Source organism: Muntiacus reevesi, chromosome 17 (genome assembly GCF_963930625.1).
Source record: "Muntiacus reevesi chromosome 17, mMunRee1.1, whole genome shotgun sequence".
Taxonomy (NCBI): Eukaryota; Metazoa; Chordata; class Mammalia; order Artiodactyla; family Cervidae; genus Muntiacus; species Muntiacus reevesi.
The window spans coordinates 15,305,593-15,366,540 of NC_089265.1; the positions used below are offsets into that span (position 1 = coordinate 15,305,593).

General features: G+C 40.7%; 1 long non-coding RNA gene across 2 annotated transcripts; it reads left to right on the plus strand.

The window, feature by feature from the left end:
• The first annotated feature begins 24,219 nt into the window (after positions 1 to 24,219).
• LOC136148682 (uncharacterized) lies at positions 24,220 to 40,000 on the plus strand. Of its 2 annotated transcripts, XR_010659550.1 has the most exons (4): positions 24,220 to 24,341; positions 36,347 to 36,398; positions 38,716 to 38,892; positions 39,746 to 40,000. It is a non-coding gene; the product is annotated as an uncharacterized lncRNA (long non-coding RNA). The 2 variants fall into 2 exon arrangements; XR_010659551.1 differs by lacking the exon at positions 36,347 to 36,398 and having other exon boundaries at positions 24,220 to 24,337.
• The last annotated feature ends 20,948 nt before the right edge of the window (positions 40,001 to 60,948 follow it).

Genomic DNA, 60,948 nt, shown 5'->3' on the forward strand with positions numbered 1-60,948 from the left:
CACTCCCTAATTGGTCCTCATTATTTATTTCACTTCTTGTTTCCACTTCGGAAACTAGTCCTCTATAATCTTAGCTATAACTGTTAAAGTATTCCTTATAACTAGACTGACCTTACAACTTGTCATTCAAACTGGTATACTTAGGGAAAGAAGGTGCTATTTGTAACTACCTTGGGCAGCAGGCATAAAGCCATGAACTTCGGTTGCCTCAAGCAAACAGAGATGGAGCAATTCAATCTTACCTCTCAAGAACTTTTGCCCATTAACCCTACTTCTCCCTTTGAAGCCATAAACATCAGCCTAATTTCATTAGATACCCTTTGAAAATTAGAAAAGAACTAATCTGACCTCCCTCATGGTTCTTTAACCATCTCTTACCTGGAATCTTAATATGTGAAACAGAAATCAAATGTGGTTTAAAGGGGTGATGACTCCAGACTCCACCTGACTCTACCTGCTGACCTCCCGTTGCCCCTTGGGATAGTGCACGAGCCACCTACAACAGAACCCTGGGAATCAGTAACGTAAACTAACCCAACCAGGTGGGCATCACCAGATGACCTCTCCATATTAGGTTTTAGAATCCTTGGATGAGTCTGCATTTTAAATTCAGGAGTAAGAGGGCAAGGGAGTAAATAATACTCAGCAGGCTCATCGTTATTCAGTTGCTCAGTCATGTCCAACTCTTGGCGACCCCATGGACTGCGGCATGCCAGGCTTCTCGGTCCTTCACCATTTCCCAAGGTTTGTTCAAACTCATGTCCATTGAGTCAATGATGCCATCCAACCATCTCATCCCCTGTCCCCCACTTCTCCTTAGGCCCTCGATCTTTCCCAGCTATCAGCGTCTTTGCAAGGATCATAGTTCTTACTTTTTCCATGTTAAAAAATTATCTGTTAAGTATATGCAAAATTATTATACTGTAGAGTGTAAAAAAATAACAATACAACTGACATCCAAGTAACCACTAACAAGTTAAACAGAGCATTGTTTTGGAAAGTTCCTTTGGTCCTTCCTCTTCCCATGTCCCTTCTCTCACACAACCCCTCATCCCAAAAGGTAACTACCACCTGGAATTTGTATAATTCCTTTCCCAGCTTGCTGGGGTGTCTTGAGCTGAGGGACACAAATCTCTGGGTGAAGCAGGCAGTGAGATTCCCACCAACACAGTACAAGCAGCTCTCTGTCCTGCAGAGCCCACCGTTGGCTGACAAGTCTTCGAGGCAATTTTCTGAGAACAGTCTGAATGGATGAATAAAGACCCTGGACTTGACTATTTCCCAAGCTGATTTGATGCGGCTAATATAGAAATGCCAATTCCATACAGCTGTACAGAACGCTGAGCATTTTGACTGAGAAACACTGGTGAACCTGGCACAGAAAACCTTCATAAACCAGTGACTGTCACACTGTCGTATGCCCATAAAACTGACTGTGATAGCCTTTTAAAAGAAAAAATGGGCTCGTTTAAATCAGAAAGCTAACTGGAAACAGGAATTAGAAGAAAATTGGAGAGAGAGAATTAAGGTATGGCACTGCCCCTTCGGTTGTGTTTTTTAGACATCCTGTATTTTGTCTTAAGAGTCTTTGCCCACATGTTGCTTAGATGCTGTTTGAATAGAAGACAAATCCAGGGAATACTCAAATTATGAACAAGGCAAGATGGTACTGAATTTCTTCAGACCCAAGTGCTAAACTGTGTACCACAGGCCCCTGGAGAATAGCATAGCGCCATGTAATGAGGGATTGACTATGAGGCTAAGTGAGTTAATACAAAAGACACTTGGAAAGGGAAAGACCACTTTGGCTGGCATCAGAGAAATCTTTGCAGAGGCAGCAACCTTGGAGCCGGGTCTTAAAGGTGGGGTAAGGTATGACAAGACGGAGAGTGAAAGCATGTTCACACTAATCATGAAAACGGCTGGCACTCACTGTGCGCCAGGCTCTCGTTAGCACTTTATGTGCATGATCTCATTTCCTCTCCTAACCACCCTCTGAAGTAATAATTATGCCCATTTTACAGACAGCGAAACTGAGAGTCAGAGCTAAAATAACTTGTCCAAGGTCACACAACCTGATGGTAGAATTCAAAGCCAGGATATGTGACTGAATAGCCAACAGGATGCTTCACTGCCTAGGTAGAGGAACATCAGGAGTGGATGCCCAGACGTCAAAGGAAACAGGCTAACTGTCAAGGACTCAGCATGGATTGGTCACACTGAAGAGGCGACAGCGTGTGGGTGTTTGGTCAAGTCATTCCTCCCCTGATAAATCTTTAAATAGCAGCCCCATCCCTGGTGCCATGCACACAGAGATGCTCAAGACTGCTGGTTAAATTTAATTGGTAATGTAAACCAAAGGCCCAGCATGAGAAGCCATGACATAATCGGGATTCTTTACCTATTATATCTCCTCCTTGACTAATATTTTGAAATTTAACAGGGCATGAACAGGTTTATATGGGGTAAATGTCTTAAATGTATCAATACAAGCTGGGAAAATAAAGGATAACACAAGAATGAAGGTGTGCATAAACTCTTAACAAGTGTGAAGTCATCTTTTATTCATCTGTTCATTCCATGCACGTTTCCTGATAGGTCATTGTGTATGAGTCCCTGTGCTGGGGACGTGGGACCCTCTGAAGGGGCAAAACAAAAGGATACAGGCTTCCACTATGCTGTATAACCTAAAATGCTATATAACAAAGCAGAAGTCAAGTCACCTCCCGTACCATGTATGGAACAAGGCGCATTCGTCAAGCCCCTATGATGTACTGGGTGCTCTAAGAGATGATAAATATGTAAATATAAATATATGTCCTCAAGTGTTTCCAAGGGACAATAAACAGAAGAACAAAGAATTGCAGCCCAATGCAATGAGTGCCACTTAAAGGGGGGTTATAAGCTAAAGTAAAGATCTGTACCAAAGAAAGATATAAACTTCTGATCTGTGTTTATTGAGTTCACTCAGAATAAGTTCAGAAGCTTCCTGTTGTTTTACTTCGTTCACCTTCCTGGACTCCAAGGACCGATCAGGTGACTTCATAGAAAATCTTGCAGCTGTAGGATTCTGAGGCTGGACTCCCCCAGCTGTTGAGAAATCACGGCTCACCAGCCAGAAGAGGAAAATAATACAAGAGTAATAGAACACAGGGACAGTGCTCAGACTTCCTAAGCAGACCAGGTAACACTCACTAAGGGGTATGCCTCTTTTTTTTTTTCTTTTTGGACACACCACCAAAATAGAAAACATTCATTTATTCATAAGCAGGTTAAAATTCCAATTTCACAATACTACGGGAACTGCTTTCACCTAATTGCTAACTTCCAGTGTTGTCAGCGGTGGTCCACTGAAAGTCAGACTACATCTAGAAAATGTAAACTCAAGCAGTTACGTCCCATTAGTTTGTTAGAAAACATAAAATATAAAAAAAATCAGAAATTCCAATTGCAAGTATTTAGAAAAACAAACCAAAGCTCAGTGATCACATTTAGTGAGGACTATAACAGCAAAGATAATTATTTCATTAAAATTGCTAAAAGAAGACTCTGGTCTTGGGTTGTAGTATACTTGGCTGTGTGATGTTATGCCAAATCACTCTTCCTGGGCCTTGGTTTTGTCATATGTAAAATAAGAGGACTGGATAAAAATTTTAATCTTCACACTGGGATATAAAAGCCTAACAATTTACAATCATAGTCAGGGGATGGCAAACATTTTGGCCTCGAACAACACCTTCAGTGGATTGGTGTTACAAGTTGCCTGGGAATGTAGAAAGATTCTGAGGTCCAGGCCAACCTCAGGGGGAAGGATCCAAGGGCTTTAATACAGTCTGGAAGGGACAAGTGGGATGAGAGGCACAAAATAGCCATTTCTTTTCTAATTGAATCCTCACTTTTTTTTTTTTTCCAAATGACATTCCAAACTCATTTTATTGAGTAATTTTGCTCTGACAAAAATTTAGGGAAGTGTTATTGCTAATTTAACCTCATAAGTTTACTTGCTTAAATCAAACATTTGCTACATAGCAAATCTGGAATTCAAATCCAGATCAGCTGGATGCTTTGAAATGCCATGAGAAACACTGAAAAAAATCCTAAAATTCAAAGAAAAAAAAAAGAGAGAGAGCACATCACATTCACAAAGTCAGCAACATTGTGCCTTTCTGTCAAGGAAGATAATTCTATCACTCAGAATTTCTGGTTGTAGAGAAATCCACTTTAAGCAGTACAATTATTCTTACTGAAGAGAAGAGAAGCCCATATTTTCTCACACCATTTTTTACAGTAGAAAACTTGAACTCTTAGTGGTCTGGGGATATGCAATAGTTACAGAACAAATTAATAGATAACACAAATTTTAAGTCAAATTTTTATCACCTACATCAGTACTCATTTTTAATATTTATAATCATTGTATCATCTTGCACCTTGTATCCAAAAGAAATAAAAGTGTCTCACAGAAGTGCATATAATGCAGTGAGATCAATGGATACAAAAATAAGACAAAAACAAATCTATAATTTTACCATACTCAGTGTTGTCAAATTGATTGCCTAGAGTATAATTTATTTCACATCACTATGCTTCTCGGTGATGCCCCAAAGTCATTATCTTTCCCTAACTGCCCTTCCAAGTCTGTATTCCAACTGCACTGTTTTACAATTCCCCACAGTACAGCACCTACCCATTTGGGAATGTCTGATCATCATGCAAGTCATCCCTCCTTATCTAGGAACTTCTAAATCTTCCCCAGGACACTGTTTATGTGTGACTTCACTTTCCTAGCAGTAGTTCATGAAACTGACATAATGTAGGGCACAAAGATTCTCTTCAGTCAAAAAGTTGGGGTAGCCATAGTCCACTCTGTGAATGAAGAAGCAAAGGAAGCAAGTTTGTTCAGAAACATGAACGAAGCAGTAGAAAAAGAATTCCCTCTGTTCCTGAATTGTTTTCCAACTATAGTTCCAATTCCTCCCTAAGACCTGGATGCATGTCTGCCTTTGAGTTCCCCACAAACACCCCTGAATCCTTAATTTCTGCCGTTTCTTAAGCTTGCTCTAGATAACTAATCAGCATCCGTTTCTGTGGTTTATGTCTTAATCTACATCTTGCCTCAAGTACCTGGTCAAGACCACTTCCTTCAGAAAGCTTCTTCGGATTCCCCCCCAGACAGGAGCAATGTCTTCATCCTGCAGTTCCCAGTGTACTGAATCTATATATTTCTTATGACATATCTGCCTTAGAACACACTTTCATGATTATACATCCTGTTTTTAGCATAATTTCTAAGCCTCTTATTGAGAAAGATTCATGCCTTATTCATTATGGTAATTTCCATACACCAAGAAGAATAGAAGTGAGTGACTATCAACCTTTCTTTAAAAAAAAAAAAAAATTGGATGAACAAACGAACACTTTTTATTCATTCTCTACTCTTGAGCAAATCTCTGAACCTTTCTTTTTAAGGCTGATATTATAGAAGCAGAGATTTAACCAGCCAATTTACCCAGCTAATGTGAGCAATGTAGACAGACAATCAGAATCATCATGGTCCAGGTATCTACTCTGGAGGCAGAAAGATGCTGTCTGGTTGTCAATATTGATCATGATTAATTAGAAAATTTACAGATCTCTGTTCTTAGTGCTGTGTGGGCATCACCTGAAAGCAAAGGGATGACAAGGTGTTCCAAACATCTGCAGCCCTGATGTAACAATCATTTTCATGTGCAAAAAAATGTGTGCCTATCTCTGAGCAGGATCAGAGTCTTTTAGAATTTTGTCTTTTCAAAAAAAAAAAAAAAAAGAATTTTGTCTTTTCCCCATACCAACTTTCTTCAGTGGTTAGGATCAAGGAACTATTAATGTATAATTCCTAGATATATTAAAACCATGTTAATTTATTTTAATTCACACCCTATAAATGAGCATTCAGAGTACAGTTGAAAACCAAGGTGAGAGTTTAAGAAATAATCACTCCAGGAACAGAATGCAGTCAATTTGAGGTACACTGTGACTCTGTGAAGTGGGTTGTTAACCTGTCAGGGACCTAGGTCTGTTCCAAACACCTCTCTGGTCTTTCATGACCCTGTCAGAGCCCTTCCCAGATGAAAGCATGGCTGTAATCACCGTGTTTCACGCCCTACATTCAGTTTCTCAAATGGCAGGTTACTCTCATGGTGTGACTTGCCATTTGATCTGTCCTGTATCTATGTTGATGCCCTATCAGAAATGGAAGAAGTCTGTCAGTAATCGTTAAGATGGGTTACAGCAACAAACATGCAAATGTTCATTTTGCCAGTCTCTGTAATTTGAAATAGTCATTCAGCGATAACCAATTTGCTCATCTCGTGTGCAGGCTTAAGTATGTGGCGTTTGCATGGGGTTGCTGGTAAATAAACCTCCAGGGTGGAGCACTCCTTTACTGTTATCAAGAATAAACACCAAGGAGTAAGATTCAATATCATGGCATTTTCTTATCTGTGCTTATCAACCAAGGGTATGCTTAAGTTATGAACCTATGAGAATTCATCTGTGTTTCAAAAAGGCATATTGTTAAAGCATCATTCAGTATCCCTAACACAAACAATTGATTGGCATATCTTCTGTTGTAATCTGAAAGTCTCTTTTTACCTGGAAGGAAAAAAGTCTTATAAAACTGGTTAAAAAGAGATTGGAAAGCAGAATCCTTCCTTAACCTAATACATTATTTTTTGCTAGCTAGAATAGAAAGTGAAAGGTGCCAAAAAAATCACACACAACAAAAAATTTTTAAATCACCATGATACTACTGTCCTAAAAGAACCAAGTTTAAAATTTTTGTTTCACAGTCTTTCAGTCATTTTAATATGCATAGGTAGACATACGAGTGTGATTAACTGATATTTAAAGTTAAAATGTTATGATACCATTTATACTGTTTTATTATTTTTTCACTAATATAGCATAAACATTGATTGGATTCAAAGGTTGAAAAGTTTCTCTGTAAAGTGTCAGAGAGTAAATATTTTAAGTGTTCTGGGCCACACAGTATTTGGCACTGTTCAATTCTACTTTTATAACAAGAAAGCAACCTCTGACAATATATAAATGAATGGTCATGATGGTGCTACAATAAAACTTCATTTACAAAAACAGATAGCAAACATACTGTGTTCTTGGAATGAAAGATGCAACATAGCAAAGATCTCAATTCTCCCTAAATTGATACATATTTAACCTAACTCCTGTCATATTCTCAGCAGTTTTTTGTAAATATGACAAGGTTATTCTAAGACTTATATGAAAAGGCAAGGGAACTAGAAGAGCTGAAACAATTTTCAGAGATAACTACAGTGAGAGGAATCACTCTGTTGAATTTTAAGATGTATTTTATAGCTACAGAAATCAAGACTGTGTGGTAGGACTAACCATATACTAACAAAGAACTTGCTGGACTAGATATTACTACAGACCCATTAGAACAGCTAAAATAAAAAATAATCACAATACCCAGTGCTGGCAAGGATGCAGAGCAACTGCATCTCTTATGCCTTGTTTGAGAGATTTGTAAAACGATATAGTCACTCAGCAGTTACATAGAAAGCCAAACATACACTTAGCATCCAACCCAGCAATCACATTTCTATTTATCCCATAGAAATGAGAACCTATGTCCACATCAAACCCTATTCACAAATGGTTATAGCAGTTTTATATGAAAACAGCCAAAAAAAGGAAACCATTACACCCTCTTCAATAGGTAAACAGTTAAACAAGATCTGATAGATCCTTACCATGGAATACCACTCAGCACTGAAAAGTAAACTATCGATGTATTTCTAATTTAAATACACATCAAGGACATGACACAGAATGAGAAAAAAGAGCCAATTTCAAAAGGTAATATATGATTCTATTTACATAACATTCCCAAAATAACAAAGCTACAGAAATGGAAAACAGATTACTATCTGCCAAGGTCAGTTATTAATGGCAAGGGAGAAAGAGGTAGGTATGACTATCAAAGGATAACACAGAGAAATCTTTGTGATGATGAAATAACCTTGACTGTGGCAGTAATCACAGAAATTCACACACACATTGTACTGATGTCAGTTTCCTGGTTTGATATTGTACTACAGTTATGTAAGATGTAACCAGTTGATGAAATGACAGGAATGATACACAGGATGTTTCTATTCTATGTTTGCAACTTCCTGTGAATTCATAGTTATTTCAAAATAAAAAGTTTCTTTAAAAAGTAGGTGTCATGCTTTGGTCATAGTTTGACTATAGTTTGCCAACCCCTGGTCTAGAAAATTAGATGTTTTGACAATATTTTCATTAGCTGTATAGGATATCTTTCAGTATATATAGCTTATTTAACCATTTCTCTGTTGTTTCCAATTCTTCTAAAACCAAGACCAAGGATATTTTATCTTTTTATACATCTATAATTATTTCCCTAGAATAAATATCTAAAATTACAGTATCCAAAAAATACAGTATCAAATGTATACATACCTTTAAATTTGGGCATAATATTACCAAATTACCTTCTAAAAAACTCACATCAATTTATACTCCTATGAGCCCTGGATGGCTTCCCGGGAGGAGGGCTTCCCAGCATAGCAGGAGGCTCAGTGGTAAAGAACCAGCCTGCCAATGCAGGAGAGAGGGGTTGTGGGTTTAATCCCTAGGTTGAGAAGATCCCCTGAAGAAGAGAATGGCAACCCACTCCAGTGTTCTTGCCTGGAAAAACCATGGATGGAGGAGCCTGGTGGGCTACAGTCCATGGGACTGCAAAGAGTTGGACACGACTGAGTGCATATGCACCCAGAGCTCTGGATGAGAGTATGTACCATCACACTCACCAATAATGTACATTATCTTCAAAAGGAAAAAAAAAAACTGTCCACACTTGTGAAGGAGGAGTAGTTCACTCTGTTTTTTCTTTAAGTGTATCTTCTCTTTTACTTTTAGATCTTTACTCACACCAGGCCCTCCCTGGGACATGTTCTGCCCCTTAGCTAGCTAAAGAATTCAAACAAGTCACAAGTAAAATACCAGATGACACTGCTTACCCTCTGTGGTCATAGCTTATTTAATTTTGTATCTTCAATCTTCAGACCTTAATTTCTGTAGGGCTGCTACCTGTTTAGCTCCTCCTCTATACCCAGCATCAACACAATACCTAACAAACCATAGGTGTTTGTTAAATACTTACTGAATCAATGAATGAAAAAAGAATATGTCAATCATAAAGGAGATGTTCTGCCTTTTGAGCATTCACAATAATATTCATATTTTTATTATGTTTAGGTAGATAGATATAAATTTATAATATTGTTTCCAGAACCATTCAGGAAAAAGGATCCCTTGCCTATGAAACTAGGTCACCATGGAGCCTACGCCTATAGGAGGGAGACAGATTCATCAGATAATCACAGCTTGATGACACTGACTATAAAAATTATGCAAATAGCTTTTACTGCTCTTTTATAAGCCACTTTTAGTAATTTTTTAGTTTTTAGGCATAGATTATATACTAACCCACACTGAGAAAATGTATGTACCATGCAAGCTTAAATTTCCTTGGAACAGAAGGCAGTCCTATGTGGCAGATGAATATGACGAGGAGACCACTTTCTCCCCCACAAATTCATCAAAAGATCATCTGAATGCTGAGCAACTTCCAAAGAACAACTTCTGAACACAGGCAGATGACACCAGACACCCAGAGAGGCAGCCCATTCTCTTCAAAAGGGGGTAGGAAAAAATATAAAAGACAAAAACAGAGACAAAAGATTTAGGGATGCAGACCCATCCTTGGGAGGGAGTCGTGAAGGAGGAGAAGCTTCCACACAGTAGGAAACCCTCTCACAGGTGGGTCTGTGGGGAGCTTTGGAACCTTAGAGGGCATCATAACCGGGAAGGAAAAAAAAACCCCACAGAATACACACCCAACTGCAACTGTCAGCGGTGATATAGCTCAGAAGCTCATGTCCACCACCAGCAAGTGGGGGCTGGGCAGGGAGGAGTGGACTGCATCATTGGTCCTTAAGCTAAGGACTGGGCCTGAATGCCCTGAGGACAATCTGAGGGAGCTAACGTGAGACAGCAACCCAAACTGTGGGATAGCCAGAGAGAGAAAAAAAAGAGAGAAAGAGAGAACTTACTCATGAAAAGCTCTAACCTAAGGCGCAGCGTGGCCTGCTCACAGAACAAAGGATTGAGCAAACACCAAAGGAGAGCTAGCCGGCTGCAGACCGACCCCTCCCTGCCGCCAGGGGTAGAGAGGCAGGCGGGGGACAGCCAGAGCCAGAAGGCAAAGGGCAATCTCGGCCCCAGAGACGGCCTCCTCCGCCAAACTGTGAGCAGGCTGCCGGTTGCTAACCAAGTCTTCCTGGGATCCTGGGCAGTTGACATCTGCTAGGAGGGTTGCAGCCAGAGATCAGCTCCCCAGAGAAGACACACAGCACACCTGAGACATCTGCTCTCACGGCACACCCGGGAAACCAAGCAGCCGGGACCGGGGAGGCGATTAAGACACACGGCCCACCTGGGACCGTGCACTCGCCAAGCACCTGGTCACCCGAGCTGCTCTGACCTGGGAAGGGCACAAAACGCACGCCCAACAGACTCTGTGCCCTTGCGGAGTACCCGAAACCTGAACCTGAGCGGCTTAGACCTGGGAAGTGCACAAAACACAGGGCCCACTTTGGACAGCACCCCTGCAGAGCAACCTGGAACCTGAGCAGTGTAGACCCGGAAAGCACATGCCACCATGAGTGGCGGAAACCCAGTGTGGCCCAGACACTGCGAGTACTCCCCACACACGCCATGAGCGGGGGCAAACCCAGTGTGGTCCAGACACTGCGAGCACTCCCCACACACACCAGCGGGATTTGTTCGCAGTGCTCCTCCCTCCCCACAGCACGACTGAACAAGTGAGCCTAAACAGTGACCACCTCTGCCCCCGTGTGTCAGGGTGGAAATTAGACACTGAAGAGACTTGCAAACAGAGGAAGCCAAAATAAAGAAAGAGGGGAAAGCTCTGGAAGTGACAGGTGCAACAGATTAAAACCCTGTAGTTAGCATTGAGTAAGCATTGGAAGGGGCCTGTAGACCTTGAGAAGAAGTATAAGCTGTAACAAGGAACTATCTGAAGCTGAACTGACCCCACACTGCCCTCAACGGCTCCAGGGAAGTTCCTAGATACATTTTTACTATTCTCATTTTTTAATTTTAATTTTTTTCTATTTTTAAGTTATTTATTACTCTTTTCATTTTCATTTTTATAACCTACTATTATCTTGCCAAAAAAAGACACCCTATTTTTAAAGCAAATTTCATACATATATTTTTTATAATTTTTGTGATTGATTTTGTATTGTATTTTTGAGAGTCAAACCTCTACTCTAGATTTTTGATCTTTGCTTTTTCGTTTTTGTCACCAATTTTGTACCTTTAAGAATCTAATCTTCAGTACCCATTTTACTTAGGGGTGTGATTACTGGCTTGATTGCTCTCTCCCCTTTTGACCCTCCCTTTTCTCCCCTAGGTCACCTCTATCTCCTCCCTCCCCCTTTTCTTATCTACTTAACTCTGTGAATCTCTCTGGGTGTTCTGGGTTGTGGAGAACACTTACGGAACTGACTATTGGCTAGATTGGCCTCTCCCCTGTTGACACCCCTCTTCTCCTCCTGGTCACCTCTATCTCCCTCATCCTGCTTCTCTTCTCTGTGTAACTTTGTGAACTTCTCTGAGTGTTCCAGACTGTGGAGAGCACACAGGGAGTTGATTATTGGCTAGACTGTTCTCTCCCCTTTTGACTCCCCCTCTTCTCCTCATCACCTCTATCTCCCTCCTCCCTCCTCTCTTTTCCATGTAACTCTGTGAACTTCTCTGGGTGTCCCTCACTGTGGAGAATCTTTTCACCATTAAACTATATGTTTCATCATCTATGCTGTATGGATGGAGAAGTCTTGAGGCTAGTGTAAGAATAAGACTGAAAACCAGAGTCAGGAGGCTTAAATCCAAAACTTGAGAACACCAGAAAACTCCTGACTCCAGGGAATATGAATCAACAAGAGCTCATCCAAAAGCCTCCATACCTACACTAAAACCAAGCTCCATCCAAGAACCAACAAGTTGCAGAGCAAGACATACCAGATAATTCTCCAACAATGCAGGAACACAGCCCTAAGCATTAAAATACAGGCTGCCCAAAGTCACACCAAAACCACAGACACCCCAAAACTCACTACTGGGCATGTCATTGCACTCCAGAGAGAAGAGATCCAGCACCACCCATCAGAACACAGACACAAGCTTCCCTAACCAGGAAACCTTGACAAGCCACTAGTTCAACCCCACCCATAGGGAGCAATCTCCACAATAAAGAGGAACCACAAACGTCCAGCCTACAGAAAGGTCACCCCAAACACAGCAATCTAAACAAAAATGATGAGGAGAAATATTCAGCAGGTGAAGGAGCATGATAAATGCCCACATACCCAAACAAAAGAGGAGGGTCTAGGGAGTTTACCTGAAAAACAATTCAGAATAATGAAAGTAAAGATGATCCAATATCATGAAAACAAAATGGAGTTACAGATAAATAGACTAGAGACAATGATTGAGAAGATGCAAGAAATGTTTAACAAGGACCTAGAAGAAATAAAAGAGTCAATCAATAATAAATAATATAATAACTGAGATCAAAAGCACTCTGGAGGGAACCAACAGTGGAATAACTAAGACAGAAGATAGGATAAGTGAGGTGAAAGATAGAATGGTGGGAACACATGAAGCAGAGAAGGAAAAAGAAAAAAGTATTCAAAGAAATGAGGACAACCTCAGAGACTTCTGAGACAATGTTAAGCGCCCCAACATTCGAATCATAGGAGTCCCAGAAGAAGACAAAAAGAAAGGGCATGAGAAAATGCTTAAGGAGATAATAGTTGAAAGTTTCCCTAAAATGGGAAAGGAAATAGCCACCTCAGTCCAAGAAGCCCAGAGAGTCCCAAACAGGATAAACCTAAGCAAAACACCCCCAAGACACATATTAATCAAATTTTAAAAGATCAAACACAAAGAGCATATATTAAAAGCAGCAAGGGAAAAGCAACAAATAACACACAAGGAAATTCCCATAAGGATAACAGCAGATCTTTCAATAGACACTCTTCAAGCCAGAAAGGAATGGCAGGACATACTTAGAGTGATGAAGGAGAAAAACCTACAACCCAGATTACTGTACCCAACAAGGATCTCATTCAGATATGAAGGAGAAATCAAAAGCTTTACAGACAACCAAAAGCTGAGAGAATTCAGCACCACCAAACCAGCTCTTCAACAAATGCTAAAGGATCTTCTCTAGACAGGAAACACAGAAAGGTTGTATGAATGTGAACCCAAAACAACAAAGCAAATGGCAACAGAATCATATTTATCAATAATTACCTTAAATGTAAATGCACTGAATGCCCCAACCAAAAGACAAAGGCTGGCTGAATGGATACAAAAACAAGACCCCTATATATGTTGCCTACAAGAGACCCACCTCAAAACAAGAGACATATACAGACTGAAAGTAAAGGACTAGAAAAAGATATTTCATGCAAATGGAGACAAAAAGAAAGCAGGAGTAGCAATATTCATATCAGATAAAACAGACTTTGAAATAAAGGCTGTGAAAAGAAACAAAGAGGGATACTACATAATGATCAAAGGATCAATCCAAGAAGAAGATATAACAATTATAAATATATATGCACCCAACATAGGAGCACCACAACATGTAAAGCAAATGCTAAAAAGTATGAAAGGGGAAATCAACAGCAACACAACAATAGAGGGACTTTAATACCCCACTCATAGCTATGGATAGATAAACCAAACAAAAAGTTAGCAAGGAAACACAAACTTTAAATGACACAATGGACCAGTTAGACCTAATTGATATCTATAGGACATTTCACCCCAAAACAATGAATTTCACCTTTTTCTCAAGTTCACATGGAACATTGTCCAGAATAGATCACATCCTGGGCCACAAATCTAGCCTTGATAAATTCAAAAAAATTGAAATCATTTCAAGCATCTTTTCTGATCACAATGTGTAAAGATTAGATGTCAACTACAGGGGAAAAAAACTATTAAAAATACAAACATATGGAGGCTAAACAACACACTTCTGAATAACCAACAAATCACAGAAGAAATCAAAAAAGAAATCAAAATATGCATAGAAACAAATGAAAATGGAAACATGACAACCCAAAACCTATGTGATTCAGTAAAAGCAGTGCTAAGGGGAAGGTTCATAGCAATACAGGCTTACCTCAAGAAATGAGAAAAATCAAATAAATAACCTAACTTTAAACCTAAAGCAACTAGAAAAAGAAGAAATGAAGAATCCCAAGGTTAGTAAAAGGAAAGAAATCATAAAAATTAGGGCAGAAATAAATGAAAGAAAAACAAAGGAGGCTATAGCAAAAATCAACAAAAAGTAAAAGCTGGTTTTTTGAGAAGATAAATAAAATAGACAAACCATTAGCCAGACTCACCAAGAAACAAAGGGAGAAAAATCAAATCAACAAAATTAGAAATGAAAATGGAGAAATCACAACACACAACACAGAAATACAAATGATCATAAAAGACTACCAGCAACTACATGACAATAAAATGGACAACTTGTAAGAAATGGACGAATTCTTAGAAAAGTATAACTTGCCAAAACTGAACCAGGAAGAAATAGAAAATCTTAACAGACACATCACAAGCACGGAAATCAAAACTGTAATCAGAAATCTTCCAGCAAACAAAAGCCCAGGAGCAGATGGCCTCATAGGTGAATTCTACCAAAAATTTAGAGAAAAGCTACAACTATCCTACTCAAACTCTTCCAGAAAACTGCAGAGGAAGTTAAACTGCCAAACTCATTCTAAGAGGCCACCATCACCCTAATACCAAAACCAGACAAAGATGCCACAAAAACAGAAAACTAGAAGCCAATATCACCAGTGAACACAGATGCAAAAATCCTCAACAAAATGCTAGCAAACAGAATCCAACAACATATTAAAAAGTTCTAGATCATGACCAAGCGGACTTTAACCCAGGGATTCAAGGATTCTTCACTATTCACAAATCAGTCAATGTGATACACCACATGAACAAACTGAAAGATAAAACCATATGATTATCTCAATAGATGCAGAGAAAACCTTTGACAAAATCAAACATACATTTATGATAAAAACCCTCCAGAAAGCAGGAATAGAAGGAACATACCTCAACATAATAAAAGCCATATATGATAAACCTACAGCACGCATTATCCTTAATGGTGAAAAATTGAAAGCATTTTCCCTAAAGTCAGGAACAAGACAAGGGTGCCCACTCTCACCACTACTATTCAACATAGTTTTGGAAGTTTGGGCCACAGCAATCAGAGAAGAAAAAGAAATAAAAGGAATCCAGATTGGAAAAGAAGTAAAACTCTCACTGTTTGCAGATGATATGATCCTCTTCATAGAAAACCCTAAAGACACCACCAGAAAATTACTAGAGCTAATCAATGAATATAGTAAAGTTTCAGGATATAAAATTAACACAAAGAAATCCCTCACATTCCTATACACTAACAATGAGAAAGCAGAAAGAGAAATTAAGGAAACAATTCCATTCACCATTGCAACAAAAAGAATAAAATACTTAGGAAAAATCTACCTAAAGAAACAAAAGTCCTATATATAGAAAACTATAAAACACTGAAGAAAGAAATCAAAGATGACACAAGTAGATGGAGAAATATACCAAGTTCATGGGTCAGAAGAATCAATATAGTGAAAATGAGTATATTACCCAAAGCAAACTATAGACTCAATGCAATCCTATCAAGCTACCAACAGTATTTTTCACAGAACTAGAACAAATAATTTCACAATTTGTACGGAAATACAAAAAACCTCAAATAGCCAAAGCAACCTTGAGAAAGAAGTATGGAACTGGAGGAATCAACCTGCATGACTTCAGGCTCTACTACAAAGCCACAGTCATCAAGACAGTAAGGCACTGGCACAAAGACAGAAATATAGATCAATGGAACAGAATAGAAAGCCCAGAGATAAATCCATGTACCTATGAACACCTTATCTTTGACAAAGGAGGCAAGAATCTACAATGGAGAAAAGACAATCTCTTTAACAAGTGGTGCTGGGAAAACTGGTCAACCACTTTTAAAGAATGAAACTAGAACACTTTCTAACACCATACAGAAAAATAAACTCAAAATGGATTAATGATCTATCTGTAAGACCAGAAACTATAAAACTCCTAGAGGAAAACATACGCAAAACACTCTCTGACAAATCACAGCAGGATCCTCTATGACCCACCTCCCAGAGTAATGGAAATAGAAACAAAAAAAAACAAATGGGAAACAAAAATAAACAAAAAGCTTTTGCACAACAAAGGATACTATAAGCAAGGTGAAAAGACAGCCTTCAGAATGGGAGAAAATAATAGCAAACGAAGCAACTGACAAAGAATTAATCCCAAAAATATACAAGCAGCTCCTGCAGCTCAATACCAGAAAAATAAATGAACCAATCAAAAAATGGGCCAAAGAACTAAACAGACATTTCTCCAAAGAAGACATACAGATGGCTAACAAACACATGAAAAGATGCTCAGCATCACTCATTATCAGAGAAAGGCAAATCAAAACCACAATGAGGTACCATTACACACCAGTCAGAATGACTCCTATCCAAAAGTCTACAAGCCATAAATACTGGAGAGGGTGTGGAGAAAAGGGAACCCTCTTACACTGTTAGTGGGAATGCAAACTAGTACAGCCACTGTGGAGAACAGTGTGGAGATTCCTTAAAAAACTGGACATAGAACTGCCATATGACCCAGCAATCCCACTCCTGGGCATACAACCCTAGGAAACCAGATCTGAAAGAGACACATGTACCCCAGTGTTCATCGCAGCACTGTTTATAATAGCCAGGACATGGAAGCAACCTAGATGCCCATCAGCAGACGAATGGATAAGAAAGCTGTGGTTCATATACACAATGGAATATTACTCAGCCATTAAAAAGAATACATTTGAATCAGTTCTAATGAGGTGGGTGAAACTGGAGCCTATTATGCAGAGTGAAGTAAGCCAGAAAGAAAAATACCAATACAGTATACTAACGCATATATATGGAATTTAGAAAGATGGTAATGATAACCCTGTATGCAAGAAAGCAAGAGAGACACAGATGTATAGAACAGTCTTTTGGACTCTGTGGGAGAAGGCGAGGGTGGGATGATTTGGGAGAATGGCACTGAAACATGTATATTATCATATGTGAAACGAATCACCAGTCCAGGTTTGATGCATGAGACAGGGTGCTTGGGGCTGATGCACTGGGATGACCCTGAGGGATGGGATGGGGAGGGAGGTGGGAGGGGTGTTCAGGATGGGGAACACATGTATACCCGTGGTGGACTCATGTCAATGTATGGCAAAATCACTAAAGTGTTGTAAAGTAATTAGCCTCCAATTAAAATAAATAAATTTATATTACAAAAAAAAAAACGAAGAGACACATGCACCCCAATGTTCATCGCAGCACTGTTTACAATAGCTAGGACATGGAAGCAACCTAGATGTCCACTGGCAGAAAAATGGATAAGAAAGCTATGGTACATATACACAATGAAATATTACTCAACTATTAAATGAATGCATTTGAATCAGTTCTAATGAGGTGGATGAAACTGGAGCCTATTATACAGAGTGAAGTAAGTCAGAAAGAAAAACACCAATATTAATGCATATATATGGAATTTAGAATGATGGCAATGATGATCCTATATGCGAGACAGCAAAAGAGACAAAAAGATAAAGAAGAGACATTTGGACTCTGGGAGAAGGAGAGGATGGGATGATTTGAAAGAACAGCACTGAAACATGTATATTACCATCAATGCATGAGACAGGGCACTCAAGGCCAGTGCACTGGGATGACCCTGAGGGATGGGATGGGGAGGGAGGTGGGAGGGGTTCAGGATGGGGACACGTGTACACCCATGGCTGATTCATGTCAATGTATGGCAAAAGCCACTACAATATTGTAATCAGCCTCTAATTAAATAAATTAATTTTTTTAAAGATGGTAAAAAAGTTTTTAATAAATAAATAAAACATGAACGTGAAAAAAAACTTCCTTGGGACAATTACATTTTTCACTAAAAGTTAATAAAGTGACATCTGATCCATGCATTAGTTGCTTGTGGATTTTATTACTGAGTACATTCCCTGGGGTTCTGTAATCTACCCTAGAAGGCAGCAATCACATCAATGTGCCCATCGACCTCCAGCCCCTCCAGGGACTGCCCTCCCGTTTGCTTTCTCAAACTATAACAGGCAGGACTTTTAAATCTCTGTGGATTTTATACCAAAGTATTTTTATTTCCTTTGACTGCTACAATTTCAAATTATCTTCTAAAACTCTTCATGAAGGCATTAACCAGCCTCTGTGCTTTTTCTGCACTAGCCATAATACATTTTGTGATGGTAACTGGATTAGATCTAAATTTGGGAAACTATCTTAATGTTCCTGCTCCTAATCAGATGGTTATGGTTCCTGTTTGGCAAGGGGTTTGAAATCGGATTTTCCTCTTTGTCAAAACTCCTTCTTTTTATCTATATGAATTTATTCCTCATGTATAAGGGGTTACTGCATTTAACACACCACTAATTTATCTAAGGCTGTCAGTTTTATTGCAGGTACAGCGACCTTTAGAAAGGATCAGAAAGTATGTTTAGTGGTTGAGATTTAAATATATGTAAAACAGAATTTCTCATTTGAGAATTATATTCTGGATCATGAGCATTGTAACCGGTTGCTATGAGAGACTATGGAATCGTGTGCAGCCTGACCTGGAAATAAGAGGAAAGTCTATAGGAGTAGGCAATGTATTACAGAGGAAATATACCAGAACCGTAATCCTGTTACTAACTTGCTGCAGGATTCTGGTTTAGCTACTTAACCTTTCTAAGCCTCATTTCCTCCTTCATAAACCAAGGGAGGTGGACCAAAAAGAAGGATAAATCCCCTTCCAGCTCAGAAATTCAAGTTCTGAGATTCTGTGAAACCACTGATCTAGCCCCTCAACATATAATCCCAATTAGTGAAATTTATTGGGGAAAATCTATAATTTACAATCTAATCAGCATCCCCTGCCTTGTACATCAATCTATAATTTTTTTTTTAGCCCAGACACTTTTCACTGTCCTCTATACCTCACAGGTGCTTTCCAGGTGGTGCTGGTGGTAAAGAACCCGCCTGCCAGTGCAGGAAACATAAGAGACACCAGTTCAGTACATAGGCCGGGAAGCTCCTCTGGAGAAGGGCGTGGCAACTCACTCCAGTATTCTTGCCTGGAGAATCCCATGTACAGAGGAGTCTAGTGGGCTATAGTCCATGGAGTCGCAAAGAGTCAGACATGACTGAGCAACTTGGCACGCACGCTATACCTCTCAAGGACACCCACACCAGACTTCACTTCCACTGCTCCTCATCAACTCCCTCTCCCCGATGACAAGCTTTCTCTTCCCATCCCTCACCCCATCAGCTCTCATTCTTACCTTCTCCAGGCTGGCTCTCTAATCCTATCTAAAGCAAATTTCAGACATGGAAAAAGCCCTAAGGCAGCAGTCAAAATCTCGCTCTCAAATACCATCCTCTGTGTATTAACACAAGCTTTTTCTTTCTATTGTAACAAAGGAGGGACTTTAGCTGAAGGATAACTGAAAGAAAACTAACATCTGCTAAATACCAGTTGTGTAACACACCTCTACGTATCACCTTTACTCCTTAAAAGTACCTATTAAAATAGATACTATTCGCCTTTTTTATTTTTTTGAAGTTGAGAAAATAAATGCCCAGGGAAATTAAATAAATTGTGGAGGTCAAGAGGTAGCATCAGCAGAACTGGGACTCAAACTCCCAGTCCATCTGACTTGAGAACTGCTCTCTCTCCACCAAATTGCATGGTCCCAGTCTGGCCCACAAAGTCCCAGGGTTCTGGGGTACGATCTCAGGGCCCTCCAAGAAGAGAGGACATAAAATTAGACTCCATCCTTTCTTTACTCTGAGGATAGCCAGAATGTGCCCAAAGGTATTCGTTTTGTAATTATTCCTATTTGATCTGAGGGAAAGCAAAATATCCCACTGATTTAGAAATGTTTGTACAGCACTTGTTAAGAAAACAAAAAAAGAGCTGACCTCCCACCCCAGAGTATCACCTTTTTCTATTCACAGACACTTATTTTCATAGACAATTCAGGTGACTTGCTTAGACTGAATAACCACTCTCACCAATTACCCGTTCTCAGGGACAGTCTGAGAAATAAGGGAGCCACGGTAGAGGCTCAACAATTGTTATTCTGTGCCCCTCCTCTTCTGGCTGAATCTAACCTCAGCTACATCAAAGATGACTGCAGGGTAGTATACTAGAATCTCATGACACTCACGGTTTGTAAAAATTCCACAGATTCCATATACCTACAATTTTAATTTCATGGTTAACATATTCAGGGTTACATCAAATCACGCAACCATGTTTTGCTCTCTTTTTTTTTTTTTTTAATTCTCCTGCACCTGCATCAACCCTCTTCTTTTCTCTGAGCCAGTGGATTACAATGTGTGAAAATAGGAGTCTACACTGAGAGAGGATGGATGTAGTACAGGCTGCCTGTGTGAGCAAATAGTAGATAACCACATGTTCTCCTGGCCAGTGCTTTTTGAAGTAGAACGTCTGGCAACATTGCAGGCAGAGGAGGGATAATAACATCTGAAGTGAGCCACAGGGCTTAGAAGTGTCTGGCATCCGAAAGGTCAATGTGTGATCAACAGGTAAGGCAGGAGCCAAAAGAAAACAGCAGCAGGAGAAAGAGATAAGGAGCAAAAAGCATCAAACAAACAGCCTCAGACTTGAGAAATGGCCTCTGGGTGTTTACTGGACTGGGACTCTGTGACACTGCGTTGGGGTGTTTCTGACCCTTTTATAATTGTGTCGTTCATCAAAGAAGCCACACTGGAAATGGAGAGCTAGACGTAGTGATTTTCCTGCTGACTGCAAGGTACTTACAATTTGTCCGAGAAAGGTGGAGAGACAGAGATGAAGGCCTCTCAGTTCCCACATGGGACTGCACACAGGTGGAAATGATCAACAGGCACCATTTCAATCCATGCAACCTCTGAAGTGTCAGGGGGCTAATGAAGAGACATCCCCAGGCACTTAACTGAGGCTTCTCTCTCCCAAGGCTAGCTCCCCTACAAGGACATGACATGGTATTTCAGGTATGGAACTACATCAAGTAAGATCGTGCATGTAGGTAGCCTTCATATTGCATGTGATGCACAATAGGTATTCTCTAAAGCAGAGGTCCCCAACCTCTTTGGTACCAGGGACTGGTTTCATGGAAAACAATTTTTCCATGGACCAGGGCAGGGGCGGGAGGGGACGGTTTGGGGCTGATTCAAACACATTACACATATTGTGCACTTTATTTCTATTCTTATTACATTGTGATATTTAATGAAGTAATTATACAGCTCACCATAATGCAGAATCAGTGGGAGCCCTGTGCTTGTTTTTCTGAGCTTAGGTGGTAATGTGAGTGATGGGGATCAGCTGTAAATATAGATGAAGCTTTGCTAACTTGCCTACCACTCATTTCCTGCTGTGCGGCCAGATCCCTAACAGGCCCCAGACTGCTGAGTGTCCATGGCCCAGAAGCTGAGGATCCCTGCTCTAAAAGTTAACATCTCCGAATTAAATTCATTTTTCATACAGTAAATTTGAGATGCCTAGGGACTGTTACATGGAGATATTCGTATCCACTGGGACACTGTGAAGGTATGGTTCAAGTTTAAAACGGGCAGGTTTTTAAAAGTGAGAAGGGGTAGAAAGGAAAATGGGTCACTGGTAACCGTGCATCAGGGACAAGAACATCCTTTTCTGAGAAGCGCGCATCACCATGCATGTCCTTTACCTTGTCACTTATATTTTGATCACTGGTTGGTCAGTGACCCAACTTATAAACTCTGCTTATTCCATGCATCTCATGAGAAAACAAATAGCTAAAAATTTTAAACACTGGGCCCAGTGTTAGAACAAGGAAATTTCTTGAGTGATTTCCCTGGTAAGTGACAGTGTGCCTTCCCACACAGCCCAGACTTGAAATCTGAGCTCTTACAATTGCCTCTTCAACCATTCTCCACCAGGCAAAGTGCTAGTGGCTCAGGTCATGGCCTTTTTTCTTCTCCTTTCCTTGCAGAGAAGAGAAAAGCCACACAAATTTAAGATTTCAATTATGAGCTCTCCTACTTGACCCTGATGGCTTTGAAACCATAAAATGATCCCTCTCTCTGCATTTCATATTTCTCCTTTTAGAAAGAGCAAGCGAGATTCAATTGGTAGGAACATGTGAAGAAAAAAATTGGAGTGAAAACTCAAACCGCCTGAAACACCAGATGCCAAAAGAACAAACCTGGTTAATGATCTAACGTTTAAATATATTGTGTGCTTTCTAGCAAAGAAAATAGCAGCAGGAAAACAAAAATGTGTCATAATGTCCACCCACTGAAAAACACTGCATTCTAACGGGGTAAGGGTGGGAGGAATGAGAGAAAAATGAAAGTAATAATAGTTAAATTCCTACTATGTGTTGGGTACCTTGACATATAGTTTAAACATTATTTTTCTCTAACCTCCTCAGGACAATATTTGCAGTCTGAATGGAATTTAAATCTGTTCCATTTTGAGCACTGGGACTTCTTAGTAGCCCACATTGAAAGACACTTTATCATTTTTCTGAAAAATAAAAACAGAAATTCTGTTAAAGATGGTCTGTCAGTAGTCCCCAAAACTACCTCCTGTTCACAGATTCACTAGAAGCGTTCATGGAACTCATATACAGTTGTACTCATGTCTAAGACTTATTGTGTGAAAGTAGGAAGAATAAACAGCTGGATCATAGGTGAAAACAGGCAGGCAGAGTCTGCAGGAATCCACATACAGGCTTTCTTGGGTTCTCTCCCTCCCATGAGGGAGGGATCATACAAAGCATGTTTTTCCCACAGGAACAAAAACACATTATATGTTGGCATTTTTCTGCCCAAGGAAGCCCCTAAGAGCCTCTGTGCATGCTCAGTCATTCAGTTGTGTCCGACTCTCTGCAATCACATGAACATCAGCCCGCCAGGCTCCTCTGTCCATGGGATTCTCCAGGCAAAAATACTGGAGTGGATTGCTAATTTTTCCTCCAGGGGATCTTCCCCATCCAAGGATCAAACCCATGACTCCTGCATCTCCTGCACTGGCAGGCAGATTCTTTACCACTGAGCCACCAGGAGCCCAAGAGCCTCTGTGCCCAAGGTTTTTATTGATGGCTAATCACATAGGCACTCTCTGCCTTGTACATACCAATATCCCAGACTCCAAGAAGGAACACACATATTTAGCATAAATCATATTTGCATAATCTAGGCACACGAATCAACCTTATCAGTTAAGTGTTGACCACCAGGAATGCTCTGACAGCCAACTTCCCAGCTGCCAGCCAAAGGCCACTCCACAGGAAGGCCTTTCTAGAGAACACAGTCTTAGAGCTATTGTAGCTCTCTTCTGTACAAACGGTGGAGTGAGTGAATGCTTTCATGCACATCTGTACCCACTACTTCCATGACCTGCCAAACACAGGGCAATGACAGCAAAATACGAACAGTATGAAAAAAAGAGCTGCGCTTGAAAAATAACCTCAGTGAGTTATAAACAGAACCATGAAGTAGAGCTTTCAGCTTTTTGCGGGGAGCGATGAGGGGTAAAGTTGCTTTAGAACATTGTATTTGTTTCCACTAGACAACAAAGTGAATCGGCTAGAGGGATACATGTACCCCCGACCTCTTAAATTTCCCTCCCACCCACCCCCTATCCCACCCCTGTAGGTCATCACAGCGGAGAAGGCAATGGCACCCCACCCCAGTACTCTTGCCTGGAGAATCCCATGGACAGGGGAGCCTGGTGGGCTGCAGCCCACGGGGTTGCTAAGAGTCGGACACGACTGAGCGACTTCACTTTCACTTTTCACTTTCATGCATTGGAGGAGGAAATGGCAACCCACTCCAGTGTTTTTGCCTGGAGAATCCCAGGGACGGGAGCCTGGTGGGCTGCCGTCTATGGGGTCACACAGAGTCGGACATGACTGAAGCGACTTAGCAGCAGCAGCAGCAGGTCATCACAGAGCCCTGAGCTGAGCTTCCTGCGCCGTACGGCAGGTTACCACTAGCTGCTTCACACACAGCAGTACACACATGTCAATCCCAGTCTCCCAATTCATCCCACTTCCCCTTCTCCTGTCCGTCCTCTACACCAGAGTCTCTATTCCTGTCCTGCAAATAGGTTCATCTGTACCATTTTTCTAGATTCCACACACATGTGTTAATTTATGACATTTGCTTTTTCTTCTGACTTACTTCACTCTGTGTGACAGACTCTTGCCCATCTACATAACTGGAATAAACCCTGAAGAATGCAACAGTATTGACTAGACTAGAGCATAAAAGTCAGAAACTTATTTCTGGAATATTAGGTCTACACTGGAAATCTGTTGGTTTGCCTTGCAAATGGAAAAACGGATACAATTCTGGCTGGAAATACTGGTTAGAAGGGTTCACGTTCATGAGGACTATTTGCTCAGATTGAACCTAAGCAGAATTAAAGTAAAACTTTTAAACTCAACCAAATCAACCAGATATACATAATTTCAGAATCATTTACATTTAGTTCTCAAATGGTGGCAAATGTCAGACAAGTAGCTCTGAATGCAGCCCTGCCCCGTAGAACTCTCTGTGATAATAGAAATGTTCTTGCTGCCCATTCTAGCAGCTCCTAGCCCCATGTGACTCTAGAGCACTTGACATGTGGACAGTACAACTGAGCAACTGGATTTTAACTTTATTTTGGCTAAATTAAATTTAAATTGTTCTGTATGGCTAGGGATTTCTCTGCTCAAAAGCAGTTTCTAACGGGCTCACTGCCTTGTTTTTACGGGCTCACTGCCTTGTTTTTACTCTTACTACAGGCATTTTCTTCAAAATGCATTGACAAAGCAGTTGATTTTGAGAGGGGGTGTGTGTGTGTGTGTGTGTGTGTGTGTGTGTGTGTGTGTGTGTTGGGTGTGTGTGTGTGTGTGTGTGTTGGGTGTGTGTGTGTGTGTGTGTGTGTGTGTGTGTGTGTGTGTGTGTGTGTGTGTGTGTGTGTGTGTGTGTGTGTGTGTGTCTTTGGCCAGCGTCAGCAGCACCCTTTATAAATACACATTCTTAATTATCAGAAAGAGAAATTCCAGGCCTGCTTTAGATCATCCAAGCTTAGTTCCTCTCTCATCTCTTCACATTTCTAACTTGACTCTGTGGAAATCTATAACCAAACCTCAAACATTTAAGTGGACAGGCCAGGTAAATCTCCTTGAATGTCGAACTTCTCAAAAATCTCACTAAAGACATTAGTTTTTCTTTAAAAAAAGAAAAAACAGGATAGAGGCAGAGGAGGTAGTTCTGGGGTCTAGTAATGGCCAACAGAATCTATACTATATATGAATAATGGGTTAAGTTGTAGTGTTACTTATTGGGTTTGCTTTTTAAAAATATTTTTAAGCATAGAAAGCATGATTTCCACTTTTCTGTAAGAAGTTATACTGTTGTGAAACTAAAGATTCACCAGGACACCATCTGAATTCTAAAAATAAAGTGGCGCTGATATGCTGACACATTAGGCTTGGTTAGGATGAGTAAGCATCAGCCAGTGACACTCATCTGTTCATCAGTTGTATAATGTGGTCTGCATGTCTCTGGTGTACAAGGCACTGTACTAAGTACAATGGATTGAATAAAAATAAGTCCTAACCTCCAAGGGCTTCCCAGGTGGCACAGTGATAAAGAATCTGCCTGCCAATGCAGGAGACACAGAGACGCGGGTTTGATCCCCGGGTTGGGAAGATGCCCTGGAGTAGGAAATGGCAGCTCATTCCAGTATTCTTGCCTGGAAAATTCCACGGACAGAGGGGCCTGGCAGGCTACAGCCGATGGAGTCGCAATCAATCAGACAGAACTGAGCACACAGGCACACAACCTCCAGTTATTCTGATCAAGGCCTGGCACCTGGACTGGATAAATCTTTAAAGGGAAATGTCAACACTGCATATTCCCTGACTGAATTTTACAACTGGTTTGCTTTAGCATACAATTTTGCTTACGACTATAGCCAGAGGATGATGGTCAGAAAATTACCAGTGACAGAAAGTCATAATATTCACCCTTCCATCTAAACAATGGCTACAAGCGAAATGAAATATGGTATCCTGAAATAGAAACAAGACCTAGTGCAGGGGTCTCCAACCTCTGGGATCTAATGCCTGATGATCTTAGGTGAAGCTGATGTGATAATAATAGAAATAAAGTGCACAATTAATGTAATGTGCTTGAGTCATCCTAAAAAAATACCCCTGCCCTAGTCTGGGGAAAAACTGTCTTCTGTGAAACCAAGCCCTGATGCCAAAAAGGTGGGGGACCGCGGTGAAGAACTGCCAACATCTGAATAGATCTGAAGTTCTGTAAATAGTGACTAACTTCTTAGTTTTGATCCATATACCATAGCAACGTTGCAATTAGGGGAAACTGAGTGAGGAATGTGCAGAAATTCTTTGCACCACTGTCTTAGTCTGTTCAGGCCGCTATAACAAAAAAGACCACAGCCTGAATAACAGAACTTTACTTTTCACAGTTCTGGAGGCTGAGACGTCTAAGATCAAAGTACTAGGAGACTCTTTGTCTAGCGAGGGCCTGCTTCCTGAGTCACAGGTGGGTCCTGTTTCCACTGAATCTTCACTTGGTGGAAGGCGAGAGGGAGCTATTTTACAAGGGCAGGAATCCCACTCAGCTCATGTGTGTATGCACGCGTGCCTGCTAAGTCACTCTAGTCATCTCCCTTTGTGACCCCATGAACTGTAGCCCGCCAGGCTCCTCTCTCTGTGGGAGCCTCCAGGCAAGAATACTGGGTGGGTTGCCATGCCCTCTTCCAGGGGATCTTCCTGACCCAGGGATCAGACCCATCACCTCTTACATCTCCTGCATTGGTAGGTAGTTTCTTTACCACTAGTGTCACCCGGGAAGCACCGCCCCCCACCCCAACCCCGCTCACCTCATCCTCTCCCAAAGGCTCTGCCTCCAAACACCATCACATTGGGGATTAGGTTTTAACATATAAATGTTGAGTTGTCACAAACATTCAGTCTAAAGCAGCTATCTTTGAAACTTTTCTATAAATGTAAAATTATCCAAAATTTGAAAGTATATAAAAAATATATGTGGAAGGACATGCAGGGAAAGTCTAAGGTCCCCTTAGAGCTCTCTCTGAGCTGCCTGAGAATCAGCTAGCTGGGCCTAGGTGCTTCCTTTCTTGTAGAAGGAGAGGCTAGACATGACCTCACCTTCCCCCAAGGTCTCCAATAAATCCTATGAACAACCAGCTCTAAAGCCCAGACTATTTGGCAGTCTATCTCAATCTCTGTCTCCAGCGGCAAGGCAGCCATCATACTTGCTCTATAAAAATGTACACCAAGGTGGGTAGGGTCCCTCCGAGATTTTATTCTCAGAACATGGCCAGCTATCCCCAGGCATGCCATTTTGAAAGAACAGCAGACCCACCTACTTTCTAGTTCTTCTTTCTGAGGAGTCCAGTATGTACCATATTTGCACAAGCCCATTTCATGAATCAGTTCAGTTCAGTCGCTCGGTTGTATCCAACTCTTTGCAACCCCATGTACTGCAGCACGCCAGGGTTCCCTGTCCATCACCAACTCCCAGAGTTTACTCAAACTCATGTCCATTGCATCAGTGATGCCATCAAACCATCTCATCCTCTGTCATCCCCGTCTCCTCCTGCCCTCAATCTTTCCCAGCATCAGGGTCTTTTCAAATGAGTCAGCTATTTGCATCAGGTGGTCAAAGGACTGGAGTTTCAGCTTCAACATCAGTCCTACCAATGAATCAGTCCTTCCATTTCATGAATAATGCTATGGAAATGCCATCATACTTTATTTTCGAGTTTTCCTTTTTGAATATTTCAATTTATTTCACCAACAAAAACAACAAAAAAGATTTGAATAGCCTACCTTTAAAAAAATTTTGTTTTTTTTTTTACTGAATAGCCTACTGTTTGAAAATTAAGAAGCAAAGGAAGTTGGGGGATGAGGAAGAAATAAAATATAGACTCAAACATAGTGAAGCTAAATCAGAAAGTATAGATCAGTTAGTGTTTCATCCCCAAACCAGCCTTTAAACTGTCATCCTAATTTTGATCTATGCAGGATATGTACAAAGCAATGTTTTAAGTGTAATTATTTTTGTTGTTGTTGTTGTTGTTTGGTTGCTGAGTCCTATCTGACTCTTTGTGACCCCAGGCTCCTCTGTTCATGGGATTTCCCAGGCAAGAAGGCTGGAGTGGGCTGTCATTTCATTCTCCAGGGGATATTCCCAACCCAAGGATCAAACCATGTCTCCTGCATTGGCAGGCAGATTCTTTACCACTGAGCCACCTTCACTAATTCAAAAAGTACTAACTTATATAAATAAAAAATTCCCACTAGCTTCCTAACTAATTTTAAATGTCTAGGAGGATTTTTTTGTAAACAATTATTATAATTATGGGTAGGAAAGATCTAATAATTTGCATGCATCAACTTAGAGGTTAGGGTGATGTCACTTTAAATACAGGAAACTTCAGATTTTGGAAGATTTCTGTAGAAAGTGTTCACTTTCCTCAGACATTAATCTGTGCACTTAATGAGGAACAGAACTGGTCTTCACAATTTCAGAGGCAGCTGGAGGTTTTTACACGTTGGTGCAGACAAGCCTATGCAAGACCTTCTCACACTGTGAACAGGTTTTTAAATAATGTGTGAAAATTCTGTGGTGGTAATATACTGAGTACTTTCACATGACAAAATAAGAGAAGAAAAATCAATTCCCACCCTAAGAATGACAGAGTGGTCTAAGAGTGGTCTTGCAGGAGCAATAAACCAATTGAATGAACAATTTCAAATTTGGACAACAGACTTTTGGGAAGAACAGATTTATATCCTCTGTGAACGAATGGGCTGAGTTTCTTTCAGTAGTTTTACAGGCAAAAATCAGTAAATTTCTTTGGGCCAAGGGGAGAAAAAGAAGGAAAAGCAGCTACAGGCAAAGCTCTGCCTGAATCTTTTATATCCCCTTGTCCCTACGGCTTTCCACAGCCCATGTGACTTATTATTTCTCTGGGTCCTCCCCCAGTCAGGAAGACTTCACCATTCTTAATGGTCCCATAACAATAGAGCATTCAGCCTGCCCCAGACACTTTTCAAGAGAGCGGAGATTCTCTTCCAACATTGTAGGGAAAACTCCACTACAGCTTATATTATCTCTCATTATAAGTAAAACTACTTAACAGAATACAGAAAACAGCTACCTGAGGACTCTGAAAAAGAAATAAAATATGGTGGATTGCGGAGGAAAGTCAGAACTTAGGGCAGGAAACTACACAGTGATTGAGCAGTGATTCAGGTAGCCAAAACTTCCACATAAACATCCTATTTCTGGCCAGAGGAATGCGATAAAGGGCCTAGGAGGTTGAGAAGGTGGGGGAACTCTGACAGACGAGGTATGGGATGACTCTTGCTCTGAAGGTAAGTGTCAGCCTCACCCCCAAGCCAGCACACGAGAGACCCAAGCAGGAGAGCTGAGGCTTCAAGAACTGACCTAAGGACCTCCCCAGTGGTGCAGTGGCTAAGAATCCACCTGCCATCGCAGGGGACATTGTTCGATCCCTGGTCCAGGAAGAGTCCACGTGCCATGGGGCAACTAAGCCTGTGAGCCGCAACCACTGAAGCCTGAGTACCTACAGCTCATGCTCTGCCATCAGAGAAGCCACAGCAGTGAGAAGAAGCTGAGCACCGCAACGAGAGAGTAGCCCCCCGTGGCCACAACAAGAGAAGTCCACACACAGCAACGGAGACCCAAAGCAGAGGAAGGAAGCAAAGAAAGAAGGAAAGACCCAAGATTCCAACCGCAAGTCAGATCACAGAACATCTGAGAGGCACACAGGCAGAACAGAACAGGGCAGAACAACAGGACAGAAGAGGACAAGCAGCACGACAAAACGAGATCGGAAACGCTGCCCGCAGAGGGTGAGAGGAAACCTGTGATCTGAAAATGAACCGACTGATAACCTCCCAGAAACAGCAACGATCACAAACACAATGCTCCCGAGAACAAGAAGCATTACTGGGGATAAAAAGACACACCACATAATATAAAAAAGTCAGTTCTTCAAGAAAACATTACTGCGCCTATCAGTAGAGCTTCAAAATACATGAAGCAAAAACTGACAGAAGAGAGAAGGAAAACGCCACAGTCTGTTTAGAGACTTCAGCGCTCCTTTCCTAGCAATCAATAGGACAAACTGACAGAAAATCAGTAAGGATACAGAAGACATGAACAAAATGATCAACCAGTTTGACTGACATTTATAGAACACTGCCAACAATAGCAGAATATACATTATTTTCAAGTTTACATGAAACTTTCACCAACGGAAAACCTTAGAGAAATGAAATCTTACAGATAGGGTCTCTGACTAGGAGACCTGGTCTCTACGTTTCTAGTCTCTAAACCAGGAATCAATAACAAAGCTATCTGAAAAATCATCAAATATTTAAAACTAAACAACCCACTTCTAACAAAAACAAGTTACAAGGGAAATTAGAGAATCTTTTTAATTGAATGAAAAATAAAATGGAACATAAAAATTTGTGGGATGCAGTTAAAACAGTGCTTCTAGTGAAATTTATATTAAATACGTCCATTAATAAAGAAGATCTCAAACCACTTATTTAAGATTTCTGCTTAAGAAACTAGAAAATAGCAAAAAATAAAGCCCAGAATAAGTACATAAAAGTAAATAATAATAGTGTAGAAATTAATGCATTGAAAAGGGAAAACTATAATAATCAATAAAACCAAAAGCTAGATTAAAAAAATTACCAAAATTAATAGACCTCTAGCCAGAAATAAAGACAAATTACTGATATGAGAAATAAAAGAGGAAACAAAGACCCCCTACAGATGTTTAAAGGATAATAAATATTACAAATAGCTTGATGTGCATAAATTTAACAATTTAGATGAAATGGGAAAATTCCTTTAAAGACATAAACTACTAATGCTCACTGAAGAAAAAAACAGATAATCTGAATAGCTCATATGTATTAAAGAAATTGAATTCATACTTAAAAACTGCAACACAAAAAATCCAAGTCAATGGCTTCATTAATAAAGTATGTCAAACATTTAAAGAAGAAATACATGCCAGGAGGAGGAGGGAGACTTTACAGGGGGTTCCCGTGTCTTTCAAGTTTAGGCTTGCTGAGAAAAGTTGGATTACTAAATTTCTGGGGTCTTGTAGGGCAAGTTGCCAACACCCCTCCCCTAGGCACCCTGGCTTCATTTCCTTATCACTTCATTTCTGCACCCCACCACCACCACCAGTCTGCTGAGGGAGCCAGGTATATAGATTGGCTGGAAGTACAAGGCAGTAACAGCTACCCTGGAGGAGAGGAAGGAGAAGGCTGAGATCCATTGCAGGAAGAAAAAACAGCTCGTGAGGCTAAGGAAACAGGCCACAAAGAACATGGAGAAAAAACTGACAAATACACTGGGGCCCTCAAGACCCAGGGACTCCTGGTCTGAGCCTGATTGATAAAGTTGATTGTTGTCTATTAAGATTGATATGAAAAAAAAAAAGTTGATTGTTTATTTCTCAAGAAAAAAGTAAGAAGAAATAACATCAATTCCATATAAATTCCTTCAGGGAAAAAAAAGAGAAGCAAACCTCCCAGTTAGTTTGTGAGATAGCATTACACTGAAAGCATAGTTACGAGAAAACTATAGACCAATATTCCTCATGAAAATAGATGAAAAATTATTCAGTGAAACATTAACAAAACATATCTAGTGTTACACAAAAAAAGACAATGTATTATGACCAAGCAGGATTTATCCCAGGAATGCAAGTTTGGTCTGTCATTTGAAAATCAATCAATGTAATTCACTATACCAATAAACTAAAGAAAAAAAACAAACACAACCAAGCTCAGTTCATTCAGTTCAGTTGCTCAGTCGTGTCTGACTCTTTGTGACCCCATGAACTGCAGCACACCAGGCCTCCCTGTCCATCACCAACTCCCAGAGTATACCCAAACCCATGTCCATCAAATCGGTGATGCCATCCAACCATCTCATCCTCTGTCGTCCCCTTCTCCTCCTGCTCCAATATTTCCCAGCATCAGGGTCTTTTCCAATGAGTCAACTCTTCGCATGAGGTGGCCAAAGGATTGGAGTTTCAGCTTCAACATCAATCCTTCCAATGAACACCCAGGACTGATCTCCTTTAGGATGGACTGGTTGGATCTCCTTGCAGTCCAAGGGACTCTCAAGAGTCGTCTCCAACACCACAGTTCTAGTTAGCTATTAAAAACATAGTAGATCTGAAAGAGACACGTGCACCCCAATGTTCATCGCAGCACTGTTTATAATAGCCAGGACATGGAAGCAACCTAGATGCCCATCAGCAGATGAATGGATAAGGAAGCTGTGGTACATATACACCATGGAATATTACTCAGCCGTTAAAAAGAATTCATTTGAATCAGTTCTAATGAGATGGATGAAACTGAAGCCCATTATACAGAGTGAAGTAAGTCAGAAAGATAAAGAACATTACAGTATACTAACACATATATACGGAATTTAGATAGATGGTGGCGATAACCCTATATGCAAAACAGAAAAAGAGACACAGAAATACAGAACAGACTTTTGAACTCTGGGGGAGAACGTGAGGGTGGGATGTTTTGAAAGAACAGCATGTATATTATCTATGGTGAAACGGACCACCAGCCCAGGTGGGATGCATGAGTCAAGTGCTCGGGCCTGGTGCACTGGGAGGACCCTGAGGAGTCGGGTGGGGAGGGAGGTGGGAGGGGGGATCGGGATGGGGAATACGTGTAACTATATGGCTGATTCATGTCAATGTATGACAAAACCCACTGAAATGTTGTAAAGTGATTGGCCTCCAACTAATAAAATAATATTAAAAAAAAAAAAAAAAAACAAACAAACAAAAAAAAAAAACAAAAAAAACAAAAAAAAAAACATAGTAGCAACAACAAGGAAGACCCAGCACTAACTTACTATAGACTTCTCTACTATCTAATTTATAAGAAGTACCAAATACACTGTCAACACATGTTGAATTCTTTATTTAAAATCTCACTGACTTCAGGGGATCAATAAATGATCAAAGAATGCATCTGACAGGTGTCATACACAAAGTCTCTTGTTACCTAGCAGAATTATCTTATTTTTGATCTCTCTTTCTACCCATATTTCCCTCATGCATCCGTTGCCGTGAAATAAAAAAATACAAAGTGATGGAGCAATTACATTACTGTGATCACTTTCTGAATTGAATCATCAAAGACTTTCAGGAGTACCATATCATATGACCTTCTGGTTTGACCTTCTGGTTAAACATACTAGTGTCTCTCCAACCTCCAAGTGAAGACACTTCAGATACAAAAATTTCATTATTCAAGTTGCCCCTCTGGAGAAGAAACAAGAAAACACTTGAGATTGTTCAGTTATGAGATTCGCGTTGTCATGCCACTAACCTCGGTCTCAGTCTGGGGGCTTCTGGCTGCTATGAGCTCTACTGTAGCTCTTCACCAGCTCTCAGGGAGCAGCCGCCGCGTGGCCTCGTGGACACGGCCCTCACAGTGTGCAGCCCAGAGTCAGGGCCACAACCCTGCAAACTGTGCCCGAGAATATGGGACACGGAGCACAACCCTGGACTCATAAATGTTTCTTTCATTTTCCTCATAGACTGTGGTATTTTGCATTTTTAAATAAGGGAATAGGGACTTCACTGGTGGCGCAGTGAATAAGGAATCTTCCTGCCAATGCCAGGAACACAAGTTCGACCCCTCATCCAGGAAGATCCCCATACTTCAGAGGAACTAAGCCCGTGCTCCGCAACAAGAGAAGCCACCGCATTGAGAAGCCCATGCACCACAATGAACAGCAGCCCACACACGACAACCAAGGATTCGAGTCTAGTCTACTCTCTTGCTGCAACTAGAGGAAGGCCGTGCACAGCAATGAAGACCCAGCACGGCCAAAAACAAAGAAAATCTTAAAAATAAATAAAGGAAGGGGCTATTTGGAAACTTTATTTTCACAAAATGTCTTAGACTTTCAAATAAATTTTTGCTTTAGGACATCATGTTCTTGTGACTTTTGATCAATGAATGTTCCAAAATTCTCTGAAAAAAAAAAAGTGAATACATTTATCTAAATGAAACTTGTATCCATATTACATATAAACCATTCACCAGGTTCTATAGCCAATAAGCTTTCTATGCAAGCACAACAGATGTACACTGGCACTATAAATTTCTAGAATAATTGTTCCTTTTGAAAGTTTACTGTATGAGGCTTTGAGATTATGGAAAATAGCCTTTGTTGAACCTCATGATCTTTCCTCACGTACACAGACCTCTCCCCTGTCCCTATTCACTTGGAAACTTACTTATGCTCTGAGTCTTCTTTAGGGAACACCTTCCTGACATCACTCCCTCCTTCCACTAGACACTGCTGTACATCATTGGAGCATGTCCAGCATATAATGCTCTTTGTAAATTCCCTGAGGGCAGCAAATATGTCTGTGCAGTTTACTCTTACTTTCACTATCTAGCACAGTCCCTGGTATATGGAAGGAAATCATAAATATACTTGAATGGAAGAAAAACTAAGAGTGATATTGCCACCAAGGAAAAACTAGCCCCAAATTATGTTTATGAGGAAGTAAAAAGATCCAGTGAGATGATCGTAGGCTTCTCTGGTGGCTCAGCAGAAAGAACCATCGCAATGCAGGAGGCCACCTGCGATGCAGGATATGCAGGTTTGACCCCTGGGTCAGGAACATCCCCTAGAGAAGGAAATGGTCACCCACTCTAGTATTCTTGTCTGAGAAATCCCATGGACAGAGGAGCTTGGCGGGTTACAGTCCATGGGGTCACAAAGAGACAGACTCAACTTAGCAACTAAACCACCACCAACAAGATGGAAATATTGATCACTTTCCTAGAAGAAACAGCCTTTTCTTCATAAGAAGAAATATTTTTTGAAAAATATTTTCAACCCACATTGTTAAAATATAAGTTATGGAATATTAAGCATCCATTACTAAAACTGAAATATTTATATAACTAGATATCCACGATATATGTTTAACTCAAAATATTATGTGTAATTTGATTATATTCTTATTGGAAAAATATAAATGCATACAGACACATATAATGGGATCTTAGAGTTTTTCATTTTCTGTCATATATTTTATATTGTAAACTTTTAAACAATTTTGAAGTCAGAAAGTAAAAAACTAAAAACATTTGCCATTCTGTTCTAGCTCTTCTGGTAACTGCCAATATGGCAAGAGTTTCAGTACCACATTAATAGTATATACATCACAAAATACCAAATTTTGCTATAATAAGACATGTATTTGGCCTTTTAAACTTTAAGGGAAACATCAATACAGAAAATACAAATTGTAACTTTTCAGCTTATATTTCTAAGAGAGAAACAGAACTATAATATTCCTTCAAACATTCTCCTGCCCCATTATTTCCACCTTCTCCTTCTGGGATTTCTATTTCATGTAGGTAAATTTTTTTCACTAGAACATGTCTCTTATGCTTTTTTCCCCTGTATTTCCTGCCTTTTTTCTTTCTAAGCTTCAGTTTGTTTTCTTTTGTTCTACTTTCACTATTCTGATCTTCTCTTGTGTGCAAATACCTCTTACTGACTTTTTAAGTTATTGTTTGTTTCAATTCTAAAATTTCTACTTTACTCTTTTGTATATTCTAGTACTCTGGTGAAATCCTCCATGTTCTAATGTATTTCATTTATATTTCCCTCTATTTTGGTGGGATGTTAGTTACAGTTATTTTAAAGCTCTTATTATGCTAGTTCCGATAACTGAATCACCTGTTAAACTTTTTAAAAAAAATCTTACATTTTAAGTTATAGCCTTGTATCTTGGCATGCCTAGAAACAATTTATTGAACGTCAGGTATTATCTGTAAAATATATATAGTCTCGATACATTATTTTCCTTTAGAAAGTGTTCACCCTTTCCTCTGAGGCTGAATTGAATCAGAACTGGGCAACAACCTGGTAAGTTTCCATTGCCCTCCAGTTCACCTCTGCTCCTGGGTGTAAGCCTCCAGGGTTTCATACTTGAGACTGGTGCACTGGTGGGTCCTGAATCTATCCACATCAGTATTTTGAGGCTGATGCAATACCTGCCTGGTTTTTCAGAGACCTCCTGCTTGGTTTTGTGGCCTGTTCAGAATTCAACCAGTACCTTGAAAAGGAAATCAGTTTGTGTTCGCTATATCATCCTTTTCACTGGATCTTGGCCCCCAAAGTCTCCAATTATAACTCTCCAGTCCCATGAGATCCCAAACCTCTGTTGGTTACTTTGTCCTGCAACACAGCCCCTTTGCCTGGGAAACCCATGGCTTCTTACAGCCTCTTGCCTTGTACTTACAATCAGCAAGTGCCTCCACGATTAATGACACTGAAGAAGTTCAGCTCACCTCTCTGCAGTTACGCTTTTCCCACAATCTGGGCCCCTGTCAACCTGCTTACTCTAACAGATCTCTCATGTCTTTAAATAGATTTTTTTAAATTCAGCATTTTCATTGTCTTCAGTGATAGCAATGATCTCCAATGAGCTACTCCACCATAACTAGAAACAAATCTCTTGTGGAATTTTTTCACTGTATCTTTAACTAGTTATAAAGACAAAAATATATAACTTTAAAAAAAAACAATAAGTGATGTGTAATCCAATGAAAGATAAAACATAAGAGATTTCTATCAATAAATTTCCTGTTGTTCCTATGTATCTTTGATTACTAAAATTTTGTTGTGTTCGGTATATTTATTAAATTATCTGCAATGTAACAAACTATCTGCAATGTGTTATTCAGAACCACAGGACATCATACAGTTCTTTTCTTCCTACTGCATTCATAACTGTGAATTTTCTTAATTTTCTACCTTTTGGATGAATTCCAGGAGAGTCTTTTATATTTGCTTTTTCTTGGCTCCCTCAGCTCTAATTTTACGATACTTTATTCATTGATTTCATTATATCAATAATTCAGTGAAAATTTTGAACAGTCTCCACTGAAATTGCATCAGTGGCCCTTTTCTCTGTTTTAAGAATAAAAGAATAATTGGTTCTTTAAGCAATAAAATAATGAAATATCACATGTACCAATGTGAGTTCATAAAAAATAATTAGGTATTTCTTGAGGTACTTATTACATTAGAAGGTACTTACTTTGAAGCACATGGTATTATTCTGTTTACATGCTTTATGCTGGGCAATAAACACAAATGCAGTCGATTTAAATTCTTCAGTGGCAATTTAATGTAGAAATTGAGCTTAAATAGAACTTTATAAATAATAATGTTACCTCCTCTTTAGCACTGCCTTTCAGAGGAAACAATTTTTTTGCTTATAATTATTTGTAAACTAATAATAGTTTAAACATTAAGCACTGACCTACACTGCTGGTTAATAATTAACCCCAAACTCATGTGAAATTCTCCAAAACATAATTAGAGTGATATGCTGAAAAGACTGAGTTCTCTATTCACATAGAAGCTAATTATTTTTTTTATTGCCCATGTAATATGCATGAGCTAGAAAAGACATATCTGGAAAACTCTTTCATCAAGGAAATAAAACACTAAAATAGCTCTTAGTCTCATATGACTACCCATTTATAGAACCAGAAAGACTAACATAAACTAATTTTTACCAATTTTACCAATTTCCCACTTAAAAATCTAGAGGGGACACTCTTAGTGAGCCCCTAAGACCATCACCAACCCTCACTTCCACATACAAACAAAATTTTCTGTAGCAGTAGCAACTAAAACTTTACATGGAGCTGGTTAAAGCAAGACACTCAAAAGTGTTTTCTTAAAGTACTAGAATAAACCAGGGAAGATTAGTGCTTTTCCAAGTAATAATTCTCCCTAGCTTTGCATTTACCTGGGTCTTTGTGAAGAGAGAACAATTTTTTTCCAGAAAGGCTATGGGAAGACTTACAGTTTTAAACCATCAGGTGCATTTATTCAAGTGGAGTCTTAGTGGGGGATCACATTGTTCTTCTCTCATTCAATCAAAGAATTCTAATGTTAGAAGGGACCTTGCAAGTCATCCACTTCAAACATTCATCTGGGTCTGAAATGCTGTCCTCAGCTTGCTCAACACATTTTTTCCACTGTTATTACATTCTTCCAGTGAACAGAAACTGAGGTATCCCACACCCATCATTTAAAAGTGGACATTCAATTTCCAAATACATGGGATTTTTTAAGTATCTTTGATATTAATTTCTCATTTTGATATTCTTATTTAAATGCTTTCTGCACTCACCCTCTGTGTGTTTTGTCTTTTAACTTCATTGAGACTTTCAATGACTAAATCAAAGATCCCATGGACTATACAGTCCATGGAATTCTTCAGGCCATTCCCTTCTCCAGGGGATCTTCCCAACCCAGGGATTGAAACCAGGTCTCCCTCATCACAGGAAGATTCTTTACCAGCTGAGCCACCAGGGAAGCCCCAAGTCAAAGATGTTTCTTGGTAAATGTCACATTGCACTTGAAAATATGTGGGTTATTTTCCAATATCTTTTGATATTGATTTTTAACATAATTTTAAGTGATAAGAGAATAGACAGACTTTGCAGGATTTCATACTTTTAGATCATGAAATTTTTGCACTTTGTTTTACGGCCCTGGATATATTCCAGTGCCTCCTGGCTTACAGTCTATAGGAACCTGAATAAAATCTATATCCTACTATTGTGTGAAAATTGTATAAATATTAATTATGTTGAATTGGTTCTTGGTGATTTTCATGTCTACTATAACCTCCTACTTTTCTATATATTTGTTCTATTAATTTTTGAGAGTTTGATACTGAAACTCCAACTAAAAATCTCAATTTGTCTACTTTAAAAAAATAATTTTAATATAAATTGGGACTATATGTAACTTTGTTCTGTATTTTCCAAGTCTCCTGTAAATGTGTAATCATACTTTCATAATTTAAAAAATTAAAAAAGAGAGAAAAAAATAGAAACTGGTATATCCCAGAGCAGTTCTGGACCTTCTTAGATCATAAACTAAAATCTTCCTGGAGCTTTTCACTCATTGTGCAACCAAGCAGTACTCTATGGGGCCTTCTCAGAACATACCTCCTACCCTATGTTTTCTGCCTGCCTCTTGCCTGTAGAAAAAGCTTAGCCTTCTAGGGCCTTCTTTGATTTACAAAGAGTAAATTTAATCAGAGATATGAGGAAATTCAGAAAAGGAAAGAGTCAAGCAAGACACAATTATAATAATTTAGTCATTAAACAAAGTCAAGAACCTTTAGTTCCTCCTCAAGGGATATAGATAATATTCTGAACCATGTCTTTTGAGCTGTTTTGCAGATACTGAAAGACCCACCATATGGAAGAAGTCAACTGTATGCTCCCAACAAGCACACAGATCCCGGACTGGTTGAAACCAGATGGCTGATGATGTTAACTCCCGATTACCTTACTACTAACCAATCAGAAGAATATCCATGAGCTGATCACATACTTCACAACCCCCTTCTCTAACCCTGTCTTTAAAAACTTTTCTCTGGAAACCTTCAGGGAGTTCGGGCCTTTGAGCCCTGGGCTCCTTGCTTGGCCCCTGCAATAAATGCTAGGCTTTCCTTCACCACAACCCTGGTGTCAGTATATTGGCTGTACTTGCAGAGGCAAATGGACCAAAGTTTGGTTCAGTAACAAAACTAAATAAATAAGTAAAGCAATATCCCCTGGGTGTGGGACAACATTAGTCACCTTTTTCATTAGCATACTTATAATTCCAAATACTTATATTCTGCTTTAAATTGCACACTCAATTTAAATTGTCTCACCTGATTGTCACAAAAGCCCTGTGGGGTATGCATAATAACTTTAAAAGGAACAAAGTAAAACTCAGGGTAAGATTCAGGCTTTTTAAACACTAGCTGCCCGGATTCCTTGTTTGTCTCTTGCAATAAATGCTGCCTTTTCCTTCAACATAGTGCCAGTAGGCTGGCTTTACTGCACAGGGGCAAGTGGATGCAAGTTTGGTTAAGTTAACAACTGGTCCTCATTAAAGCACTTTCAACAATATAAAGTAAGTCTAATCTTTTTCCCAAATGCAATGGGAGACCTAAATATTTGAAGACCTCCATGCTGTTGAACCTAAGCTTTCTCCTCTCTAAATATTCCCATCTCTTATAGTTTTGAGTTTCTCTCCCAAGTATTTACTTAGTGTCACTGAAATGGAAAGTACTATGTTAGGAGCAGAGGCATAGTAAAATAATTTTCTCATGTATTCTCCTTCTAAAGGAAGTTTAGGAAGCTTTTTAAGAGGAAGGGAAGTCTAGGTAAAAGTCCTAGTTGCTCAGTTGTGTCCAATTCTTTGTGACTCCACAAACAACAGCCTGCCAGGCTCCTCTGTCCATGGAATTCTCCAGGCAAGAACCCTGGAGTGGGCAGCCATTCCCGATCTTCCCAACTCAAGAATCGAAGCTGAGTCTCCTGCATTGCAGGCAGATCCTTTACCATCTCTGCCATCAGGAAAGCCAAGTCTTAATGAGTGACTAGTAGTTGTTCATTCATTCATATGTTCAATAACACAGGAGAGCACCTATTACATGCAAAACTCTGTGCAAGGTATTGGGAATTCAGAAATATGATTTTTAAAAACCATTTGTTGGATAAATAAATGAATGAATCATTGTATGGGTAAGATAAAACACAAACCCTCAGAAACTCACAGCCTAGTGAATGTCAATTCAACCTATTTCTGAATACTTCGTACACTTAAGATATTGTAAAATATTCATCACACAATGGCCTATTAGATTTTACATTTAATTCATTAGGTACATGTATGTTTTACTAGTTGCAAACTGAGGAAAATAAATTCTCAGATTAATTTAACCTTCTGGTAACCAGTTTACTGTGCTGTGTACACCACTCGTATATCTTCAGAAAAGACTAAAATGCTACCTATTATGCCGTATTTGAAGTACAGTACTCAGCACCTCTCAAGTACTCAAGTACTTGAGAGTACTCAGAAGCTCCAATACCTCCTGGGAACAGTACCTGTTTATTTGCATGGGGATTATACAGTGTGTCTACAAACACTCCAAGTCAGAACATAAATATGCTGAGTATTTTTTAAAAAACGAAAAAATTAGCGATGGAAACAAAATCTAACAGTCTTGAGGCTTCATCCATCATTCAACTCATCAACTCCAGCATTCTCTTTACTTCTAGTAGCCTAGGAAGACTTGAAATTAGTATGGATTGTTGTATATTTGGGGAAAATGTGCAAGCAGTTGGTACTTTATCTTAGGGTTATTTGAAGTTTTGAAAGTGAAATTTTGTCAGCTATCATGTGGGGCTAAATAACTCATTGAGAAGCAGTGTGCCGAGCAGTTAATATAAAGAATTTAATTTGTTTGCTTCTTCTGAGTTTTGCCATTGAGCTTTCGGTGGGAAAGCTTTCCCTAAAAACACACTTTATTGGCTCTAATTAAGAATGCGTCCAGTAGTGTTCTCTCAGGCTTTGGATGCCTGCTGGCTTAATTTTTAAGCTTCTCCATTCTCGATAAAAGTGCTGAATTGAATTTAAAAGTCTATTCCTACAGAATTACCCCTTAGTGTGCACACCACTCACACTTCTGCAGAAAAGATTAAAATACTATTTACTACACAGAGCAGACATTGTTTTTTAAAAATGAATGGAAAATGAATCTATAGTTTAGCAATAATTTTGAAATGAAAGGTTGTTTCAAACATACAGTTTTTGCTTTTTGGTTTACTTTTACACCTAACCAAGACAGAAGTTATTCATGGAGCCACAGAACATAAGAAAGTATCTGTTAAAAGTCAGCAAACAGATTCATAGCCTTCATTTTCAAAGGCTGGAAAAGTTCTAGTTATTTCTTTATAACCAAGGTATGCATGACTAAACTACAGGATTTTCTCATAAGGTAAACCCAGTTATATTCTCTTTGATTAGACATCATGGGTATGTTTTCCTTACACAGTCTTCTGATTGATTTCATTATTGAAGAGACGATAATCTTTGGTACTGAGTAACTTGTAACTTGTCCTAAACAGACTGTTTTTGTTCTTCTTTTTAGGAAAAGACTCAACATCATGCTGACTGATGATATTCTCCCTACAACACAGGCATAAATTTGTACACCACATTGATTAATTACTCTTCACACATATACTGTATCCTACTATGACTCTGCGCCACACCATGTTAAGTTATGCGGACATAAGGGGCTAACAGCCCAATGGAAGTTAAATGATGGATAAAATGTGTGGACGAAAGAGTGAGGCAAATCCCATGAAGAGGTGAAAACCACGTATGCTGCTGCTGCTAAGTCGCTTCAGTCGTGTCCAACTCTGTGCGACCCTGTAGACGGCAGCCCACCAGGCTCCGCTGTCCCTGGGGTTCTCCAGGCAAGAACACTGGAGTGGGTTGCTATTTCCTTCTCCAATGCATGAAAGTCAAGTGAAGTCGCTCGGTCGCGTCTGACTCTTAGCGACTCCATGGACTGAAGCCTGCCAGGCTACTCCGTCCATGGAATTTTCCAGGCAAAACAGTACTGGAGTGGGGTGCCATTGCCTTCTCTGGAAAAGCATGTATAGTGAGACACAAATGATCCAACAACTAACTCTGCCTGGGAGAATCATACTAGACTTGGAGGAGTTATTTCTTGCCAGAGGTCTGAAAGGCCAAGTGGTGGGAAGATCTGTCAGGCTTTACAGACTGTATGTGGATAGAGGTGCAGACATATGAAAAGGAAGAAACAATGGAAAGTTCAATGTGAGTTTTATTAAACGTAATACTCTTCTCTATCAATTAAACTGAAATATCCGGAGTGGTTATGGCAATCCCCCAAGGCGTACGAAGTGATCTCATTTCCATAAAATCTGTCTATGGTGTTGAGAACAAGCAGCAGTGAGGAAAAATTAGAAAGGAAAAACCACTGAGGAAATCATTGCAACAGTCTAGGAGAGAAGTGATGGTGAGCATTAACAGGATGCTATGTGGTGACAGCTAAAAGATATCATATTCAGGATATGACCTGAAGCTAGATCTAACGGGATTTATTGACAAAGCAAAGGGATATGGTTTGTGAAGGAGAGAGAGGAATTAAACACTCCCCATGGTTGCTGGTCTTAGCAACTGGGGGAATATATGCCATTTCTGAAATGAAGAAAGAATGCAGGAGTGTATATATGCATGTACATATGCACATGCTAAGATAAAAGAAAACCAATGATGCTGTTTGGCTGTGGTTAGTTTCATATGCACTTGGTGAATTGTCATTAGGCAGCTGATGTAGGAATGTAGTGATCAGTGAAGAACCTACATGAAATCAGCTAAGGAGTTGGTGTAAATAGAGAAATATGAGGGCCGGAACCCAAAGGCATGCTAACATTCAAAGTTCAAAAAATGGAGGATTTATAGTCATTCTTTCAGTATTTGTTGGGAACTGGTTTCAGGACTTCCATAGACTCATTGGAAAAGACCCAGATGCTGGGAAAGACTGAAGGCAGGAGAAGGGGACAATAGAGGATGAGATGGTTGGATGGCATCACCAACTCAATGGACATAAGTTTGAGCAAGCTCCTGGAGTTGGTGATGGACAGGGAAGCCTGGTGTGCTGCAGTCCATAGGGTCACAGAGTTGGACATGACTGAGCGACTGAACTGAACTGATAGATACCAAAATCTGAGAATGCTCAAGTCCGTTATATAAAATGGCATAGTATTTGCAAATAACATGTACACATCCTTATGTATACTTGAAAACAGTGGTCCCCAACCAGGGACCAATTTCATGGAAGACAATTTTCGCACAGTCCTGGGGAGGGGGATGCTTTCAGTATGGTTCAAGTACATTACATTTATTACGGACTTTATTTCTAATTTAAAGCCGTCACCGATCTGAGGACAGGTACTGGTCTGCGGCCTGGAGGCTGGGGACCCCTGCTTCAAAGCATCTCTAGATTACTTATAAATGCTCTGTAAAAACACAAATATAGTGTTAATGCTATGCAAATAGTTTCCTGGAAAATTCAAGTTTTCCTTTTTGGAACTTTCTGGAATTAAAAAAAAATATTTAGATCTGTGATTGGTTGAATCTTTGAATGTGGATGCCACAAACACGGAGGGTCAACTGTGCATACAATGGAATACTATTCAGCTATAAACAAGAAGAAAATCCTGCCATTTGCAACAACATGGATGAATTTTGAGGGCATTATGCTAAATGAAATAAGTCAGACAAAGGAAGATAAACATTGCATGATGTCACTTATATGCGGAATGTAAAAAAGTCAAATTCAAAGAAATAGATTGGCAATTGCCAGGAGCTCCAGGGTAGAAGAAATTGGGAGAACTTGGTCAGAAGATACAAACTTTCATTTATAAGATGAATAAATTCTGGGAATCTAATACACAGTGTAAGGCATAGTTCCGTGAGGCAGAAAAGGAAAGACGACCTCAACCTAAGTAGGTTACCTTTATTCAGGCAAGGAGGGGCGACAGTCGGCCTAACGACCAGGCTGAGTGCCGAAAGGGATCAGGGAGGCTTCATACTTATGGGGAGGTTTGTGGAAGCGATAAGGGAAACGTCAATCAAGTGGGATATTTTGAGTATTCTTTTTTTTTTTTTTTTAAATATTATTTTATTAGTTGGAGGCCAATCACTTCACAACATTTCAGTGGGTTTTGTCATACATTGACATGAATCAGCCATAGAGTTACACGTATTCCCCATCCCGATCCCCCCTCCCACCTCCCTCCCCACCCGACTCCTCAGGGTCCTCCCAGTGCACCAGGCCCGAGCACCTGACTCATGCATCCCACCTGGGCTGGTGGTCTGTTTCACCATAGATAATATACATGCTGTTCTTTCAAAACATCCCACCCTCACGTTCTCCCCCAGAGTTCAAAAGTCTGTTCTGTACTTCTGTGTCTCTTTTTCTGTTTTGCATATAGGGTTATCGCCACCATCTATCTAAATTCCGTATATATGTGTTAGTATACTGTAATGTTCTTTATCTTTCTGACTTACTTCACTCTGTATAATGGGCTCCAGTTTCATCCATCTCATTAGAACTGATTCAAATGAATTCTTTTTAACGGCTGAGTATTCTTTTGTTGAGATGACACTTGTAGTTGGGCAGGGGGTGATAAGTCTTCTGAGCGAGTGTAGGGGGTGGTAGGTTTCCGGACAGGGGGTGATAAGTTCCAGATAGATGCAACTGGCCTGGAGCATCAGGATGGAACTAAAGTTATGCCTTGTTTTCTCCGAAGTTAGATGATTCAGCAAGAGGCCTTTGAGACTGTAGTTCTCTTTTCTAGGCCCAAAAGACTCCTTCACACAGCACCATGAATTTAGTTAACAATACTGTATCATACACTTCACCTTTGCTAAGAGAGCAGATCTAAAACATACTAACCACACACACCAAAAATATGGTAACTGCATAAAGTGATGAAGGTGTTAATTAACCTTACTGTGGTAATCATTTTGCAATATACATATATATCACATCATCATGTTGTACACCTTAAGATGAATACTGTTTTTCTCAATGTTATTTTTCAACTATATCTCAATAGAGCCAGGGAGAGGAAATGAAGGAGAAGCTACCAAAGGTGATGGAGCAGGGGTAGCCAGTGAGTATGGTGATTCTGAACCTGAGTGAAGGAAATGTTGAGAAGATAAGGGCATAAAAAACTATGTGAAATGCTGAGAGACATGAGGACATCAAGGTATAAATGAGGCATTTTGTTTTAAAGGAGAACAATAGATAGGGTGACAACTAGGGCAAATGTTAAGTCAAGACAGGGGCTTTATTTTAGAATGAAAAATAATTATTTTATTACTATTTATTATATAATTAAGATAAGAAATTTACCAGCTGATAGGAATAATCCAGTGGTAAGTGGGCACAGTTTGAACGCAGAAAAGAAGAGATAATTTTAAGAGTCATGTCCCTGAGTAGATAGGGGAAGGTTCCAATGCCAAGTAGAGAGGTTGATCCTAGCTTGAAGCAGGAATAATTCATCCACCTGATCACCCAGAAAACTGGATGATCAGCCAGTTAAAAAAAAAAAGTAAGAACAGAGGTAGTGGTGAAAAGGAAGACAGCACTAAATCTTCTATGAATGAGGAGAGTGACCCTGGGGTTGAGAGATGATAGTAAGAAGGAAGTGAGTATGGAGTATCATCTGATGGTGTCTTTAAAGGAGGAGTACCCAACCTCCTGAGCCGTGGACCACTGTTGGTCCATGACCTGTTAGGAACCAGGCTGCACAACAGGAGGTGAGCAGTGGGTACCTGAGCGAAGCTTCATCTGTATTTAGAGCCACTCCCCGTGGGGAGCCAGGAAAAATTGTCTTCCACGAGACCAGTCCATGGTGCTAAAAAGGCTTGGGATCACTGCTTTAAAGGAGATACTACATTGAGAAAGGAAGGAGGGAGAATGTATTTTAGAAAGAAATAACAAGTAAGCAGTTAGTCCACTCCACTCTCCTCCATAACCAGGATATATTCTTATGAGACAAAAAATAATCACCACTTGAGAAGGAACCACTGTCTTTGGGGTAAGTCAGGTTCAGTGAGAATAACGGGAAGACAACATTCTTAAGAGTTGAGGATGTGGGCAGTTTTGCTCATGACTGTCTGAGAGGTCAAGAGAGCAGGTGGAAAGGGAATAGTGTCAGAGTCTCATTAAGATATTTAGAACACCATATGGGGAAACCTCCCTGGGGGCCCAGCGGTTAAGAATTCACCTTCCAATGCAGGAGACGCAGATTCGACCCCTGGTCAGGAAACTAAGATCCCATATGTGGCAGGGCAACTAAGCCCACACACCACAACTAGAAAAGCCCCCGTGCCACAGCAAAAGATCCCAGGGGCTGCAACTAAGACCCAAAACAGCCAAATAAATAACATTGCAGGACATTCCTTATATGTGGAATCTAAATAGAAATGATACAAATGAACTTACTTACAAAACAGAAAGAGACTCAGAACAAACTTAACAGTTTCAAGGCGGAAAGGATAGTTAGGGATTTTGAGATGAACCTGTACACACTGCTATATTTAAAATGGATAACCAACAAAGACCTACTGTATAGCACAGGGAACTCTGCTCAATGTTATGTGGCAGCCTGGATGGGAGAGGAGTCTGAGGGGAAATGGATATGTGAATATGTATGACTGAGTTCCTTCTCTGTTAACTTGAAACTGTTACCACACTGTTAACTGACTGTACCCCAAAATATAAAGTTTAAAAATAATAATAAATAAGTAAAAAAGAATGCCATATGGGTGCTATATGTGGACAACAGAGGATGTGATATATACACATGCATACTTACACACACAATCGAGTACTACTCAGCTATAAAAAAGAATGAAATTTCTGCCATTTGTTACAACATGGATGAATCTGGAAGGTTATCATGCTTAGTGAAATAAGTCAGACAGAGAAGACAAATACTGTACAATATCATGTACACATATAATCTAAAAAATAAAACTAGAGAATATAACAGAAAAAAAAATCAGACTCACAGATATAGAGAACAAACTAGTGGTTACCTGTGGAAAGACGGAAGAGGGGAGGGTTGATATAGGGGTGCAGCATTAAGAGTTACAAACTATTCTGTAAAAACTAAACAAGCTACAAGGATATATTGTACAATACAGGAAGTACAGCCAATATTTTATAATAACTGTAAATGGAATGTAACTTTTAAAAATTGTAAATCACTATATCATGCACTTGAAACTTACATAAGGTTAAACATCAGTTGTACTACTATACCTCAAAGAAATAACAGATTTCTTGAAGCTTAAGCTTTTGACTGTGTATGAGGCAAACAGGACTATAAAGCATAATATGATTGGGTCTGATAGAATGTGGGTTCTAATGACAGGGTTCTTTTTAGAATCCATCTCACAGGTGGTAAAGTAGTGGATGGTGTCATGGATGGCAGCGTGGGGTGCCAGCTGCTCTGATCCCCCTGCTCAAGAGAACCTTATTTTAACTCACAACCACCAGCTGCCTCATCTTAGTGACCCACTGCAGTGTTCACCCCAAGACCACACTTTTGGTGGGTTACTCCCAGCCAGACCGAGCAAGGGGGAAGTGCTAGCGAAAAGATCATTCCTGTCAACCGCAGGACTTCTCTTCGTCTAGGTCCCCGCACTGCCCTTGCTAAGACCATCTCAGGACCACCCTACAGCCCAAGGCTCCCCACCAACTCTCCTTCCATCCCCCTCTTTTCCTACAAGTGTCAAAACTGTTTCTAGGTCTGAGGCTTTCCTTGCCTGTGTCTGCCTATCTTCCCAGTATCTCCCATGGACATCTTCCACAATAAGTCCGTCACACTTGTAACTCTGTCCTGGAGTCTGCTTCCAGGAGGACACAAGCTGACACACTTCGGGAGAGGTGAGGAGGCTATGAGCTGAGGCAAAGTGTGCTGGATTTTACTAGGAACTCACAGAGCTCTGAAGGCCTCTTGAATGTCATTGACATCTGATGATCAGGGATGAAGTGGTTCCCTGGAAATAATGGGATCCCATGAATTTTCCTTATATCCTGCTATAAGTGGCACTGCACTTAGGATAATGGAAAAGCTTTTCTACCATTATGTACTTTATTGGCCTCCCAGGTGGCTCAGTGGTAAAGAATCCAACTGCCAATACAGGAGATGCAAAAGACGTGGGTTTGATCCCTGGGTCGGGAAGATCCCCTGGAGTAGGAAATGGCAACCCATTCCAATATTCTTGCCTGGGAAATCCTAAGGAGAGAGGAGCCTGGCGAGCTATAGTCCATGGGGTCACAAAGAGTCAGACACGACTGCACACAGTACATGTACTTTATTCTCCTCCTTGTATGCCAAGTTGGGAAAGCTACAAAACAGCAAGCAAGACAGTCAAAGACCTGTACTGAGGGCTTACTCTGCATATCAGGCTCTGGACTAGAGCCCCCATTCATTCAGACTGTTTACTGAATACCCAGGTTCACAGGGCACCACCTCCAGTCAAAACATGGGTTAACAGTTGCTTTTTTAAAAATCATTTACATCCTGCCTTGCTTAGGCAGCACTGTGCGTGTCCTAAAGCAAACACATCCACAGGCTGCCATGTAATATAAATTCTCCTTGCTATCTTGCTGACTGGATGCTTCCTGCTTCTCCCAGCTGCATCTCAATTTTTCCTCCTTAAATAGAGCAAACAAAGGCTGTCGTTCTTGCCATTGCATGTTGTGAACGCTTCAGAAATGACAACATACCTCCAGGAGCCTGGAACACTTGAAAATCAGCGCCTTCATAAAAGGCGCTTCTTGTGTTGTCCACTTCAGGGGTTCCTGCCTGACAGGTATTTGAGCTGCTTTTCCAGTAGACAGCCCAGCCTGAGTGAAGGCAAAACAATGTTAGCCCCCAACGCAAGAGGAACCAGAGCTGTGGGCTTTGCATTCCTTTGAACGCCTGTGTTACTTATTTGTCTGGTTTCCGTGCTTTTCTGGGATGGCGACTATTTAAAACCTCAAACCTCTATACCTTTTTATTCCTCCCCTGAGTGAAAGGCTTACGAAATATACCTTTGCATCATAAACACATTTCAGAAGTTAACCCAGAGTTCCCTGGCCCCAGCTAAATGCTAACCAAATGTGTTAAAATCAAGAGTTTGATGCTGCCCAAGGAGACAGCTGGGGAGTCGGGGCGGGAGAAGTAAGGGAGTGACTCACAGTTGGAGAAGCCAGCAGAAAATGACGCTGCCTGAGACCAAGCGAACACCACGGGCTTCCCTGTGGCTCAGAGGTAAAGAATCTGCCTGCAGTGTAGGAGACCCGGGTTTGATCCCTGGGTCAGGAAGATCCCCTGGAGAAGGGAAAGGCTACCCACTCCAGCATTCTGGCCTGGAGAATTCCATGGACAGAGGTGCCTGTCAGGCTCCAGTGCATGGGGTGGTAAAGAGCAGGAGAGGACCAAGCGACTAACACTTCATGGGAAACCAGCCCAACCAGGTCGCAGAACTGGTGCGGTGATACAGCTCTAGGTAGCTAAAGTTAAAAATGATTACCTCGAATTGTTTAATTAGACCATTTCATTCACTGAAATTAAATATAAAATCCACTAAGTGCTTACTATTCTAGCACCTGTGCATGTACACTGTGGTGTTATTCAAAAGTTTAATAAACTCCCTTCTAAGCACTTAGCAGTCATTTACTCTGCGCTTTAGCCATCAAGTGGCAAGAGCTGGGGAGTCCTTAATGCCCTTTAACCTAGAAGTGCCACTCCTGGGTAAAGAGCACAAGAAAAGAGCATGTGAATGAGGCAGGTATTCACATTGCGATAACTCTAAGAACAAAAGACTGTCAGGCAATAGAAATTGTTTTAGAAATTACTTAACACAAACAAAAGAAAATTTTATAAAGAATATTTGCATTGAGAAACTAAATCTTTTCCGGTTATCTATTGCAATTCAATAGATTGTAAGTTAACACTAAGAAAAAATGCTAATTTCACACACTAAAATACACAAAATAGATAACTAATAACCTACTATATAGCACAGGGAACTCTATTCAATAGTCTGTAATAATCTATATGGGGAAATAATCTAAAGAAGAGTGGATATATGTGTATGTATAACCAACTCATTTTGCTATACAGCAGAAACATAACATTGCAAATCAACTACATTCCAATAAAAATTAATTTAAAAACTCATGTAGGCAGTGGTATGCTGAAGCCAGCTCACAAGCTCATAAGAGCTAACTGCTAACACTTCAGGAATTTTATGAGCTGATAATTATACATAACCACCTTTGAAATTTAAATTATGTAAGTTTGTAACAAAATAAACTATATAACAAAGATTCATGCCTCATCACTTTCTTAAAAAAAAAGAATGCTAGTTTTATCCATAATAAAAATAATAGAACTGCCCCAATGATTATTAATCCCAACACCTACCTAATTGTCTCAATAAGGGAAAACTAGAAATTCCAAGAGGCAATAGAAGAGAATTGGAAGGAGATTTTTCTGAGGTGAAAGTGCAATGGATTGCTTGTCCCTCCTCTATTTGGGGAGGATAAAGAGTGCCTCCTCCCCCTCAGAAATTAAAAAAGAAGGGTGCAAAAACGTGTCCACAGAGTGACAGCCTTGTGTGAAAGGGGGCTGGCCTTACTCAGGTCATCTAGATGTTTGCTGAGCTGCAGACACTTGCAGAACTAGACCAGTGCAGCCACCTGAATGAAGGGGGATAAAGCAGTTTTCATGAGACTTTGATATGTGTCCACTGAAATTTCACAGCCACAATGGATCTGCCTCTCATCTGGAGAATTCTGAAGGTATTCTCATCTGAGAATTCTGAGTCAGGCTGGAGAAGCCTTGATGGCATAGCAAAGACAGATTGCCCAGTAAGGCTGCATCAATTTCTTGAGAACTAACTGGATGCATTGGAAGATAAACGGGCCACCTTTTAAGTACTCTCGTCAGCAGTCCAAGATTTGGGTCCACCACCAGCAGTGGCAGTAGATACAGGAAATTGGTTAGAAAGTGCACTGCCCTTACTGGGTGCTCTGTGGTGGTCCAGTCAGCCTGCGGAATATCCATCAATGCCCAAGACAAAAAGAGCCAGAATTTAGACACCCATCATGGAAAGCATAAACAACAAGAAGCAACATGCAAGTAGCAATAAGACAAAGCAAAAGACCTTTGCCATTTTTTTTCTCCGGTCTTCTTTCTCCTTCCTCCAAATCTATAAGACTTAGAAGGATACACAAGAGAAATAAGAGAACAGGAGATAGCAAAGAAGAACAATCACACCACATGCCCCATTAGAGGTCCCCAGGCCACACTCCAGTCTGCTGGAGAGAAGGGAGAAGGCTGAACTGGATGTGACATTGAACCTGTGGTTTACATTACCCTAAATCAGGTTTTAAAAAATACATATATACATAGTCTTAATTACTCTAAATGACACTACAATAATTTCTCCTTCTCCACAGGGGTTACTCTCCAAGATCCTCAATGGATGCTTGAAACTGAAAATAGCACTGAACCCTATATATACTATGTTTTTTGCTACACATGCATACCAATGGTAAGGCTTCATTTACAGGCACAGTGAGAGAACATCTCAAATGCCAGCACCGCTACTCTTGGGGTTTTGGTGCTAAGTCGCTTCAGTCACGTCCAACTCTTTGCAACCCAATGGACTGTAGCCCGTCAGGCTCCTCTGTCCATGGAATTTTCCAGGCAAGAATACTGGGGTGGGTTGTCATGCCTTCCCCAGGGGATCTTCCCAAGGCAAGGATCAAACCTGTGTGCTTTGGGGCCATTATTAAATGAGAGTTATCTGAACACAATCACTATGGTACCAAGACAGTCAATCTGATAACTGAGATGGCCATTAAGGGAATAATGAGCAGGATGCTCTGGACAGAAAGATCATTCGTGTCCTGGGCAGGACTGAGCAGGATTGAGGGACAGTTCATCACACTGCTCAGGGTGTCATGCAATTTAAAACTTATGACTTGTTTACTTCTGGAATTTTCCACTTAATAACTTTAGAAGGCAGTTGGCCACAGGTAACTAAAACCACAGAAAGCAGAACTGTGGGTACAGGGGAACGACGGTGCTTCCTAACTCAAAGTGCCTGGAAAGTTGTGTCTACACAAGACATAGTAAGAGGTGGGCGAGTCAGCACTGCTCTTGCCTTTTTAAAGTCATCATTAAGGAAGTAAAATGCTTTCCACAGGTGTATCCTCATTAAGTTCATCTCATTTATTACATCAGTAACACAAAGCATTGTGTTCTTTAATACTCTTCAAGAAGGAATCCTACCTAGGCTATGCTTTTTGTGTTTTTGTAAATTCATGTTCTTTATAGCCATCAGAAGGTCCACTGTTTGATTAAAAAGCAAGAAAATTTTAGTTTTAAAATATCAAAAATATAGAACTTCAAGGAGAATTTAGAATACAAGTAAAATATCCTGGAACAGTGCTTCCCAAAATGTGTTGCACCACACACTGTGAGATGCTCTGCTGTAAAAAGGAGGGATATGCAATAAATTTGAGAAACTTGACTTTGTCATCTTTCTTCTTGGAAATTCATAATTCATATTATCATGTTCAAAAGTCTGAGAAATGCTCTAATTTCTTAAAATTACTAACATTTAACCCAGCACACTTGATATCCAACCCCGCCAATACTCAATTCCGTGACAAGATCCAAAGGTTGATCGTCTGTGGAGTAAATCTTTGCGAGAAGTGTCTTTGCCTACAAGTTCCCTCTGGACAAGAAGGCAGTAGGAAACATACCTCTCTGCCTCTTCCTCCTATGGAGTGTAAATGAAGTTCATATGAGAGTGAGAAGGAAAGAAAAAGACTAATGAGGAGGGCAGAACAGAAACTGTAAAGGATACAAGATGGCGAGATACTGCAAGAAAGGTAGAAGGTACCTGAAGCTGTTTCCGGAAGCAGTACCTCAAAAGGTCAACAGGCAAGGGAAACTATGGCTTCAAAGGAGACTTCTGGCCCAGTTCAAACACTCACAAGGCCTCATTCCCCAAAAGAGATCTTTTCCCTTCTTTTTTAAACTTTTCCTGTTATATATAGCTGAGTAAAGCCAGCTAGCAACACCATGAGAGTTGTAGGTGGACAAGGGAGGAATCCAGCCACGTGTGCGCTCAGTCACTTCAGTCGGGCCTGACTCTCTGCGACCCCATGGACTGCAACCCACCAGGCTCCTCTGTCCATGGGATTCTCCAAACAAGAATACTGCAGTGGGTTGCCATGCCCTCCTCCATGGATTCTTCCCAACTTGGGGATCGAACCCGCATCTCCTGTGGCTCCTGCATTGCAGGTGGATTCTTTACCATTTAGCCACCGGGAAAGCCCAGACTCAGCCATACATATACATGTATCCATTCTAAACCAAAATGATTTTGGCTAAACAGATAGCTGACCCAATGGCTGCAGTCTGGAAGATAAGCAGAAGGCAAAGTTATAAATACCTTTCAGGCAAATGGGGACATCTCATACGTCTGGTTATGAAGGGGAAGGGAGAAGGGTCTTCAAACTTTGCTGAAGAAAAATATTCTTAGTTTTCTCTCTGGAGAAGATAATTTCTGGCCTCAGTGGCAGGTAGTATGTAAAGTAGGAGTCTAAAATAGAACCAAGGAAGGAAACAGGAAATGCTCCAGGGTGGGTTGAAAAAACGGCCTCACCAAGCTCCACAGAGCATCGGTATATCAAATGAGCATTCAAGGTCGGAGCCCGTCAGTTCCACCTCCCTTCAGGTGGAATGGGTTCTTAAAAATGCATCTGAGCCGTATTTAAACGAGGGAAACCCATCAGCCTCTCTTCAGAAGTCACAGATGGAAAGCAGCAGAGGGTTTTCTTAGTGAAGAGGACGAACAGCAGGATTGGTCACGTGAGATAAGCCACTACCTAAATCTGACTGAAAGGAGAGTGACTTGCTTCAGTTAATTGACTCCACTTAAAGCCTGCCCCCAAATCACAAGAACCTCTCGCCTGCAATACTGCAAAGGGGCTGCAGGCCGAGAGGACAGAGGCGGGCTTCCTTTAGGTCTCCAGAATGGCTGTGTTCCTCTCCTCTCGCCTCACAGAGAGCTGGGACAGAGCTTGTCTCTGATAAGGTGGAGACAGGGTTAATCTGAACTCATGGGGACAAGCATTTTAACAACAACACAGATGGTTTTATCAAGCACTTGAATGTGCCAAAGATGGTCCTTAGGACCGAGCACCATTACAGCATTTCATCCTCAAAACAACTATGTGTGAAGGTGGGCACTTTAATTATCCCCAACTTACAGAAGGATAAACAGGAACACAAAAGTAGGAGAAGACTAACAAAGGGAAACCAGAGAAACGCACGTTGAACGATAGACTGTTGATTCTGGAAAGTACCATGGAAATTATTGAGGCCAGTGGTTCTCAGCCAGGGGCAGTTTTGCACCACCCCCCAACTCACCCCGGCTAGGACATTCAGCAAAGCTGGAGACATTTTTCTTTATCACAACTGCGCGAGGGAGGCGGGGGAGTTGTTGGCATCTGGTCGGTACAAGCCAAGAATACTGCTAAGCGCCTAACAATATACAAGATAAATTCCATGACAAAGAATTATCTGGCCAAAATATCAATAGTGCCATGATTGAGAAACCTCAGGTTAACGGAATGATTTTGCATGGGAAGACACTAAGACCCAAAGAGGCTAACATCTGATCAGCAGGTGGTTTAGAGCTCGGGCTCTGTCTTAGGCTGACGGGGTTGATACAACAAAATATCACAAACTGGGTAGCTTCTAAGCAACAGAAAGTTATTTCTCACGGTTCTGGAGGCTGGGGAGTCCAAGATCAAGATGTCTGAACACTCGGGGTCCAGCGAGAGCCCGCTTCCTGATCCACACGTGGCCATCTTTTTTGCCAAGTCCTCACGTGACTAAAGGGTCACAAGCGCCTTCTCAGGTTTCTTTTATATGGGCACTAATTCCAGCCTTCTCAGGTTTCTTTTAATTCACGAGGGCTCTGCCGTCATGACCTAATCACCTCCCAAAGGCCCCACCTTCAAATACCCTCACCCCAGGGATGAGGTTTCAACATGAGTATTTTGTAGGAGACACAAACATTCATTTTTATGACAGACTTCAGAATCTGACTTTCTGGAGTCAAATCTGTATGACCTTGGCAATCCCTCAGCTTCTTCAAGCTTCCTTTTACCTATCGGTAAAGCGGGCATAATACTGGTAAGCACTTCGTTGGGTTGCTATGTTAATCAAAATGCCGCATGTAGACAGGTAACTCCAAGGCCATCAAACCTCTGTCAGTAGGTGACTTAGCCACTGGTGAGTCCTAACTTCCAGCCCAGATCCAACACATAGGACTTGGAGAGCGCCAAGCACAGAAGCTACGCTGAGATACCCACACCTTCTGTGTGTGTGTGTGTGTGTGTGTGTGTGTGTGTGTGTGTGTGTGTGTGTGTGTGTGTGTGTGTGTGTGTGTGTGTGTGTGTGTGTGTGTGTGTGTGTGTGTGTGTGTGTGTGTGTGTGTGTGTGTGTGTGTGTGCGCGCGTGCTCAGTAGTGTCCGACTCTCTGCGACCCCATGGACTGTAGCCCGCCAGACTCTAGCCATGGAATTTTCCAGGCAAGAATACTGGAAAGGGTTGCCACTTCCTGCTCCAGGAGATCTTCCCGACCCAGGGATCAAACCCTGCATCTCTTGTGCATACGCATTGGCAGGCAGATTCTTTACCTCTAGCACCACCTGGGAAGCCCACTCTTTTGCTTTAGTCTTATCTTATTTTCCTCCATCAAGAAACAGAACAAAATAATACCTAGCCTGCTGAGCTGAATGACACTCAAGCAAAATCTGATATCCAAGCTAGACCAGTAGAGATCAAGAGAAATGGTGAGAGAGGACGGGGTACAAAAGATGACCGAAAGGGAAGTGAACAGGGAGGCAACATCCCAGAGGAATTAGAATCAGCTACAGAAAAAACCACCAGCTGAATCAGGTTAAGGCTTGCTTCAAGGCAGGGTGTGTCAGCAAGAAACCCCTGCTTCTTGTGGGCTAGGTGGAGCCCTAAATAGAATGGAAGGAGGCTCTGTGGATTTAGAAAGACAAAGCTGGAGACATCATGTAAACAGACACTGACCATTGGATCAAAGTTCTATTTACCATCCTTCCTGCAGAGAGAGAAAAAAACTTCACTGAGGCCCCCTGGTGGGTGTGCTAAAGCAAATATCTGAGCAACTAACCACTCAGAAGAACACATTCGCTTTGATCACAGGATGAGGCTGGAAGCTGCACTTTTCTGGTTACACTGAATCTTATCCACTCCCTTATTGATGCCAAACCACATTTCTTCTCTATTAGAATAGAGCGCATTTTTTATTATTCTAGGCAGCTTTTCTAAAAGTCGTTTTTTTTTTTCTTTTTCCTAACTAGCGCTAATACTTTCTGATGGAAAGCCTGAAAGTTACGTCAGGTCTCTGCAGCTGCTAATCCTATGCTTCCCCGCCCACCCACTCCACCCCACCCAGGCCCCAAAGCAGTGCTGAGCACAGTAGTTTGAGCCAATTAAAAAACTCCTTCCCAAAAGTGCTAAGGATCCAGTAAGTTATTCAGGGGAGTCTATCCAGAAAATAAGAATGTGTGTGTTCGTTGCTCGGTTGTATCTGACTCTGCAATGCCATGGACTGTAGCCCGCCAGGCTCCACTGTCCATGGAATTCTCCAGGCAGGAATACTGGAGTGGGCTGACATTCTCTTCTCCAGGGGATCTTCCAGACCCAAGGATCGAACCTGGGTCTCCTACATTGTAGGCAGATTCTTTACCATCTGAGTCACCAAAAGAATAAAAATCTGTAAACCAAACCTGAGCAGATATTTAACTTGGCCCTTCACCAAATAAACTTGGTGGCATTTATTTTTAAAAGGTAATTATGCTTCTGAACTATCAACCGTTGTTTAGAATGCCATTTTCTGTGAAAGGTGGGGTAGGCGCTGCAGTGGAAAAGCGATAGCCGAGCCTTTGCAGGAAAATCGATTTTTCAGAAGAAAGCTAAGCTATAAGGCAAGGGAACAGCACACACAACCACTAGTTGAAATGTCTGTCCCTACATGAATAAGAAATGAAAGAAGATCAGAAAGTAACTCTATCAAGATGTCATCCCAGAAGCATGCCAATGCTGGTACCTTCAGGATTTCGGATTCCCAGGTAGAGATGTGAATAAAAAGAAACAAGCAAGTAGCTCTGACTTTAAGTATTTACAAGGAGCAGCAGCCAACACTCGTCCCGCATCAGCAATGAGCTGGACGCCATCCATGCTAAGCACGTTACATATGTGTCACACTTGATTCTCACAAGAGCTAAGTACTACTGTTACCCACATTTTATTTTATTTTATTTTTTTTCCACATTTTAAATAAAAGGAAATAGGCACAAAAAATTTTAAACAACGTGCCTCAAGTTTCACTGCTAGCAAGAAATTACAGAAGACCTGAGTTGTTTGCAAATACCTCTGATCTACTCAGAGCAGTGATAGAATTTAACATGGCTTGAAACTGGGGGCTTCCCAGACGGCCCTAGCAGTAAAGAACCCAGCCGCCGATGAAGAAGAGGTAAGAGACAGGTTTGATCCCTGGGTTGGCAAGATCCCCTATAGCAGGGCATGGCAACCCACTCCAGTATTCTTGCCCAAAAGATCCCATGGACAGAGGAGCCTGGCAGGCTACAGTCCATAGGATTGCAAAGAGTCAGACACAACTGAAGTGACATAGCACGCACGCACACACACACACACACACACACACACACACACACACACACAGAAGCTCTGTGAGCCAGGGTGTGATCTGCCAGGTTCTCTGTGCCCTGGCTTGGTGATCACTGAGGAGGTACTGGGATGGACCCTCCACTGGTCCACATTTCTGAGTGACTATGATGCTTATAGGCCTCCTACCAACCTGAATGGGCCACTTACCACAAGCAAAAAACACACCTTTGCTGGGTGTATCAAGCCTCCACACAGTCCAGGGTTGTCTGTTAATGACACACACTCCAGCCTACCCTGCCTGATACAGTGGAAATGATGGTATCTGAACCCAGGCAGTCTACCTTCAGGGGTTTGTGCTCTAAACCAGTAAGCTACACTGCCTTCCAAGTACGAGGTATCACCTCTACCTTTAAAGAGCTTACAGTCTGTGGGGAAATGGGCATACACTGCAGAAGCAGCCACACGAGAGGACTAAAGAGTCCCTGGTGGATTTAGACAATGAACAGCACAGACTAAGTGAATGGGAAGTTCAGAGAATGGCAAGATTAGCATAGCCAGATGGTCTGGTCCAAGCCCACCAGGTCAGAAGGATGAGAAACCCACTGTAATTTTAAGTAGAGTCAGAAGAAGAACTTAGGTGACCAAATCTCTTGGAATCTCAACCAGGAAAATAAGAGCTAAGCCTCATATGAGCTGAGAAGATCTGAAAATTTAGTAATATTAAGTGCTCAGAGTTAGTAAAAACAGAGATTTTTCAATCCATGATCTGAATCTCCAAGCTCAACCTGAACTTAGACAAGTTACTTTAACTCCTGGAGTAAACAACTAGATATACTAATACTTATATCATACATTTGGTGTAAAGATTATGTAGACAGACGCATGTAAAGCTCTTAGTCCGATGGCACATTGTAGGTGAGAATATTACGTCTCTTCTTGGCCTCCTCTTTCCTTGGATGAGGATTCCCTCCGAGTGCACCATACTGCTCTCTGGACAGATGGAGCAGCTGCAATGTACACTGCTAAACAGAACCTCCGGGGCTAAACTGCACACCACTCAGGCCTCCGTGGCCTTTGATCTCTCCAGAGTGCTGCATCTTCACTGGTCAGCGACGGTGCCTCCTTGTCGTTCTGGAATAACATAAGGTCAGGGCAGGGCCCCCACACGATTGCATGTGACAGACTATCCCCCACACTGCAATTTGGCTCATTCCCTCTGTGACAGTGATGGTAATAAGAACTGAAAATGGCACAATACAAATCCATTCTTGAGATCAAAAATGGTAATAAAAATGGGAAGTTTTACAGGAGCTGTTATTTCCAGAACAAGCTTCTCATTATAACTGTGTGGATATTTATTTTCTTTATTTCTTGCTTCTTGTGCTCGGATTTGGTATTGGCAGTCAGTGAAAAGTGTCTGGGCGATCAGGACAACAGTGATGTTCATCTAGTAACAAGGCTGCAAAAATTTGAAGGCAAACTGCTAAAGGCAATAAATGCTAAAGATAGTTTCCTTTACAGAATTAACTCTCCTACATTACACCTTTGACATAATAAGGAATAAAAACACTCAAACCAAGATCCCAGTAAATAAAATTTGCATCTCTTGAGACAGACATTCTGTTAAAGTAGTAATTTTTAAATGGGAACAAACATATACCCTATTCTCAAGGGGCATTTGGCAATATCTGCAGATACTTGTCATTGTCAAAATTGGGATGGGGATGCCAATGGCATCTAGTGGGCAGAGACCAGGAATACCGATAAACCTCCTACAGTACGCAGGCGAGGCTCCCACAGCAAAAGATTATCCCACCCAGAAATGTCAATAGTGATGAGACAGAGAAACTTACATTAAAAGAACTGAAACCTCTTGCTCTGCTTTAATCCAGTACCTTAACAATTAATTATTAACTGCTTTTGCATCTCATTTCCTTGAAACTTACTAGAGGAAAAAAATTTTTAAAAGAAAACAGATAAAATGAAAACTTGCAAAATAGGAACTAAAAAATTAAATCTCAAAATTTTTAGAAGCCTATATGAGCCAATGTAAGTAGACATTATAACCTATAATAACCTATGAGGGAAAAGAATTTGAAAAACAATATACACATATATATACATAAATATGTGCACAACTGAAGCGCTTTGCAATACAGCTGAAACTAATACAACATTATAAATCAAATACTGTTGTCATTGTTCAGTCACTGAGTCGTGTCCAGCTCTTTGCACCCCATGAA